Source organism: Vulpes lagopus, chromosome 23 (assembly GCF_018345385.1).
Source record: "Vulpes lagopus strain Blue_001 chromosome 23, ASM1834538v1, whole genome shotgun sequence".
NCBI classification, from domain to species: Eukaryota; Metazoa; Chordata; class Mammalia; order Carnivora; family Canidae; genus Vulpes; species Vulpes lagopus.
In genome coordinates this window covers 57,533,156-57,594,103 of record NC_054846.1, presented here as the reverse complement: position 1 = coordinate 57,594,103, position 60,948 = coordinate 57,533,156, and the positions used below count along the sequence as shown (strand labels likewise).

General features: G+C 42.1%; 1 protein-coding gene and 1 pseudogene across 2 annotated transcripts; one reads left to right on the top strand and one right to left on the bottom strand.

Moving 5' to 3' along the window:
* Positions 1–607: 607 nt before the first annotated feature.
* LOC121481259 (protein argonaute-4) lies at positions 608–40,187 on the bottom strand. Of its 2 annotated transcripts, XM_041738508.1 has the most exons (18): positions 39,968–40,187; positions 30,990–31,155; positions 28,225–28,345; positions 26,049–26,230; positions 25,721–25,857; positions 25,482–25,616; positions 24,679–24,766; positions 22,534–22,681; positions 21,921–22,040; positions 21,669–21,797; positions 21,289–21,422; positions 19,994–20,178; positions 18,552–18,711; positions 14,443–14,758; positions 14,178–14,312; positions 7,065–7,166; positions 6,601–6,800; positions 608–4,463 (listed from the first exon to the last, which is right to left on the bottom strand). In XM_041738508.1, exons 1-18 carry the CDS (start codon positions 39,984–39,986, stop codon positions 4,355–4,357), a joined length of 2,586 nt encoding a protein of 861 aa, XP_041594442.1. In that variant the 5' UTR covers positions 39,987–40,187; the 3' UTR covers positions 608–4,354. The 2 variants fall into 2 exon arrangements, with proteins under 2 accessions (XP_041594442.1, XP_041594443.1); XM_041738509.1 differs by lacking the exon at positions 39,968–40,187 and having other exon boundaries at positions 28,225–28,341; positions 30,990–31,091.
* Positions 39,985–47,623, top strand: LOC121481053 (annotated as a pseudogene).
* The last annotated feature ends 13,325 nt before the right edge of the window (positions 47,624–60,948 follow it).

Genomic DNA, 60,948 nt, shown 5'->3' with positions numbered 1-60,948 from the left:
CTCTGTCTATCATGAATAAATAAATAAATCTTTAAAAAAATACAGAGGGAGAAATATTGTGCTGATGGAAAAAACAACTACCTGTAGTAAAGGTAGTTGTAGGCAAAATGTGCTCCCCTGGTCAACCATGAATTCCCTGAGGATAAGTGCCATATCATGCAAACCTCTGTATTATCCCTGCCGTGACTCACCCTCACGTGGTGAGAATTTTTTAAAGACCTGACACTGGATAGCCCCAGGTTGGGTGAATTGAGGCATAGCCTCCTCTGGAGAAGTCAGTCTTGAAAGTATGTGGCCATACTGCCCTCTGGAGACTGCAGGTTTTTCCTCAAAACTTCACTTAAATAGATTTTCCCATTGAGAGCTATACCCAGAACCCTGATGAATCTTGTAAAAGTTTTCATATATGACATTTTGCTGAGAAGCTCTTCCAAAATCCCCAAATATCAATTCCTAAAGCTAGGGAGACCCAGGAGTTAAAAACACAAAGTTTTCTCTCTGTTCTTTCTCAAATTTCTTAAATTGAGGGTACTTTTTGAAAAGCGACCATGTGTGTTACCAGTACAGTATACTCCGTATGTATTAGACAATTGACAAGAAAAACAACTTTTGGCACAAGAATGCCAATTTATTCGCTTTTGGACACATGAACACAAAATATCCCTGCAGGCCAAAAAAAAAAAAAATTGCAAAATTTAAACAACCATCATCTTATCTCAACATGAGGATATCACCCCTCCCTTAATAGTTTAGAAAGTACCTCGTATTGCTAGAGACATACATCCAGTCCAAAGTTAATAAAATACATTTTAAAACATTACAGGTCTAACAATATAGAAACCAAAATTACACCATTAGTCAAATGAACAAATGCAAACATTTTCAGCCACTAGACATAGAAAGAGCATGAATGTCAATAGCAAGGGATAAGAAAATGGTTAATCGATAACAAGATCTTCCCTTTAATTTTATAAGGAAAAATCCTCGGAGTTGAAGCAGTATTCATACGATGCCCTCAGCCTCCACTTTCTTAAAATGAAAGCAGAGCTCCCAACACCTTGCTATTGAGCAAGAAAATCTTACAGCACATCCACAAAGGGTCACTGGGGCAGAGCGGAGAGAGTGGGCCTCCTTAGGCAGTGGGTTGCCTTTTCCCACAGCAAGGGTAGGTAGGGGAGCCAGGTGGTGAGCTCCGACACAGACTGGGCACCGGATCCTAAAGTACAGGCCATACAGAACACGTGTCTGCTTGTAAATCATCACCTTTGGAAGCAGCAAATAGAATTTACAGTAAGAATGAACATGTTCTGCGTGCCCAGGCTCTGGGTGCTTTAAGTCAGCTAGTTCACTTTAGAAACCCCGAGGGTTCAGCAGCTTCAACAACCACCACCACACCACGTAATCGGTTCAACGTTTGGATCGTCACCACTCTCTTAATGTCCCCACACCTTATTCCCTAACGGTTACTCTTTAGCATTGCTACGTTTCAATCTTTCACACCACGTGACAGGGCCTAACCAGGCTGCATTAAAAAAAAAAAATTCAAACGAAAACCAACAGACAAACAGCCTAAACCTACTTCTAGAGAATGCACACCTCCCATTGATTGACACATGCATGACGATTCAGTCGGCCTCGAGGGGTTAGGGTATTGCAGCTGTCAAGCCAAATTGCAACTATGCATTTAGACTCGCTTGCAACAGTATTGCTGCAGCTCCGACTCTATAGTGATTACCTCTTAAAGATTCACCCCCTCAGCAGGTTTTTGTTTTGTTTTTTTTTCCCAATAATCCTAGTTCTTCCATATTTCTTTCCTTTCATCCAAAATGAGAGCATCTGCCCCCTTAAAAGTACTGTTTCCTATAAAAATAGGCCTCCCGGCTTTTCCTCCACCACCACACTGATTCGGCCCAGTGTACAGGACTGACTGAGGTTGTACGAGCTGTAGAGTTCAAGGTCAAGCATTCAGGCCATGGCCCGGCAAGCCAATCCAGGCTCCGTGGCCCTCCGTGTCACTCCCTGCTGCATGCAGGACAGGACAGGGTGAGAACTGACACTTCTGTGCGTTAACAAGCAGGCCCGAGGCCCTCGAGTGCAGGTGGGGTGCCCGCTGGCCAAGGGCTCTGCACATCCTGAACCCCGGCAAGTCCTGCTCCTCCGAAAGAAGCTTCCACCTCCTGGGCCCAGGGGGACCAAGCTGAAGGGTATTTTCTGAGCTCTCCCTGAACAAATGTGAGCAAAAGCAGCAGCCAGCCCCTCACCAACAGGTCCTGATTCGTAGTATCCACGTGAGGTATTTGCAGAAAAGGAAAATCTTAAGCAATGAACACCTGCCGTCTCTTCATTCCTGCCTCAGATGTGCCTCGGTTACAGACCTTGCTTGGGGCCCGCTGCACACGGCTGCAGTCGTCGGAATGAGCTACGGGACTCTGCGGACCTTCTAAAGCAAACACGGTGGGGGGGGGGGGGGGCGCCGCTGACCTACGGCACGTGGAAATGTAAACTTCAACGTATTTACAAGCTTCTTTAAAAGACCGAAGAAAAACAGTGCTTTGTATTGCTGGGATTTTGAGAAGGCTAGTTCGAGCGATCTGGACCGGCTACAGATTTCAAGCAAACACCCTTCACCATCAGATCCAGTGTTTCCCCACCAGCAGTCTCCAGACAGGGGGGCAAAGTGGTTTTCCCACATTGTGTCTGTCTCTTCCCCCAGCACCTTCCTCAGCCACACGGAGGGCGGCTCTGGGGCTTTGATCCCCTTCTCCAGCTCTCACTTCTGAGGTTCCAGGATTAGAGAATCACAAGTCAGTACAATTGGGGCTGGGAAACACTGGCTGGAACTACCAAGACTCTATGTAACTGCTGTCCATTCACAAAGTGGTATCTACACTAAATACAAAATACATTTTCCCCACATTTTCAACTGATGCTTGCTTTAGATCAGCTCCCTTTTTTTGGACAAGAAAGGAACCTGTCTCCTTGCGAGCGGAATCTAGAATCTATTCAGAAAAATCAACCTCTTCTAAGCAATTTTAGTTTAGGGAAAGGAAGGAAACCCCACCAAGTACATCTCAGGTTGAAAGAGAAGCAAAAAAAAAAAAAAAAAAAAAAATTGCACTGCACATAATTGTGTGAGTAACCTTGATTCCCGGGAAAAAAAGTTTTAAATGCTGGTACATTTGTGCAGGTTGCAGCATCGCTCAATGTACTTTGAGGACTGGCAAAGCCTATCCGATAAGGAAGCATCCTGGTTCTAGCTTATTTTAAAACAAAGTGACAGGACACCAACTGTGACTATAAGACAGATAAAAATAATTCTTTAAAAAGTCATGGAAATATATGTCTTTTCTGACCAATTTCAGAAATTGCCAGATTATGATCTATAAGAAATAGCTGATAAAATCATACTGAAATCTCATCTAAAAAACTACATTGTTGGGGGAGGAAGAGAAGGGACCTTAAAAAATGTTTATTGCCAAAGTTAATTTTCTATGAGAAAAGTTTAAAAATCATTTAGATCTAACAAACCACACAGCAGCATAAAATGGGCACTTTTGAAAACTTTGAAAAATACTAAAAGTTTTTTTTTTTTTCCAGAGAGGTGGGAAACATGAGTACTCTTACCATGGCAGTGTTATTTTGTCATCGTGACATGCATTACATCTCTTTGTGCTACACATTCACAAAAGTCAACCAAATAAGAGAACTGCCTGTCTGGATTTGCAGCCAAATATAGTGCAATTGCCTGGCAGCCTGTTCTTGCACCAGCACAAGTCTGTAGATATCAAGAAGATGAAGTAGGAAAACTAATAAAACTGTAAAACTTTCAAAAATTAATGCTCATTAAAGGCATTTACAGTGGTGAAGTCAGAAATCTCCATTAAAAAGTCTATGGACCCACAGAATTAGAAAGTTACGCTGAACTTAAGTAGATTGTTTGGTTTTTCTTTCCCACTTATGCAAACACCCCACTCAATGGATACAGAAAACAAGGAATAATCTTCTAAGACTAGAGGGATGCGGTGAACACCACAGCTAGCAAAATATTCCATAGAAACCTTTCTCGTAAAGTCCTTAAGGAAGTTCAGGCCGATCAGCCTTTGCAAGATGAGGTAAAAATTCAGTCCAGTGCATCAGAAAAGACAATCTAGAAGTATCTATTACTTTTTAAAAAATGGCTCAATTTTGTTGATGCATCAGACAGTGCTGCGAAGTATAGATTCAGTGCAACTATTCCAAGCTGCTGGTAGAGGACCACCTGAAGTCAACTTGGCTCTCTCAGAGGCGGTAGGCATTTGAAACATTTCGAGGCTGCGTGGGGTGCCAGATTGGTTGAGTTCTTTTTCCGAGACTCTCAGGCAAAATACATCGTGTGCTGGGTATCATGGTGGATCTGCACAGCCTTGGCCAAGGCCTGAGGATCCCGGCCATTGCTCTGTCCTGACACATGACTGCCTTCCGCGCTGTAAAGAGAAGAATGCAAAAAAAAAACAAAAACAAAAAAAGAAAACAAAAAACCCCAAGTGTAACAAACAAGAGACCACTTCAAATTTCACATATTTCACATAGCACAAACTACTGGATTCGAGATCTCAGGCTCTTTAAAAAATTTGTTGTGTCTCTCTAAACATGAGTTTGCTCAACTGAAAAATGCATATGACTTATTGGATGGGCTGTTGCAGTAAATAAATCAAATGATGTCTACAAACACCCAAATCCTTAACAGTGCTTACATTAGGAGTTCTACTTTTATGTGTGGCTAATGCCTACTTGTCCTTTAGGCTACAGTCAAATGGCATTTTCCCCAAAGAAATCTTCCCTGCTTCCCAAGTTCAGGTCACAGCCACCTGAGACATACTTTCACAGAATCCTCCACTTATCTTGCATGGTACTCAACGCGTGTGAAATTAAGCTATTAATTGGATGGTTATGTATTTCCCCCCAGGAAGTGTAAACTCCAAGAAAGCAGTGACTTTGTTGGTCTTACCCCTGAGCCCTTAGCACCCAGCACATAGTGTAGTCTCAGTAACCATTGGTTGAATGAATTTCTGTGCCTGGCATAGTGCTGGAACGTTCTACGTTGGCTGTGCAATGTTACTACGCTGTGAGTCTCCCCTCATCTACTCCTCACTAGTGACATGACCTCGGAGAGGGAACATCTCCTTTGAACTTTGGTCTTTTAAGATAATGGTAATAACTTCTGAACATATGTCCTCAGGCTACTATGATATAAAGGGCTTGGCAAACTGTAAGTCACCATCCCTCTTCTGACTTCAGTGGTTACTTTTGCTGCTTAATTATTTTTACTACTTAAATTATTATTGCTCTTACCATCTAAGCTCACAAGCTTCGTCATCTTTTACTTCATCCTCTTCTCTCCCACTCATGCCCAGTTAATGGCTAAGGACTGTCTGCTTTATCTCCAAAGCAGCTTTTTACATTTAACAAAGAACAACTTTGCTCTAACATACTTTTTCCAGCTTTAGGCCCGCTCTTCCCCTTTCGTGTGCTCCAGCCAAAGAAAACTTGCTATTGTCTAAACACGTTGCTTGCTTTCTCTTTATGTCCATTGTACCCTCTGCCTGGAAAATCCTTTTCTCTTCTTTCTAGAGCCAAATCCCACCCATCCAGCTATGAAATCTTCTCTAACCTTTCTTCTAACGTCCCACTGCACCTTCACCTATACGGCCTTGGCCTAATTGTCAGTGCTGTTTGCCCATATCGTCTGCCATTCTGAAACAGAAAATCCCGGGAAATAGGTCTTTCTCATCTTTGTATTTTTAGAATTGAGCACAGTGCTGGGCACACAGTCAATGCCTAATAAATGTGTTGAATGGATGAAGGTATATTACAGAATGGAAGGTATAAAGCCACAGCTGGGCATTTTCCATAATAGTGTATTTTCAACCCTTACAGAAATAGACTTGCGATGGAATGTCTACTATTTAGCAGCTGAATTCAGACTTGGGGAAGAGCCCAGAAACCGCTACACTTCACAGATGGTCATTTGGAAAAGAAAATTAATGCAGAGAGCTTGTTCAGCTTTAATAGTGCTTGGTAACAGGTCAAAATGTCTGATGCTTCTGAGATCCCTATTTGGGGGTGACAATCATCTGGCACCCCTCCTCTCCCACACAGATGCCCCAGATTCACTCCAGTGCATTCCTCCAAAGTGTTCTGAAAGCCAAGTGAACTGTGCAGGACTTCCCCTTGCATGAAGTGGAATCCACAGGCCTGTGACTACACAGACCAGAGTCAGGGCACTGTGGGGGCCACCTTTGGGGTGGCCTGTGCAGAACTGAATGCATTTGGCTTTTTGGGAAAACCACAGGCAACTCCAAATTAGACTTTTTTCCTTGGGCAGACTATATAGATAGGCACACCATGCAAGTATGAGCAGGCCTGAGCACTTCTAGAACCAGAAGTCACATTATAAGCTCTCAAAGGCACATTCAATTTTATTCACTTCTTGAAATTTAAACCCTAAAAGGAAGTTTAGCTCCTCCAAAAACTTCTCTACAGTAGCTCTTTTTTTTTTTTTTTTTTTAACACGTTGCTAATTCAGGCAAAAAGAGATTTCATTGTGGCTGAGAAACTTACCTGTCATGATCTTTATCCACCAGATGATACCTTGCCCTGAATGCTACAAGCCGGGCATAATATGCAGGGGCTGGAATGGAGACCGAGCGTGTGCACCGCACATACGTGTGACATAGCTGGTAAGTTAGTAGCTGGAGCTCATCTGCAGTGAAGCAGTTGTCATCCCACAAGACCTGGTAATGTGAAGGACGGCTGGTTCCCTGGAGAGAGACTTTTATGATTAATATGTTTCTGACATGGGTTCGCTCTCTGAAAGGAGAGAAACGTTGAAATCTACTCCTTCAATTCAGAAATATTCCTGCCTAGCACACCTACAAGCAGATCGAAAGATAATAGTTCTAGAATACAAGCATTAAATTAACAAAGTGATGCAGAGTGTTGAATAACAAGTCTAGTCAAGTCAGTTGCTGAATTTGCAAACATCTCCTTATCAAGTCAAAGATCTGAACCAGCTTCTAAATTACCTGAATTCCTGCATGACTACAGAGGTAAAAGTCAAACTCTGAAGGATGTGTGATGGTACTGTCCACTGTAGTGCCTGCTGGTACGTTGCCACTTTTCCCCACCTACCAAAAAAAAAGGGGGGGAGGAGGCATAATTAGTCACCAAAATGTCAGACGGGGCTCAGGCCAGGTCATATTTTTCTTTTATTTATTAATTGGTAACAAGTTAGCAAACTGCTCTTAAGTGAAGTTTTGGAAATTAGTTTAATTCAACATGTTGAATTTTTCTGTAATGTTTCTTAGCCCAATCACCTTATTCTTTTTCTTTTTTTTCTTAAAGATTTTATTTATTCATGAAAGACACAGAGAGAAGGGCAGAGACACAGGCAGAGGGAGAAGCAGGCTCCATGCAGGGAGCCCGATGCTGGACTTGATCCCAGGACCCCAGGATCACGCCCTGAGCCAAAGGCAGACGCTCAACAACTGAGCCACCCAGCTGCCCCTGATGTTAACCTTAACAAAGCATAATATTTTCAGGTCTTAATCTAATCAGCTATAAAACTAGGTGATGGTCATTTACACTTTATTTTTTTAAAGATTTTATTTATTTATTTGACAGAGGGATCCCTGGGTGGCGCAGCGGTTTAGCGCCTGCCTTTGGCCCAGGGCGCGATCCTGGAGACCCGGGATCAAATCCCACGTCGGGCTCCCGGTGCATGGAGCCTGCTTCTCCCTCTGCCTGTGTCTCTGCCTCTCTCTCTCTCTGTGACTATCATACATAAATAAAAAAAATTAAAAAAAAAAAGATAAAAATATTTATTTGACAGAGAGAGAGAGAGAGAGCATGAGAGAGAGGGAGAGAGAGAGAGAGAGAGACGGGGGGCGGGGCAGAGGAAGAAGCAGACTGCCCACTGAGCAGGTTGCCCAATGTGGGGTTTGATCCCAGGACCCTGAGATCATGACCTGAGCTGAAGGTGGACGCTTAACCCACTGAGCCACTCAGGCGCCCCTCAATTACACTTTTAAAATTCTAAATTGTAAGGTTCACTTGCAGCCAAAATGCTGCAATCAAACTTCTAGGAAAGCAGAGAAGGGAACTTCAGAAATGCATTTACAAGAAAAGGAACTACACCTGGCTATTTGGTTCACTTTCTCCTTCTTGTGCTATACAGCAGGGTTCCATATGAGGAAGTTTATTTTGTATAGAGACAGGAATTTGATGGGAGTTTATTTGGATCCATTCTAACTACCATTATGCTTGGCTGACTTGTAGCCAACGCTACAGGAACCTCTATGAGTACAGGAAAGTCTCATTCCATCAAATTCAAATGTGGACTAGGGGACCTAGCTGGACAAGAGGAAATGTAACGGAGTTATAATAGTTCTGACATTATTTCCCAAAGTGTGTTCTTTAGTAACATGGGTTCTGCAGGATAAGTTTAGATATTTTATGGTCAAAGAGATTTGAGAAATACCGAGTTGAACCTAAGTTAAAAAGGTTTTTCATTGAAAAAAAAAAAAAGTTTTTCTACTGTATGACTTCTCAGAACCTTTATTCCATCATGTATAATCTTTAAGAGGGAGATGGAGTATATAGTATTTTCCAAACTTATTTGATCATAGAATCCTTTTTTTAAATATACTAATTAATTAATTAATTAATTTTTAAAGTAGGCTCTATGCTCAGTGTGGTGCCAACGTAGGGCTTGAACTCAAAAGCTTGAAATAAAAACTGGAGCTGAGATCAAGAGTTGGACGCTTAACCAACTGAGCCACTAGGCAATTTTATTTTTATTTTTAAGTAATTGCTATGCCCAGTGTGGGACTTGAGCTCATAACCCAGAGAATCAAGAGTTACCAACTGAGCCAGCCCCATGTCCCAACATGGAATCCTTTTTATTTGTATTTTTATTTATTTACTTTTTAAAGATTTCATTTATTCATGAGAGACATAGGCAGAAGGAGAAGCAGGCCCATGCAGGGAGCCCAACGTGGGACTCGATCCCGGGTCTCCAGGATCACGCTCTAGGCTGAAGGCGGCACTAAACCACTGAGCCACCGGGGCTGCCCCATGGAATCCTTTTTATTTTATTTTATTTTTTTTTAAGATTTATTTATTTATTTATGATAGACACACACACAGAGAGAGAGAGAGAGAGAGAGAGAGAGAGAGAGGCAGAGACACAGGCAGAGGGAGAATTAGGCTCCAGGCCGGGAGCCCGACGCGGGACTCAATCCCGGGACTCCAGGATCGCGCCCTGGGCAGAAGGCAGGCGCTAAACCACTGAGCCACCCAGGGATCCCCTGGAATCCTTTTTAAAACAAATCTCTTAGAATCTATAGGTGAGAACGATGGAGGTGATGCCTTGAGGAAAAAGGGATCCAGTCGCGTTCATTTCAACAATTACTGCTTGAACGCCCATGTGGAGGGCTCTGCGGCAGATGTTGGGGATGAGAGACAGAGGCATGGAGAGAACTAATGAACTTGCACTCCTGTCCTTCATGAACACCATCTACAATGAACTGCAATGCACTGTGATAAGGGCATTATGGAAGGCACTCGAACAAGCTGGCGGGAGGAAATAGTTGAGCCATCCTTTATAGGATAAGCAGAGTTGAAAGAGGGGGATGGGATGAAAACCAGAAACACTCCTCAAATCCCCTAAAGTCAGGAATAGATAAACTAGTTGTGGTTTATCCATATGATGAAATACTAAGGAACAAAAAGGAATAAACTGGAGATATGCACAATAAACTTGGACGAACCTCAAATGCATTATGCTAAGTAGAAGAAGCCAGACCAAAGGCTATGGTCTCCCACATATATGTCATTCTGGAAAAAACAAAACTGTAAGGACAGAGCACCTGTCAGTGGTTGCTAGGGGCTGTACAGGTGAGGGAAAGGGTTGACTGCAGAGGGCTCAGCAGAATGTGTGTGCATGATGGGATTGTCCATGTCTTCATAGACATGGTGGCTACACAACCACATCCATTTGTCACAACTTGCAGAACAATACACTAAAAAGGTTGTATTTTACTGTTCTCTATATTACTTCTTAATAAGAACAGGAGGGGGGGGCAGAAAGAGTGGGATGGATGTGGTCATCCCAGGGATTCAAATCCACAATATACATGGGAAATGGAAAGTGTGTATGAGGGCATTGTAGAAGGCTGAAACTATATGTGATGTTTCGGGTACCTTAGGAAAACACTGAACACCAAAGGGAAGTATTTGGTAGGCAATGGGGGATATGTGTAGGTTTCTTAATAATGGAGTGGCAAGGTAAGGTGTGTAATTTTTTTTTAAGATTTTATTTATTTATTCATGAGAGACACACAGAGAGAGGCAGAGACACAGGCAGAGGGAGGAGCAGGCTCCATGCCAGGAGCCCAACGTGGGACTCGATCCCGGGACCCCAGGATCATGCCTTGGGCCAAAGGCGGCGCTAAACCCCTGAGCCACCCAGGCTGCCCAGATGTGTATTTTTTTTTAAGTAAGCTCTACACCCAAAGTGGGGCTTGAACTCACAACCCTGAGATCAAGGGTGACATGCTCTATTGACTGAGCCAGCCAGGCACCCTGAAATCTGTATTTTTTTTAATGTAGCCCTGACAGCAAGTGGAGGGCACATCTGTGAAGGGCACACCTGTGATGCCAATGGGGAGACCATCAGGGGTCTCCAGCAATACAGGAGGCTCTGCCCAGGACAGAGGGAACACGCAAGAGGAAGAACTGAGACAAGACATTTCAGGGCAGAGCTCAGAAGACTCTTCGACCACAGGAAAGGGGCAGAATTAAAGACAACCCTGAAGTTTCTAGCTTGGTTGACTTAATGGCCGATGATGCCAAGTCATAGAAAAAAAAAAAGGAAAACTGGGGGCGCCTGGGTGGCTCAGCAGGTGAGCGTCTGCCTTGGGCTCAGGTCGTGACCCTGGGGTCCCAGGATCAAGTCCTGCATCGGGCTCCCCACAGGGAGCCTGCTTCTCCCTCTGCCTGTGTCTCTGCCTCTCTCTGTGTGTCTCTCATGAATAAATAAATAAAATCTGAAAAAAAAAAAAGGAAAACTGAGGGAAGAATAGACTTTGGATGAGGATGAAACAAAAAGGAGAAGGTTTAGACGTGTTTTGCTTGAAATGCCTGTGGTAGATTGTAGGACTAGTGCCAAATATTACTGTGCCCCTCCCTGGGGTTGGATTATACATCCCCACCCAATTAACTCAGGAGTGGCCATGTAACTCACTTTGGCTGATCAAGTGTGGCCTGAAATGTGTAACTCCTGGGCACAAGCTTTAAGAGCCAACATAGGGCTTGTGTGGATCCTTCTTTCCCTCTGCTATAATGACTGGTGAGGTTCCAGATAGACTCTTCTCTGTCAGCCTAGGTTCCAAAAGGAGGACAGCAGGGTCATAGCTGCAGCAGAGCCACAGAGAACATGAGCAAGAAATGTATCTTTGTGAGCCCCTACGACTTTGGAGGGCCTAGCCTATCTCGCTGATACAATGTCTACGGAGCATCTGAGTAAATACGTCTGGTAGACAATCAGGGGTGCAGCTCAGGAACTGCACAGAAATGTTTGCAGTTGGGAACACAAATTTAGGACTCTATAAGCAGATCAGTGAATGCAGAAAAGTAGGCGAAACTAGAGAGTTTGAGAAATTCAGAAGAGGAAGAGAAAAGTACGAAATGCCTGGAAATATCAGCATTTAATGGACAGAGGAGGAGGAAGAGTCAAAGAGAGTCTGATTATAAAGGAGGGTAGTGAATTGGGCAAATCATATTATTGCTCAGGCGAAGAGGTCAGTGTAAGGACCTGACAAGGTATCACTAGATTTGAAATGAGGTCACTGCTCGAGCAACTTCAGCAGAATCTTTGGAACTGAAGTCAGGCTACAGAGAATTGATGCCAATGGAAAGTCAAGTCATTTTTCTTCTAAAAATTTGGTCATGAAAGAAAAGAAAGAGAAGGTGGCAGGCAGACTGAGGGAGAAACAGGATAAAGGGAAGCTTACTGGAGGGAGCAGATCTAGGAGGAGTTGAGGGACTTTAGAGGGTAAGGAGAAGGAACTGGAGCTTTGAAAACCAATGGTAATTACTGAAGTGTTCCTTTAGGAGCAAGAGCATAGGGGGAAAGATTAGGCTCTGAGATGTGAGAGGAAGGAGAGGAGAAAACACATTTTACTACACTGGAAAGCGGAGGAGATAGGGGTACCTGGGTGGCTCAGTTGGTTACGCATCTGACTCTTGATTTCGGCTCAGGTCATGATCTCAGGGTCCTGAGATCAAGTCCAGCATCAAGCCCCACGTTCAGCGGGAAGTCAGCTTCCCTCTCTCTCCCCCTCTGCCCTTCCTGCAGCTCGCACTCTCTCTCACACTAAAATAGCTAAATAAATCTTTTTTAAAAAAATGTAGAAGAGAGGAAGCTGATACAACTCATGGCTTCTAGGGCAGCCTGGGTGGCTCAGTGGTTTAGCTCCTGCCTTCAGCCCAGGGCGTGATCCTGGGGCCCCAGGATCAAGTCCCACATCGGGCTCCCTGCATGGAGCCTGCTTCCCCCTCTGCATCTCTGTCTCTGTCTCTTATGAATAAATAAATAAAATCTTTAAAAAAAAACACCTCATGGCTTCTAGATGTTGTTTTCTGGGGAAATAGAAGGTTGTTCTATTGCTGGCAAGATAAAGTGTTGCTTTATCAGGCTGAGGAATTCAGGAGTGAAGGTTTGGTATACATGCTACGGGGAACTGGACAAATGGAGAAACTGCGGCGTCAAAGGCTGCCTGAGATCTGTCATCATGAGTCTGCAATATCAATTCATCATTCAATGACTTTCTTCCACAGTAGTGTCCATTGGCCTAAGAGTTGAAGCAAAGGAAATGGGTAAGTGGACTGATCCCGAGTTGGAGATTGGCAAGAGGCATGAGTAGAGAACTGGAGATGTTGGTAAGTGTCAAGGGAGTGGGGGAGACCAAGGACTGGGATTATCAGCCTCTGGAAGGTTAGGAGTGACAGAGAATGGTAAAGGACAAAATGATGAGGTAGCCTGGGCTTTAGGAAGATAATCCAGTTCCAAGAGCTACAGGGACAGCAATTTGATGGAGGGATGGAGAGGTGGCAGGGTGTTCTGTGACCAGAGCTTGCGCAAGAGTTTGGAGAATTTGTATTAGTGGAGGTCTCAGAAGTACTACTGAGTCGGGATTTGGGCAATTCAGAAGACAACACTTGGAACCTGAGCTGACTGGTGGAACCCGAGCCCAAGGAGAAAACCTTAGTGTTCGAAGTTTCAAAGAGAAACAGCTCAGCCTTGGATTGGAGACAAAAACTAAGGGCGGACTAGAAAATAATGGGAGGGACCCACAAGATGACAAGATTAAACAACAGAAAGAACTGGTCTCTTGAGGGTGGATCAGGGAGGGCTTGGAAAAGATGAAATAATGTCATAGAAAATATCATAGAAGCAAAGTCATCCAATATTATGTATTTATAATTTAGCAAGGTTACACATAAATCACAGACTATAAATCAATTATACAAAATGCCTCTTAGTCAAATGCTGGGAGTTGAACTCCAAATTAATATTCATTTATTACTTTAATCCTTCTAACAACCCTGTGAGATAGGTATTCTTCTGACTACATTTTACAGATGAGAACATTACAGCTTAGAGAAGTTAACTTGCCTAATGGTTAGTAAGTGTGACATTAAAAGCATTCAGTGTACCCCGAGAATCCCCTGCACTGATCTATGTAACGGTATAAACCATTTGGAAGAGAAATTCTTCTATATATTCTAGAACCATGCCGTAGGCACTGGTAGCAAAAAAGCAGCAAATGATAAAGTTCAAATAGATAAACCACCCGTTTGGAGTCTGCCTGTATCACCATAGTATAATCTTGGCATGTTTGTGGGGCCCCCTCCCCCTTAAAACTCTAGAAGCCAGCACTCTGTCCCGCAAGAGATATACTAACTCTCAAAACCTGTACTATTCAGAAGTGATCATCTATGCTCAACTGGAGTGAGTATATTTATTAAATTATTATTATTATTACACTTCTGGTTTTAGGGAACAAATTGTAGGTAAGCTCATTTGAAAATATATTCGCTTGCACCAGACAGTGAGGGTCCTACGGGTTTCTTACCCTTTCTGTTTTATCTGCACAGAAGAGTCGTGTGTGGTGTCTCTTCTGCACCACGATGTAGGTTATTCCTGGCCGGTAGTCTTCCTCCAAGCTAATACATGCCTTCCGGATGGCTATGAGCTCTGGCCAGGCTACCTAGGAGTCAGAAACAGAATGACATTTAATTGCGAACTCACCTGGCATCTCCCAGATCTGGTTTACCTGGAGTGGCAGCTCCATCAGACACCCAGAAACCCCCCAAGACAACTGCGGGTAATCCGAGTACCTGCTTCATTTGTCCCTCCGATACCCCTCCTCGGTAGTAGATGATCCGAGTGGGTTTGAAGCGTGTGGATTTGTAGAACTGGATCAGCAGCTCTCGAACCATGTTAGTAAGGTCCTGAATTACCTCCTGGCTATAGAGGAGCTCCTGGGAGATCTCCTGGCGGGAGGTCTGCACCCGGACAGTGGCACAGTACCGGCTAGGGTGGCCGTCCATACTGCCAACGACAGCAGCAATGGAAGGCTTCTTTCCGTCCCCGGCTGGGGGGTGTGTGACATCTGCTCCCAGGAAGATGACAGGCTGCTGGAACACCGAGGGCCTGCTCAGATGGAAGGAGACATTGACACTGACACATGTAGGTGAAAATCTGTATTTTCAAGCTCATCAGATATAATTTTACACCACAGAATAAGGTCTTGTTCACATTGGGTGAGAACTCTGAGGCCCATTGAGTGTTTGTGCCCCTCATGCAATGAATCGGAATCCACTTAAGGCCACATGGGTGGGGCGCCGGATGGCTCAGTTGGTGGAGTGTCCAACTCTTGGTTTTGGCTTAAGGGACTGGGATCAAGGCCTGTGTTGGGCTTTGTGCTCAGCATGGAGTCTGCTGGAGAGTCTCTCTTTCCCTCTCCTACTGCTCCTTCCCCTGCTGCCTCTCTCTCTCTTTCAAATAAATGATTAAAAAAAAAAAAAAAAACACAAGTCAACATGGTTCTTCTATAATAGGAAGGGAAGAATTTATTTTACTTTTATTTTCTTAAAGATTTTATTTATTTATTCATGAGAGACACACACAGAGAGAGGCAGAGACACAGGCCGAAGGAGAAGCAGGCTCCATGCAGGGAGCCCGATGTGGGACTCGATCCCGAGACCACAGGATCATACCCTGCACCAAAGTCAGACGTTCAACCACTGAGCCACCTCAGAAAGGGAAGAATTTAAAAAGAGGACCTGAGCCAAATTTAACAAAATCTCTATGTGTAAAGGGAAGACTTTCCTAGAACTCTCTCTTGGGATCCTAGGATTGCTACAATGGATACAATATTGCAGAATTTACATGGAATGGGGTCAAAACCCCCAATGCTCTTCAAGATGTGAGGCCTAGAGAAGAGAATTGAGTCTGTCCACTTTCCTATTTTACTTTTACATGTAGTATTCATCCCTTATACCACATATTTTACTCAATTATTTTTTTTTTTAAAGATTTCACTTATTTATTCATAGAGACACGGAGAGAGAGAGGCAGAGACACAGACAGAGGGAGAAGCAGGCTCCCTGCAGGGAGCCCGATGTGGGACTCGATCCCAGGTCCCCAGGATCACACCCTGGGCTGCAGGCAGCGCTAAACCGCTGCACCACCAGAGCTGCCCCTACTCAATTATTTTTTAAAGATTTTATTTATTTATTTATTTATTTTTTATTGGAGTTCAATTTGCCAACATATAATAAAACACCCAGTGCTCATCCCGCCAAGTGCCCCCCGCCCCGTGCCCATCACCCAGTCACCCCAACCCCCCCGCCCACCTCCCTTTCCACTACCCCTTGTTAAAGATTTTATTTTTAGTAATCTCTACACCCAATGTGGGGCCCAAACTCACAAGCCCAAGATCAAGAGTCATATATTCCACTGACTGAACCAGCTAGACATTCCATTTAATTTAATTCGTATTTATTTTCTACACACGCACACACTCACACACACACACACACACACACACACACACAAGAATATAAGTTCCACAAGGGCAGGAATTTTGTTTTGTCTTATTCACTGCAGTATCCCAAGTGCCTGGAACACTGACTAGCTCACAGTGGACACTCAGTAAATATTTGTTGAGGGGCACCTGTGTGGCTCGGTCAGTTAAGTGTCTGCCTTCACCTCAGGTCATGATCCCAGGGTCCCGGGATCAAGCTCCGCACTGGACTCCCTGCTCAGGGGGGAATTTGCTTCTCCCTCTGCCTCTCTCCCTGCTTGTGCTTGCTCTCTCTCTCTCTCTCAATAAAAATCTTTTATATAAATAAATAAACAAACATTTATTGAAAGAATGAATACATTAATTTGGCACTGATTTGTCTAGGAATCAAGGAGAAAAATATCATGTATGCTTCTCTGGTAAATTCTTAACAGTAGGATTTAGAACTGAGTACTGGAATCCCTGGGTAACACAGCGGTTTGGCGCCTGCCTTTGGCCCAGGGCGCGATCCTGGAGATCCGGGATCGAATCCCACGTCAGGCTCCCGGTGCATGGAGCCTGCTTCTCCCTCTGCCTGTGTCTCTGCCTCTCTCTCTCTCTCACTGTGTTCCTATCATAAATAAATAAAAATTAAAAAAAAAAAAAAGATAGAACTGAGTACTGACTCTGAAAGCATAATACAGGAGACATCCTAAATCTGAAAACCCCATATGATGGGTACTCAAAAATAGACACCTCCATGAGGGCAGAGGCTGTGTTATATTTCTCTGCATGTATCATGAGGCAACATGGGCCTGGCACACAGCAGTACAGCAGCAACCATAAATCTATAACATACATACACATAAACGGAATAACAGCTTACATATACTATGTACCAGCCACTGTGCTAAGCACTTCCCTTGTAGTAACTCATTTAGTCATCACAACAATCCCATGAGGGTGGTACAATTATTATTTCAATTTTTCAGATAGAAAAAAATGAGACAGAAGAGATTAAGAAGCTTGCCCAAGCTTACAATAACTAGGAAGCAGTAAAATAAATAAATAAAAATTTTAAAATTTTAAAAATTAAAAATAAATTAAAAAATAAAAATAAAAAAATAAAAAATAAAAATACCCCCAAAACTAGGAAGCAGTAAAGCTGGAATCCAAACCTAGGAAGTCAGACACCGAGGTATGTACTCTAAACTACTATGCTATGTTTCAAATGTTTGGAGTCAAATGAAATGATTTCAGAATTTAGGTCAACTTCCCCTATGGTCTGTATACCTCATCTAGCAATCTTGTAGGAAGGATTTTGTCACCTATAAATTTTATTCAAAATAAATAATTTAATTCAAAAGTAAGTACTGGAATATGACTGTACAAGAGCAAGGCACTCAGTTTCATAATCTTGTCCAGAATAGCAATGATGAACACCACAGCCCTAAGCTAAATTTCTCAAATCACTTTTGCATAGAGAATTTCACATGAATACACTGTAGAAAAAAAAGAAAAAAGAAAAAAAAAAGAAAACACTTTAGAATTAACAAGTCAGATATTATCTCAATAGATAAGGGAAATACAAATGAATGAAAAGACAACACAAACTAAGAAATGGCCAAGAACTGAACAAGCCTGTCAAAAAAGAGGATATCTGAATAGCCAATAAACATGTGAAATTGTATTCAATATGATGCATTATCAGGGGAATGCAAATTAAAACTACAAGGAGATACTACTGCCCCCAAACAAAATGGCTAAAGTTAAAAGGACTGATACTACCAAGTGTTGGTAAGAATATGAAGCAAGAATATGAAGCAACTAGAACTCTCCGTGGGAACGTAAACTGGTGCAATCACTCTGGAAAACTTTCTGACTGTATGTATGTACTCTCTCTAATTTAGCAATTCTACTCTTGGATATATACTTAGGAGAAAGAATACTTAAGTCCACCAAAAAACATAGAAAAGCTGTATAATAAATGTACGAAAATATCCATCAATGGTACAATAGTTTAAAATTCGGTGGTATATTCATATAATGAAATAATACACAATGATGAAAAAGAATACACTATACTTAAATACAGTAACACGAATGAATTCCAGACACATAATGATGGGCGAAAGAAGATGGACACAAAATATTACATGTTGTTTGGTTCCATTTATATGAAGTTCAAAAATAGGCAAAACGAATCTATGGTGATAGTGGTTACCTTTGGGGGTTACCTATTGGGAGGGGCCACAGGGAAGCCTGACACGGTGCTGGAAACATTCTAAATCTTCACCTAAGTAGTGGCTACATGAATGCTTACATACACATAAGAAAAAAGTAATTGAGATCCACGTTTGAGATTTGTGTGCTGTACTATAGGTTACATTACATTTGATCTTAAAACAAAGTAGAGAAAAACAGAGTTCAGAATCTTACCTTTGATGAGGTACGAGCACGTTGTTAATTCCTCCGAGCTTTGCATTTATCTTCAGGCAAAGGTTGGAAAGAGTTTGGGGCGAGGTCTTCACCACATTTTTTACTTGGACACATTGTGTGGCCATACCCAGGAGGGTATCTCCAACACGTTTCACCTCCGCTACAAGGATAAATTCATTCATTAATTTAAAAATGTTGAAATATTCTCCTAATTACTAAGAGTAGAGGGAAAAAATCTATCATCTAAAAAATGTGGGGAAAAAAATCCCCACATAAACATTTACAGAGGGGATCCCTGGGTGGCACAGCGGTTTGGCGCCTGCCTTTGGCCCAGGGCGGGATCCTAGAGACCTGGGATCGAATCCCACGTCAGGCTCCCGGTGCATGGAGCCTGCTTCTCCCTCTGCCTATGTCTCTGCCTTGTCTCTGCCTCTCTCTCTCTCTCTGTGTGTATGACTATCATAAATAAATAATTAAAAAAAATAAACATTTACAGAATGCCTATACCTACTGTACACTGTGCTAGGTGTGGTTGTGTCACCTGCTAAGCCCCCAGGGCAATTTCCCCTTTTCTTCCCTCCTGCAGGCACTGAAGGTAGCCGACTTCCTTTGCTCTTGGATGCTACCTGCCACCACTAACTCAATCCCTTGAGGTTACTTTTTCCACAGGACTGGTCTGGCAAAGGAATCCATCTCCCTGGCCTTCTCTCTCAGTGTAACACATCAGCTCTTTGACTTCTAAGTATTTCTCTCCCACCCACCTCCTCTTTTTCCTCTAAATGCAAGAGGTAAACAGACAGTAACAAGAGAAATTACTACAGAGGGCAGCGAAGACATCTTATAAAGATCAAATAGCTGGTCTGTAGTTTCTGAATCCTTTATTTAGGTGATAGCCAGAAGACCTTTCTATCACTCTTGTTCTACTACATACAAACTAAATAGCTTCATTTCTGGAAGGGGTAGGCTCGCCCACTCTTCCCCGCCCTGATATTCCTAAGTACTTTTCACCAAACATTCTGAGTCTTCCTGCCTTTGAGGGCTATGGTAGCATCACACCGCTTGCCCCATGCTCATTCCCACTGCATTTCTCGGCCCCCATTAGTGATTCCTGCACAAAGGTTGGGAAGGAGCCAGGTGGCTGGTTGTGGTCAAGAAGCTGCAAATGTTAAGAGCCTTCCAGAGCTCTCTTTTCTCTCTGCCATGGGACCAGCAACATTCCAAATAGTGATGGCTCTACCAACCTGGGTCTCAGAGTGAAAATGACACGATGGCATCAAACAGAGGCCACAGTCCACCTCAAAGGACACACAGTAGAAGAAAAAAAAATTTTTGATGCTTTGAGCCACTGAGAGTTTGGAGCTGTTTGTGACTACAGTATGACCTAGCTTATCCTTTTCTACTCCTTGAAATCATCCCTCATACAACATTAAAGGGGTCCATACCATACACTGGTGTCTTCCCAGGCAAGATAACCACGATTAGCTGTAGGCCCACATAGGTCATTTTCAGATGTTTGAACATGGGCTCCACGCTGTCTGCACCTTGTGCATACTTGCAGAAACACGGCTGACCCTGGATGGGCATCCCTGCATCCTTAGAGATTTTACGGAGCTGGTCAGTGAAACTCCTGTTAAAATAGAACCAATGGCACAGTGCTTTCATTTCAGAGTATGTGCCTAGCATATATTTTCCACTAAGATACTTCTTTCAGTTCTGTACATTCTTAGCCAAAATTAAAAATAAACAAACAAATAAAAAATCTTTAACTGGCTGCCAAAGATGGGCTGGCAATTACATCACTGTAATTATAATGCACCAGAATCTATATTAGCAAGTGATCATATCATCATTTTGAAACTTTAAATAATTGTGCCTCAACTGGGCCCCAGGAACTAGGATAGCATTTCTGTTCAAAGATTTTTTTCTTTTTTTTTAAACATTCAAGTCAGTATTCTGAACTAAAAAAAGCAAAGTCAAAATCTCAGCTAATGTGTACTTTGGTAAGCCAGGCACAAGAATGGCTGGGTAAGCTTGTGTTCTGAGAATATGGAAACACAAAATTGGTATATTTAGGATTACATTCAAACTTGCAACAGATTTAATTCAATAAGAATATTAAAAGAAATCATCACTTTAAAAAAAACAAAATTCATTGTGAAGTTTCACGTTTTGGGTTTGAAAAGTTACTTTAATCTATGCATAAAGCTTTCAGAATAATTTCTTTCATGCATTTGCCAAAATTTTGTAAGATTCCTTTCTTTCATCCAGTTCCCTTCTCCTGCCTTGATTTTTTTCCACCCTTCTCACTAACTTCCTTTCTATAGATAGCTGCATCTTTAAGACACGAACCAATGATCTCAGTCAGTGACCCTGCAGTAAAACAAGCTCACTAGCAAATTATAATGATTAAAAAAATGGACTAGTTTTTATCTTAGCTGAAGAGATACAATTAATACCAAAGGAAGCTTCACTAAGAACTCAAGAGTTTGTCAACTGTCACTGCTTCCGCCTTGTTAATCACAAATTTCTGCTCTAAATATAAGGACATTGAGTCAGATTTTGAATGTCATTCCCAAGTTTGCAATTTACTGTAATACAAGGTCTTTTTCCCTATAGCCAGATGGCATCACTATAGGAGTCAGGGATTTAGTGCCAGTGCACACAGCACATTCACATAAAGATGGTATTTTCATATCTGGAAGGGATATTACTAAGCTGAAAACATGAAGATACTCACTTTAGTAAATCTTCCCTACATTGTTTCTGAGGCGCAAAACAAGCAACTGCCCAAACTTTAATTTCAATGCCAGCATAAAACTGCTTTCCTCGCATGTCCCAGACACCCTGGTTGGGTGTGGCTACCGTTTTATTCTTTAAAAAAAAAAAAAAAGAAAAAGAAAAAAAGAAAAGAAACAAAAGAAAAGAGAAAAGACATTACAATCTAAGGCCATTTTACTGTTGAGGAGGGATTAAACAAAACTCTATTTGGTATTAGCCAAAAGACAAAAAGCAATAATGAGCCAAACTATGGGGAGATTTGGTGTGGTGTAAAGGAGAAACCCTGGATGATTGTCTTTTCGACTGTAAGGAGCATACTGAACAGAGTAAGACGCTTACCCGGCCTCCGTACTGCAGCATTGGTGCTGGGAGTACCCTGCCTGTCAGCTCTGTCATTTCATTGTGGACAACAATACCAAATTCTTTAAGGTATGGATCCGGTCCACCCACCATGCTGTTACTCTTCACCTAAAGAACAGGAAAGCCTGCGTATATAAAAACCAAAGAGTAACTGTGTCCCACCAGGAGTTTTCCACTGTCTCGTTTTCTCATCTGAAAGTGAGCTGATCGTGAAGACCAGGCCTTACTGACCAGTCTGCTGATTTCTTCCTGTCTGTCAGGAGCAGATCTGGCTGTAGCTTTGATCATCGTGGAAGTCTGATTGTCTGTGAGTTTCTTGATGCATCGCTGTCCTGCCACGATATTACAGACCTGCAGAGAAGCAAAGGGAAATTTATTTGTGCGATGAGTTTCAATACTGTGAGCCTTGGCTGAACTGTACCTTCCATTACCCCAAAACACGAAAATGCTATTACCTAATGGAGCTATCTGCCTAAAATATCTTATTTATTTTTTTTGAAGATTTATTTATTCATTGGGGGGGGGGGAGTGTGCATACACATGCAAACATGCAAGTGGGAGGTAGCAGCAGAGGGAGAGGGAGAGGGAGAGAAGCAGACTCCCTGCTGAGCCAAAAGCCCAGGGCAGGCTCGATCCCACAAACCCAAGATCATAACCTCATCTGAAACCAGGTCAGATACTCAATGGACTGAGCCACCCAGGTGCTCCTGCCCAAAATATTTTAGAAATTCATACTAAATTCCTACCACTAGTTAGAACAGGATTTTTAAAATTTTTTTTGGATTTTTTTAAACTTATTCAAGAGATTGGCAGATTTCCCAAAACAAAGTTTAATTTAGCTTACCTCAAGTGGCAAATATGTATGTTTTTGTTCTTGTCCCACTTGGAGACAGGGAAGATGTGGGTATTTCAGCTGCAGACTATACTTCTGCTTAAAATATTGAGCTACTGTACATTCCATAGCTTGACCATTTTCCAGCTGTAAGGGAAAACTATGGGAGAGAATATCTTTTTAGAAATGTCTTCAGAAAAAAAAAAAAAATGTCTTCAGGTTCTTTTTTTTTTTTTTAAGGTTCCTTTTTTCTTTTTTTTTTCCTTTTTTCTTAAATAAGCAAACAGACAACTAACATTTTCTACCTTGATCATTAAAAAACAAAGGTCAATCTTTATTTGACCAGTTTCACTTAAGTCATTTTAGTATTTAACGAGAACAGTGATTCTTGGAATTTACAGCTTTGTGGACGCTAGGATGAAAAAAATATTATATTAAAACTTAAAAAGTTAAAAGGAGAACCAGAAAATACAAACTCACTAGAGGCCAGTGAACACCTACAGATACATATATGATCTCTTGCTGGCTTCTTATTAAATGATTAAAATCAAATAATGACTTGGGATCATCCACACAGGAGTTTTATTTGCTTAAGAGAACTTTTTGTAAAATGACTGTAACACAGTTATTGGGACTGCGTTTCCAGATTCCAAACCAGGACAAATATATGTGGATTTGGAGGCAACAAGGCCAAATACATGAAACTGAGTCTGTGCCAGGATATTTGATATAAATTGGGGAGCACGATTTAAGAGATTCTCTGTCTTTGGCTCTTTCAGGTGGGTAATTATCTCAGATACTTGGTATAATAATAACTTTAATCTGCTTTCTTAACTGTTACAGTCCCACAATATAACAATACAGCAAGGATCATCTATGTAATATTTAAATACACAGGCTTTTTTTTTTAAGATTTTGTTTATTTATTCATGAGAGACACACACAGAGAGAGGCAGAGACACAGGCAGAGGCAGAAAGCAGGCTCCACGCAGGGAGCCCACCGTGGGACTCGATCCCGGGTCTCCAGGATCACGCCCTGGGCCGAAGGCAGCACTAAACCGCTGAGCCACCCGGGCTGCCCAATATATGTGCTTTTAATTTTCATGCAAAGATTATATAAATCTGTAATTATTCTTACAAGGCTATGTGAAGTAATTAATGAAAAAGATACAGTTCTTGAAACAAAAACTAAACTTCTCAATAGTGACTTCATAAGGTTTCAGTAACTTTTTCCCCCTAGAGAACGAAGTCAATATTATGATATGAAAGATACATGGACTATCACTTTATAACTCTTAAGAAATTCATATCAGGTACATATGGGTTCATACAAAAGAATTTATTCTAATCATACTGAATTAATATGCCACATTTATCCAGAGGTCACCCAAAAACTTCTATCTAGAACAAAGCCCTCCCAGTGATTTTGATGTACACTAAGTTTAAAAATTGAGAACCATGGATCTAAAGCAAAAATTAGAATATAAACAAACAAATAAAAAGCTTCTGACTAAGCAAAATAATATAAAGTTTATATATTTAAGTTCATGCTCTTTACTTGGAGGGGCCAATATTTATTTATGTCAGAAATCAGTTTAAAGACCTTGTTTACAAGAATAAAACTTACATATACAGTAAATTAAAAGCATTTTCATATATATTTTCTCATTATGCATAGTTCACAGTGGATCAGAAGTTAGGTGGCTAGAGAAATAAGACTGGAAAATGGAAATGAGTAGCTGCTGGAGGCATGCCATACATACTGGCAGCTGGAAGAAGTGGCAGCTAGCTACAAAAAAAGAGAAAAATCCAAACAAAACACAAAGCAATATCTTCTCATGACAGCCTTATATGACTTATAGGACTTAACAGATCCCTTGGGACATGCATAATGATGACTCTACATTGTTATATAAAAGTTGATCTGTGGTTGGCATCCTCCATTTAAGAAGTGAAATGAATCAAAGGCAAGAAATAGGTTTTTTAAATGTCCCTATCAAAAATATTTAAAACGTTTTTTAAAGCTTGGGTACTTAAAAGTGATGACCTCAGTGATTTTGAAACTTGCAATACGGGCTACCATTTTCTCTAATGATTAGAGCTACTTCATCTGTTTCCAAAAATATAACAGTACCATTTTAGATGTGGTTAACATACGTTTGATGACTGGCTGGCCGTCTAGTCACATTACAAACTCGATATTTTCGTTTCATTTGTCCACAGTGGGTCACCTCAACTTTAAGACCTGAAATTTAAAAAAAAAAAGTCAAAACATCAGGTATTAATTAAAATCATAGTGATGAAAACAGGCTCGAATGTTGTTTTCAGAAAGGCATGGCATTGTCACAAGATGAAAGTTTCAAGGATATGGGAACAATTTCATCATGTAGAGGCAAAGTCTCAGCTAAGAAGAAAATCTTAGAACCCAGAGGACTTAGGATGTGCAACCTACATTATTAATTCGTTCAATAAATATCTACTAAACACCAACTATTCTAGTATTTAGTATTGGGTCTAGAGACAGCCCTAATGAAGCTCATGTTGTAGTGAGAGAAGGTACCTAATAATAAGAAGAAAATAAATTTCAAAGGAGAATGAACTTGTGTTATTTTATTAAAATGGAAGTTCAAAAGAATATAATAAAATAAATAAATAAATAAATAAAATAAAATGTAAGTTTTTAAGTGGGTAGGGGTAAGAGTGCCTGATGTGTGCCAGCTACTGGGCAAGAAGCCTTGTATATCTCACTGCATTTAATTCTAACAAACTTAAAGATACATATTATCTTTAACTTAGAGATGAATAAATTAAGACTCATGATGGTTAAGGGACTAACCCGAGGTCCCACTGATAGAACTGGTTGGGATGGGACGGAAACCCAGGTGTGTCAGACTCCAAAACCCTGCTCCTTGCACCATGCTGAGCTGCCTTTCTGAGGCTGCTGTAATGTAAATACCTACCTCTGATTTCTTTGGTAAACTTGACACGCTGGGAATCTGTTAGCGGTTTGGTCTGTTCATTGATGTTCTGAATGTCTAAAACCTCACACATGAATTCAATGATAGGCTGAGCCCGGTAGAAAGCAGTTGCAGACACTAACAAACAGAGAGGAAGGGTACTTAGCTTCAGTTCAGAGAAAGGGAAAGCACCACAAAAACTAGCCAAAAGGAAAAAGAGTAAAAAGAGAATTCTATTGTACCGTCAATATTGAGCATCATATTCCACATAGCAGGTCTCACAGACTGATGAAAGCCAAACCAGACCTCTCTGCCCCCTCCCAGAGGGTGGTAATAACCTTCGGGAGGTGAGAAAAAAGAACGACCCACCGGAGTGTACCTGAAGGAATGAGTTGGCATGTTTCACAATCAAAAAGTCGAAAGGCCTTTCATTTTACTCTCAATTTTCTAAACAAACTTGAAACTAAGTTTGAACTGTGATTTATGCAGAAACTTCTCAATGGCACCAATGAACCTACCAAATAAATTAATCTGACATTTGTGGGAATGAACTCAAACTTAGGTACTAACCTCATGGAGGGAAGGTGTCTTGTGATAACATCAAGTGCTTGTACTGAGTCATCTGGGACTTCATTCAAGTGCCCAGCCAAAGCTTCTAAAAGCAACTGAAGGCTTACAACTGATACCCACTGAACAGACACTTTAAAGGTTTGGTCTTTACCCTCACCTGGAAGGGTCACTTCCATATCAACCTAAGGGGAAAAAAATTGTATTTATATACACATATTTACAGAGAATGAAAGAAAGCTCCCAGGAGTATTCAACATTGTATATTCATAAGGATATTTATCTTAGTACTTTCTGTAATTGCAAAACATTGGAAACAACATAAGTGTCCATCAATAGAAGAATAATTTAACATGAACTATTACATAATAGTTTGGATATAAGATGAATGCTACAACATGGATGAACCTTTGAAAATATTATGCTAAGTGGAAAAAGCCAGACACAGAGGGACAAATATTGTATGATTCCACTTATATGAAGTACTTAGAATAGTAAATTTATAGGGACAGAAAGGGCAGAGGCAAAGGGAGAGGGAGAGAATCTTAATCAGCCTCCATGCTCAGTGGGAGCCCGACACAGGGCTCGATCTCACAACCCTGAGATCGTGACCTAAGCCCAAAACAAGAGATAGACGCTAAACCCAGCCTCACAGATGCCCCAAGACCTAAGGTAGAATAGTGGATACCAGGACATGGGGGAAGGCAAGAGGAGAATTTATTGCCTAATGGATATGTACTTTCAGTCTGGGATGATAAAAATGTTTTAGAGAACTATAGTGGTTACAATTGCACAACAGTGTGAATACGCTAAATGCCACTGAATTGTACATTTAAAATATTTTATTTATTTATTCATGAGAGATACAGAGAGAGGTGGAGACATAGCATAGAGAGAAGCTGGCTCCCTGTGGGGACCCTGATGCAGGACTCGATCCCAGCACCCAAGGATCACACCTTGAACCAAAGGCAGACATTCAACCACTGAACCACCCAGGTGCCCCATTATTTTTTTTAAAGATTTTTAAAATTTATTTATTCATGAGAGACAGAGAGAGAAGCAGAGATATAGTCAGAGGCAGAAGCAGGCTCCCCACAGGGAGCCTAACGCGGGACTTGATCCCGGGACCCAAGGATTACGACCTGAGCCGAAGGCAGATGCTCAATCACTGAGCCACCCAGGCGCCCCCAAATTGTACACTTAAACTTAAAAATGGTTAAAACAGTAAATTTTATGTTGTACATACTTAACCACAATAAAAAAGAATTTGAATAATAAGGTACATTGAAATGTAGAGAAATGGAAAGATTTCCCAGACATATTGTTAAATGAGAAAGCAAATCATAGAATGATATGCAAGCAAATAAGAATATACATAAGCATATGTATAAATAGCTGATGCACATAAAAATATCTGAAGGATACATACCAAATGATTAGAGTAGTTTCCTCTGAAAAAGGAAAATGGGATTGGGGGGGTGCAGGGAGGTAGGGAGGCAGGAAATCACAGTATTTCTAGATGTCTAAGTAAGTTTATAATGAGTATATATTTACATATTTCTTTTTTAATTTAAAAACTAAATTTGTAAAAATAAGTTATTGTGACATTATGAATATTTTCATAAGAGGGTGTTAGATAATTTTCTATAATTTATAAAAGCTCCATGTTTATTTTTATTTATTTTTTTTGCTCCATTGTTGAGATTCACATAGCACATAGATTAGCAACGTGACAAGCCTGAAATATCTGTAATCAACCTAATCTAATAATCAGAGTCAACTTAAATTCTAATGCCTATCTCTTTTTTTTAAGATTTTATTTATTTATTCATGAAAGACAGAGAGAGAGAGAGAGAGAGAGAGAGGCAGAGATACTGCAGAGGGAGAAGCAGGCTCCATGCAGGGAGCTTGATTCAGGACTTGATCCCGGGACTCCAGGATCACGCCCTGGGCTGAAGGCAGATGCTAAACCGCTGAGCCACCCAGGGATTCCCACTAATGCTCATCTCATCTTCAATTATGGATTCACTAAGGGGACAGGGGCATATGGATGCAATAACAAATCTATCATCACTGTGTGAAACAGCTCTAAGAATTAAGTTGTCTTTATAAAGGGAAACATTTCTGTCCTATGCAAATGACCTAAGTCTAATAAGCGTTCCTGGCTATTAACACTTACCCTGTCCCGTCCAATTGGCAGTGGGTGTGCTGTGTACATGTTTCTTTTGCCATCATAGCCAGGCTGCCGATCACCAAATATCTGCATCTTGAAGTGCCGCACCATTGTATCTACTACCTCTCTTAACAGTAATGGAGAGAGTGGCAGTTAGCTTTGGGAAATGGTGAGCAGTAAGGAAACTATCATGATCCCCTCAATCACCTACACGGAGTTCAAAACTACTCAGAAAAAGCAAAAGTCACACTTGGCTTCAGTAATTGAAAAAACAGTCAACAGTGGTCAACTAAAGAAAGATAGCAACCCCTGAACAAAAGCAGCTACGCGATGGTAAGAAAAGCAGGGAATAAAAAGAGAGCATAAAATGTATGGCATCTTCTCAAACTCTTGCCTTTCATAATCTCTCTTATGACAAATGTAGCCTTATGAGAATAATCTATCTTAGGTATCTAACTTTAGCATGAATATTCACAATTGAACCACGATAAATTTGTTAGCGAATAAACATCCTCACTCAAATATCAGGGTTTCAGGAAAAAAAAGTAGGCAGAAATTCAGAAATGGTGAGGGCCAATGAATCTAAGATATATTCAAAGGAATAAGTCAACCCCCTTTGCCCTAATGCTGGCAGTTTATTATTCTTTATATGGTCTTGTTTTATTCCAAAGTGTTCCTGAGCAGTGTAAAGAAGAAAATGTAAAATATCTTCATTCCATAAAGATTGCCAATGTAGTTCCTTCCTTTTTAGAATTTTTCATTCAGTCAAGCACGCATAGCATTACCTAAGTGTTCTTGTAACTACGTCAGACCACACCATATGCAGGCTCTGAACTAAAGGCAGTTGTAGGGTAACTAGAGTATACGGTTCAAGGTGCACAGATCTGAGTCTGTGAGATTTTGGAACGCTAGAGTCAATGAAAACTCTGCATCTTACCAATGTCTACATTGTGGGAACTGTATCTTAAAAGCCAAAATCTATCACCACTAGCTAAGACATTAATGTTCTGCAGATAAGATCTGCGGAAAAGATACACATTCATAAAATAAATCATGCAACTGAAAAAAACTGATGGAGAAATGTAGTATCATATATTACCAATTTTTAAAAAGCTAACTGAAGACAATACATTTTCATATTGGAAGAGTAATTTCTCATCTTACATTCTTTTTTTTTTCATCTTACATTCTTAAATTATAACCATAAGTAAGTTTATAGTGAAGAGATATTTTCGCCTCTATTCTCAGTTAATCTTTGTGAGACCAACGGGCTGATGGTAAGTGCCTTCATATTAAAAGGGGAAAAAAAATTCAGAATAGGCAAGTCATCTTCCCCTTTTCACACAGCAATTAAAGTGCCAGAGCTACATGACCTTCGACAAGGTACTGAATCTTCCACGTATCTGTTTCTTTTCATTTGTAAAATTATAATAATCCTAACACCTACCACAAAAAGTTTGTTGTGTTAAGTGAATAATGACACACAGAATATTTAGAACAGTGCGTGTCATACAATAAACCCACTGACTCTGGTGTGCTCATGGATATGACTCCAGAATTTTCCTCTTTCCTGAATTATATCAAATTTTTCCTCTTTACTGGATTATTTCCTTCAGCATACGGATGTGTTATAATTTCTCTCACCTTCAAAATAATTAAACTTCCCTGACCTGACTTCTTCCTCATTTGAACATCCCACTTCTCTGTTCCCCTTTTGTGTCAAAATCCCTTTAAAGGAGTTGTCTCTAACTGCTCTTTTCCTGTCTCTCTTAAACCTTCTCCACCTTCCCTCCACCAAAACTACTCTTACCAAGGTCTCCAGCGAGCTCCACAATACTAAATTCAGTGCTCCTTGAATACTAGATGATAAATTCTTCCAACTTAAAACATCTTTCCTTGCCTCCTTGCTCTGTCTTGGTCTCCCCTATCCCAATGGCCTCCCCATGCCAGTCTCCTGGCTAATACTTCCTCATTGCCCCAATTTTAAAATACTGCAGTGCCCCAGGACTCAGTCTTGGGAGTCTTTTTTTTTTCCTAACCACATACAATCTTACCCAGCTCATGGCTTTACCACCAACATGGTGATGACTCTCAAATATTTGTCTCTAGCCTAGACCTCTCCCCTGAATCCAACCTCATCTATTCAACTTCCCACTCAACATCTCCACTAGGATGTCTAATAGATATCTCAGCCCTAACGTGTCCAAGACAGGTCTCCTGATCTGCCAGCCTTGTTGACTTCTCCCAGAGTTTTCCCCATCCCAATAAATGGCAACTCCATTTTTCCACTTACATAGGACAAAAACCTGGGATCCATCTTGACTCATTTCTTCCCTCATACCCTGTGTTCCATCCATCAGCACATCTTGTTGACACTACCTCCAAAAATTATTAAAAGTACCTCAGTGGCTCACCCTACCCTCATTTTCTATTTTCTTTCCCTGATTTATTTTTCTTCATAGCACTTATCCCCAACTAACATGTAATATGTTTTGGGTGCTTATTCATTTATTTTTGGTCTTCTCCCCTACTAGAATATAAGCTCCTCAAGGATAGAAACTTTTGCCTTTTTTTATTCACATCGAACAATGATGTATCCAGCACCCTGCTAAAATCTGTGGAGGATAACCAAGTATTATACAACAAAGCTGCTATCAACCATCTTAGAGATAAAACAAAACCTACATGTTGAAAAAATTTAGAGAATATACATGATAAATAAGTTATATATGCTTTTAAATGTATAAAAGTCTACTTTTTCTAATCCTTACCTGTTGACTCTCCGAGGCCTTTTTTCTGGTTTAATATCCACATCATAGTGATATACATCTATTTTAGGAATCTGAACCTGAAAATGGTTGGCTAACAGTCGAATTGGTTTTCCAACAGTTCCAAGGCCAGGACGACGAGGTGGCTGAAACAGGCTGGTTGGAGGTCCTGAAGAGATTGAAAGACATTTGATGTGCTATTTGGCCATAAAGGATAATATTCCCTCGTGATCATGATGATGATAACAATAATAGATACAATTATTGAGATCTGATTATTCACTGAACATACCCTGATATAAAGAGTTTGTGATATCTCTTAACCTAAGGTGTTCTAGATTTCCAAATATTTTTGCCATACAGATATCATTTTGAATCTGGGGGACATCAAAATTATATATACAATATGATGAACTCCTCTCAGATGTAGGGTCCTGTAGAAAACCTCTTAGGAGCATCAGTAGATCTCTAGCTAGGGTTACAAAATAATATGTATTTTTAAAAAGATTTTATTTTTAAGTAATATGTACACTCAATGTGGGGCTCAAACTTACAACTCTGAGATCAAGAGTTGCATGCTATACCAACTGGGCCAGCTGGGCACCACCAAATTACATGCATTTTAAAATAGAACCATCTCTAAGCTCTAGGGACGATCGCCATGCTCAGGCTTGAGAAGATCCATTAATCCTTCACAAACTAGCCTATATTATAAATTTGTACAGGCAGGAGGAGATTAAAAGCAGCTATATTTATTAATTTACTTGCTAACTTAGTGAAACAATGCCAATAATGTCAGACTTTATTGTTTATGATCTAATGTTTTTAGAATCTGGACAATGTGACATTTCTTGATCATAATGTCTAGTTTACTTACTCAACATTTATTCACTTATTATATGCCTAGTCTGTGCTGTAGATTCAGGAACTTCTGAAGAGCTTCTGCCCTCAAAGAACTTCTAGTTTACACCAGTGGTTCTTAACCTGGGGGACATACCGTCCCCCAGGAAACATCTGACAATTGCCTGGAGACATTTTTGGCTGTCACCAGAGGGTGCTATTGACATATAATGGGTAGGGGCCAGGGCTCCAGCTAACCATCCTACAATGAACAGGACAGCTCCCTACAAAGAAGTAGCCATCCAAAGTATCAATAGTGTTGAACGTAAGAAACCCTGATCTAGATACAGCAGCAATTCCGAATTATTCCATTGATGGTTCATAAAATATTCTACAAAAAGACAAGATTTCATAAGCCAAAGAAACTGTGTATTATCTTTCCTTCTCAAAATTCCAATGTACATTATTTTATTAAATTCTCTAATGAGCTTTATAATACATAAATCTGTTTAACTAATCATTTACCCAACTTATTTTTCCCCCTAAACACACATACACTCTCTTTCTCAAATCAAGTATCTACCAATATTCAGCAGATAAGGAATATGAGGAAACACAGACTGGGAAATACTTAACTATAGAAAAAAACCTTACTTCATCTTTCTTATGAAGTAGACACTGGCCTAAAAAATAAACATCTTTTCTGCTACAAATAGGTGTTGAGTAAAATGGGCTGTGATTACAAAGAAAGTTATAGCAGGTTCTTATTGCTATGGCATTTCACCAAGAACAAAGACAATTCACTAAGGAGAGAAAACTTTGAAGCAAGAAGCTATTCTGGTCCAATATCACTTAAGAAAATTAAAGCAAACACTTTAATGAAATGTGTGTTGACAGATCTCCATGTACTAAGTCTTAAAGTTATAGAAAATCTCACATACTAAATTCATTGTTCATTCTTCCCCCTAAATTCTACTCATCCTTCAAAACTCAGGTTAGGTGTGACTTCCTTTGGAAAGCATTTCTGGAATTCCCCAGACTGGAAGGTGCATCCTTGGTATACCCAAGACCCTCTGTATAAGGGAGCACTTAGCACAAGTACATGGAAACAACATTTTAATTATTGTCTCATCCTCTAGACTGTATATTCTTAGAAGAAATGGATCTCCAGTTCATCATTATCTCCTCAATACCTCATTCAATAACTAGCACATTGTAGGAATTCAATAAATGTTGAACTAAGCAAATACAAGCATAGTTCATTTAATTGCACTTTGCTTTATTGGGCTTTGCAGATTTTTTTTTTTTTTTTTTTTTTTTTTTTTTTTTTTTTTTTACAAATTGAAGGTTTGTGGCAACCCTGCATTGAGCAGGACCACTGCTGCTATTTTCATACAGCATTTGTTCACTTCATGTCTCTGTACAACATTCTGGTAATTCTCACAATACTTGAAACTTTTCCATTATACTTGTTATGGTGATCTGAGATCAGTGGTCTTTGAGTTGCCATTGTAATTGTTTTGGGGTGCCACAAACTGTACTCGTATAAGACAGCAAACTTAATCCACAAATGTTGTATGTTCTGACCGCTCCAGTGCCTGGCCATTCCCCTGTCTCTCTTCCTCTCCTCGAGCATGAGATTCCCTAGTCTCTGAGACACCACAATACTGAAATTAGGCCAACTGATAACCCTGCAATGGCCTTTAAGTGTTCAAAGGAAGAGTCACATGTCTCTCACTTTCAATCGAAAGCTAGAAATGATTAAGCTTAGTGAGGAAGGCACCTTAAAGCCATGATGGACCAAAAGTAGGCCTCCTGCGCCAGTCAGCCAAGTTGTGAACATAATGGAAAAGTTCCTGAAGGAAGTTAAGAATGCTATTACAGCGAACACATTAATGATAAGAAAGCGAAACAATCTTATCGCTGATAAGGAGAAAGTCTCAGTGGTCTGGAGAGATCAAAGCCACAAAAATCCCTTAAGTCAAAGCTTAACCCAGAGCAAAACTCTAACTCTCTTCAATTCTATGAAGGCTGAGAGAGGTGAGGAAGCTGCAGAAGAAAAGTTTGAAGCTAGGGGCACCTGGGTGGCTTAGTCGGTTGGGTGTCTGACTCTTGATTTCGGCTCAGGTCATGATCTCAGGGTTGTGAGGTTGAGCCCCCATCCATTCCTCCTGCGTCCCCGCCCCCCCCCCCTCCGCCACCATCAAGCTCTATGCTGTGTGGGGCCTGCTTGAGATTCTCTCTCTCCCTTTCTCTCTGCTCCCGCACACACACACTCTCAAAATATTTTTTTAAAGATTTTATTTATTTATTCATGAGAGACACAGAAAGGGGGGGGGGGCAGAGACACAGGCAGAGGGAGAAGCAGTCTCCATGCAGGGAGCCCGATGTGGGACTCAATACAGGGTCTCCAGGGTCATACCCTGGGCTGAAGGCAGCACTAAACTTCTGAGCCACCTGGGCTGCTCTCAAAATATTTTTTGAAAAGAAAAAAAAATTGAAGCTAGAAGAGGTTAGTTCATGAAGTTTAAGGAAAGAAGCCATCTCTAGAACATAAAAGTGCAAGGTGGAGCAGCAGGTGCTGATACAGGATCTACAGCAAGTTATCCAAAAGGTCTAGTTAAGATAAATTAATGAAGGTGGCTACAGACTTTCAATGTGATTGAAACAGCCTTATATTGAAAGAAGAGACCATCTAGGACTTTCATAGCTGGAGAGAAGAAGTCAATGCTTGGCTTCAAAGCTTCAAAGGACAGATCAGTTCTTGTGAATGGCTAATGTAGCTGGTGAATTTAAGTTCAAGCCAATCTTCATTCTGAAAATCCTAGGGTCCTTGAGAATTATACTAAATCTACTGTCTGGGCTCTACAAATGAAACAACAAAGCCTGGATGACAGCATATCTGTTTATGACTATTTTTTAAAGATTTTATTTATTTATTAATGAGAGACAGAGAGAGAGAGAGAGAGGGAGAGAGAGAGAGGAGAGAGAGAGAGGCAGAGACACAGGCAGAGGGAGAAGCAGGCTCCATGCGGGTAGCCTGATGTAGGATTCGATCCTGGGACCCCGGGGCCATGCCCTGAGCCGAAGACAGACGCTCAACCACTGAGCCACCCAGGTGTCCCATATAACATGGTTTATTAAATGCTTTAAGCCCACTGTTGAGATTTACTGCTTAGAAAAAAAAAAAAAAAAAGATTCCTTCCAAAATATTACTGCTCATGAACAATGCACCTGATGACCCAGGAGCTCTGACAGAGGTGAACAACAAGATTAGTGTGGTTTTCATGCCTGCTAATACAACGTCCATTCTGCAGCCCATAAATCAAGGAGTAATTTCAACTTTTAAGACTTTGAGAAACACATTTTGAAAAGCTATAGCTAAAAAAAAAAAAAAAAAAAAAAAAAAAAAAAAAGCTATAGCTGTCATAGATAGTGATTCCTCTGATGGATCTGGTCAAAGTGAATTGAAAACCTTCTGGAGGGACATCTGGGTGGCTCCGTGGTTGAGCCTTTGGCTCAGGGCATAATCCCAGGGTCCTGGGATCAGGTCCCACATCTGGCTCCTCGCAGAGAGCCTGCTTCTCCCTCTGCCTGTGTCTCTACCTCTCTCTGTGTGTCTCTCATGACTAAATAAATCTTTAAAAAAAGAAAAAGAAAAAGAAAACCTTTTGGAAAGAATTCACCATTCTAGATACTATGAAAAACGTTCATGATTCATGGGAAGTGGTCAAAATACCTACACCAACAGGAGTTTGGAAGAAGTCAATTCTAAGGCTCCTGGATGACTGAGAGGGGTTCAAGACTTCAGGGGAGGAAGTAACTGCAGATGTGGTGCAAACACCCAGAGAACTGGAATCAGAAGTAGAGCCTGAAGATATGACTAAATTGCTGCAATCTCATGATAAAACCTTAAGGGACGAAGAGCTGCTTCTGTGGATGAGCAAAGAATGTGGTTTCTTGAGATGGAGTCTATTCCTGGTGAAGATGCTGTGAAGATTGTTGAAGTGATAACAAAAGACCTAGACCGCACAAACTTAGTTGACAAAGGGGTGGCAGGGTTTGAGAGGATTGACTCCGATTGTGAAAGAAGTTCTATTGTGGGTAAAATGCTATCAAACATCACCGCATGCTGCAGGGAAATCATTCATGAAAGGAAGAGTCAATTGATGTGGCAACCTTCATCGCGATCTCATTTAAAAAGTTGCCATAGCCACCTCAAACTTAGCAACATCACCCTCATCTGTCAGCAGCCAAAGCAAGAGCCCCCATCAACAAAGAGATTATAACTTACTGAAAGCTCAGATGACAGCTAGCACTTTTCTGCAATAAATCATTTTTAAATTAAGGGATGTACATTTTTTAGACATAATACTTTTGTACACTGAGACTACAGCATATTGTTTTTTTTTAAAATATTTTTTTAAATTTTTATTTACTTATGATAGTCACACACACACAGAGAGAGAGAGAGAGGCAGAAGACACAGGCAGAGGGAGAAGCAGGCTCCATGCACCGGGAGCCCGACGTGGGATTCGATCCCGGGTCTCCAGGATCGCGCCCTGGGCCGAAGCAGGCGCTAAACTGCTGCGCCACCCAGGGATCCCTACAGCATATTGTTTTTTTTTATTTTTTATTTTTTTGTATCCTACAGCATATTGTAAACATAACTTTTACATGCACTGAGAAACCGAAAAATTCATTGGACTTGCTTTATTGTGGTGGTCTGGAACCGAACCCACAATATCGCCCAGTATGCCTGTACCATCATCTTTTTAGCAGCCCCAGATAGAAACTAAACAGAAACCCAGTCATTCTTAAAACCCAAGAATTGACTATCATTTTTCACTAAAGCAAAAGGCACGTAATTTACACTAGAAATATGATTGCTTGGGGTTGAGCTCCACTTCTGGTGTAGAAGGGATCTGCTGTAGGTATGGTAAGACATTTAAAAACAAGGTAAGAGATAAATCATAAATAATATCAGAGGTGACAGTCATACCAAATTAACCCCAATTAAATCATCTAAACAAGTCAGCCCTGCATGGTCTTGGGTACATTTAGGCAATCAATGTATCATAAATCCAGCTTTATGATAGAAATTCAGAAACAGAAATTTGGAGCAGATGACTTGCCCAAGGACATAGGGCTTCGATTTTAAATTGTGACTAGAATTTAGGTTTCCTGGGATCCCTGGGTGGCGCAGTGGTTTGGCGCCTGCCTTTGGCCCAGGGCGCGATCCTGGAGACCCGGGATCGAATCCCACATCAGGCTCCCGGCGCATGGAGCCTGCTTCTCCCTCTGCCTGTGTCTCTGCCTCTCTCTCTTTCTCTCTGTATGACTATCATAAATAAATAAAATTAAAAAAAAAAAAGAATTTAGGTTTCCTGATTCCCAGCCCAGCGCTTTTTTTTCCCCCAATGTACTTCATAATCCTTTGGTACTTGACACCAAGGGGACAGAAGCAGAGGAAATGAAAGAAGTGGTATCAAAGGTGAGTGGTTTGGTAAGAGAGAAAAGTTAGAAGGTGAGTGGTTATTTCTTTGAATAATAAATTAATGAATTAGGAGATTTATTTAGAAAAACCTTCATCTAAAATGTTCCTCATCTATAAAATATGGGAGGTGTGGTAAGAACAGCAGATATTTCCTAAAGCAATTGTGAGGATCCCATGAGATACTGTGAGCATCCATTAAGCTTAACACGGTGCCTCATAATAGTACGTGCTGAATAAACGTCAGCTCTCACGATTGCATAAATGTTAGAGTCAGTGCTCAAAGGTCCCTGGGCCTTTCTCCAAAATTTAGTGAGAAAGTCAGAAAATTACATCTTCCACAAAGGAAACAAATATTACTCAACAGGCTGGATCAAGTCAGCCTTAAATGAAGAGGAGGGCAAGACTAGGGGTCAGATGACCCAGACTCATCTGCATCTCACCACTCAACCTTGAGACCCTGACAAAGTCACTAAAGCTCTGGAATCTCTTTTACTCATCTGGAATCTGGTGCTGGTGCTGCCTTGCTTATCTCACAGAATATCAAATGAGCTAAGAGCTATGAAAGCGCTGTAAAAAAAAAAAAAAGTTATCATTAATATAGCCAGAATAAATGATAATCTGACTAAATGTATTTCTAAGTTATTATTGTCAGAAACCAAAATAGAGAAAGCACATCGAGACTAAGAATATTTCAGTGATTATTCAAGTGAGGAGGGCACAAAGCACCAGAGCTGTGTGTGCTTCAACAAAGCTGGAATCCTTCTCTAAGTTCTAAAACAGCCTGGATAAAATATCCCACAAGACTACCGACTCCCTTTGCTCCAATTCTATGCTCATCAAGAAGCTTATTATTAATTGGGTTTCCGAGGTAGTGTGACACCTGAAAAGGGGCTTGCTAGACAGCAAACAAGAAAATGTTCCGGTCAACAGAAAAGATCTATGTGACATTTTGATTTATACACTTGTGTCTTAACACTGTGGTTAGTGAGAATTAATTTTCCACAATCCTGAGCGAGGTAAGTTCAAATCTGCAAATGCTAAAATCAAGCCAAAAAAAAAAAAAAAAAAGTCTCTAGGATGGTTCTAACTCTACCAGGTTGATCTTTTCCACGAAATACAGTTTGTGTACACAGTTACAGAGTGTCTTCCAGCATCAGCTCGTAAGTGCAACAGTTGCTTCAATTATGAATTACTAACCGGGAGGGAAAAAGAAACATTTGTTGAATATCTACAATGCATTAGTGTCCACAATAAGACTCCTCACATACATTATCTCATTTCATTCTCACAACAATCTTGCAGCACGTAATTATTATTCCCCTCATTTTATAGATGAGGAAATGAAAGTTCAAAGGAATTAAGTAACTTGCCCAAGGTTATACAACTATTAAATTACTAGATTGAACAGAAAAGTCTGTTACATTCCTAAAGACAGGATCATGCCTTTGGCTGGGGGACACCGCAGAAGTTAACCCAGCCTAATACTGGGATTGAGGTTTATCAAATATTACCAATGTCACAAAGCCAATATATTTTTTAAAAAGGCATACGAGGGCAGCCCCGGTGGCTCAGTTTAGCGCCTGCCTTCAGCCCAGGGCGTGATCCTGGAGACCTGGGATGGAGTCCCACATCCGGCTCCCCGCATGGAGCCTGCTTCTCCCTCTGCCTCTCTCTCTCTCTGTGTCTCTCTCATGAATAAATAAATAAAATCTTTTTTAAAAAAAAAAAAGGCATATGAAATTTGATGGTGGGGGCCTTTAAAAAATACTTTAAGCAGCAAATTAAGGTGGGCTTCCAACATTCAGTTATGTAAGCAAGTTCTAAGTAAAAACAGACCTGCAAGGTCTCCAAACTCAAATGGTAAACTGAATTTTCTATGCACTCAAAAAAAAAAAAAAAAAAAACATTAAACGCCCTACCACTAAATCCGCTATGTAGATAAGGTTTGATATTACAGCTAATTGCATCGTAGCCTCTAAAGCCTGCCCCGCTTAGCCGAGGCATTAGAAACCTGTTGGGGTTTGAGGAGGGAGGCCCAGGTTCCCCATCCGCAGGGCATTTCTTGCAGCCTGCAACTGGGCGGCCTGGAGAAGGTGCACAGAGGTGCTTCCTGAAGATGGGGAATCACGTTGCCAAAGCACTTTCTCCTTCCTCTAATCCTCACGGCCACGTCTCTAACCCAGTTAGGGCACTTGGGAGCCCAGGAGCCCGCCGGGCCCGCGCCCACCGCCCGGCTCCCTCGGCTCCCTCGGCTCCCTCGGGGGCTGCCGCGCAGGCTGCAGGGGCGCAGGGCCCGGGCTCCCGAGGCTCCGGGGCCTCCGAGAGGCGGGGGGTTCTCTGCCCCGTGGCCTTTGGGGGGGCACGAGAAGTGTTTGGGGGCAAGTTCCGCTTCCTTGTCGGAGGGCTCGGGTCGGTGCACGGGCGCCAAGGAAGCCACGGGGCGGGTGAGGGCGCCCGAGCAGCGCGGCGGCGGGAGGGGACCCTCGCGGGCAGGGCAGGCCGCGCCCCTGGCGCCCCCCAGGCCCCGACCCGCCCGCCTCGGCCTGGGGCGCCCCGCTGCTCCGCGACGCCGCCGCGGCGGGCACCCCCGGGCCCGCGCCCCCGCCCCGGCCCGCCCGGCCTCCCCACCGAGCGCGCTCCTCACCGGGTCCCAGCGCGTCCATGGCGGCGGCGGGGGCCGCCTCGCCCCGCTCCCCGGCGCCCCCCGCCCCGGGCCCCGCCGCCGCCGCCGCCGCGTAACGCTCGCTCTCCGGAATAGTGGCGCTGGGGGGGCGCCGCGGGGCCGCGGGCCGGGCGGGGCGGGGCGGGGCGGCGGGGCCCGGCTCCCGCGGCTCTTCCGGCCTCCGCGACAACAAAAACAATCCCGGCCGCGGCCGCCAGCGGGAGCGGGGGCGGGGCGGGGGCGGGGCGGGGGCGGGCGGGGCGGGGGCGGGGCGGGGCGGGGCGAGCGCGCACCCGCCGGCCGGGGAGGGGCGCAGGGCGGCGCGGCCCGGGGTCCCGGCTCTCCCGGGGGGCGGGGCGGGGCGGGGGGCCGGGCCCCGGGGACGCGGCGGGGGCGCGCGCGGGTGGCGCTGCCGGGTGTCCGGGCGCGCGGGGCCCAGGGCCTCCCGGTCCTCCCTCCCGCCCGGCGCCCCTGCCTTCTCCCGCGTGTCTACCGTCCCGACCGGGGCCGCCGGGGTCCCCGCAAGGCTTCCCCCGCGAGGCTCACCCAGCCGCCCTGCCCGCCCCGGGAGCGCGCCCCGTGCCGCGGGAGCGCCTGGGCTGGGCAAGGGACCGGCCACCTGGGAAGGCCGAGGCTTGCTTGGCACCGGACACCTGCTTGCAGCGCAGAGGGAGGGAGCAGCGCCCGGGGCGAGGCGGCGGGGCCCGCGCCTGGGGCTCTAAGCCCGACGTGCAGTTGGAGAGCCCAGCTCTGCAGGCGGAGAAGCAGTTTCTTTTTCTTTTTAAGAGCTTTTATTTATTTTTTAAGATTTTATTTATTTATTCATAGACACAGAGGCAGAGACACAGGCAGAGGGAGAAGCAGGCTCCACGCAGGGAGCCTGATGTGGGACTCGATCCCGGGTCACCCGGGCTACCCAGGAGAAGCAGTTTCTTCCTTTCTTTTCTTTCTTTCTTTCTTTCTTTCTTTCTTTCTTTCTTTCTTTCTTTCTTTCTTTCTTTCTTTTCTTATTTTTTAAGATTTTATTTATCAGAGACAGAGAGATAGAGAGAGAGGCAGAGAGAGAAGCAGGCTCCATGCAGGACTCGATCCCAGGTCTCCAGGAGCATGCCCTGGGCCGAAGGCAGCACTAAACCGCTGAGCCCCTCTGGCTGCCTGCCTCTGCCTGCTGAGCCTTCTCTGGCTGAGAAGCAGTTTCTAATCAGCTACCCAGGGAGCCTTCCACCCCCCCTCCCCCACGGGTTAAAAAGGCACAATGTGTATGTGTTGTTGTAGTTGGCGGGCAGGGCCATCACAAAGTACCACACACTGATGGACTGAACAACAGAAATTAATTTTCTGGAAGTTCTGGAAGTTAGACATCTAAGATCAAGGATTGGCTTCTTCTGAGATCTCTCTTTTTTTGTTCGTCCATGGCTGTCTTCTCACTGTGTCTTCACGTGATCATTCCTCTGTCCACATCTGTGCCAAAATGTTCTCTTCCTATCATGACACTAGTCATGCTGGATGAGGGCCCAATTTACAGACGTCATTTTAATTTGATCACCCCTTTAGAGACTCCGTGTCCAAGTACAGTCACATTCTGAGATAGTGGCGGTAAGGATTGCAACACCCGAGTTTCATATGTTCAGCACGTAACATGTATAATAAGATACTCATTTGAGCATCTACCTACCACGCACAGCCAGAGAGCCAGGTCAGTTTTGCACGTCCGGATGACAAATGTTAGGGGCCCACCATGGCCAGGCGTATTCAAGGCTTCACATGTCATTTAATCCTCACAACTACTAAAAGGTGGGTTTATAAAAAGGATTTTATTGATTTATTCATGAGAGACACAGAGAAAGGCAGAGACGCAGGCAGAGGGAGAAGCAGGCCTGAGCTGAAGACAAGACGCTCAACCACTGAGCCCTCCGGGTGCCCCAACATAGATATTTTTTAAGGCAACTGAAGCTCAAGGAAGCTAAGGAAGTCAGGCTGTGTGTCTTATGATACTGCAGTGAAGGATGGAAAGAATTGGAGTTCTAAATCCTGCATCCCAGTTCTGGCTGCTTCCATCCCCAACTGCCTATGGAAGTGGGACTTATAGGGACCAATGCTGCATTCCGGGTGCTCTCCGCAGCACCATGCCACTTCTCTGCTAAGGCAGCTGTTAACTAGGAACAGCAGGAGGGCACAGCTAGCTCAGAGAGGAGGAAGTAGCCACTAGATGAGCAGACTGGTGTGCACCTAAGAGGATAAGAAAAACCAACTCGAGGTCAGGCTTTGAGTTAAACCTAGTAGCCGCCTGCCTCCTTCTCTACCCCAGGCCAAGTCCCTTCCGTAGTGTAAGCAGTGCCCATGGCCTCCAGCCTGAGTGGAGGCTGACGTTCCCTCTTGCACTTCCTAATAAATTTCCCCCATGTTCTATTTGGTACCCTGAGTAAAGATGATAGCTTGTTTCCTGCACCAAAAATAGCCTCAGAAACCGGAGCGTGAAGTGTATTTACCCTGTAGCTTGGGCCAGGACTGCAAAGCCTCAGGCCCCGTCTCTCACTCTCATTCTGGATGCTCTGATCCTCTACATTCTCCTTCCCAAGCTCACTCTGGTGCCCCCCGCCCCCCTCCCAATGACCCTTCTGACTGAGCCCTCCCAAACCAAAGCCCTATAGTCAGGAAACTCTCCGAAGCCCTTTCAGCAACCCCCCCCCACTTCCTGCTGTGGCTGAGAAGTAGCCCTGGCCCTATTACCACTTCCCCCCCAGCTCTCCCCAACGATGGCAGCTCACCCTTCCACACCCCGCACAGCCACGGGACAGGGGGTGGTGGCTAGAGAATTAGCAATAGAGTTGCCCCCATTGCCCCAAACCTTGAGTTCTCGTTCTCACATTAAAACCACTTGCTGGGGGCACCTGGGGGGTTTAGCAGTTGAGCGTCTGCCTTCGGCCCAGGGCGTGACCCCAGGGTCCCGGGATCGAGTCTCTCTTCGGGCTCCCGGCAGGGAGCCTGCTTCTCCCTCTGCCTGTGTCTCTGCCTTTCTGTGTGTCTCTCATGAACAAATAAATAAAATCTAAAAAATAAAAATAAAAAAAATAAAATCACCTGCCATCTGGCCAAATCACCAGAGGGCCTCCCTTGGTGGTATAATTAACTCAGCCCCTGGTCTTATGTCTCAGCCCAGGCTTAGCTCCCAAAACATTATAAATCCTTGAATGGATTTATTCGGGTATCCAGGTTTGCGTGTCTGTTGCCTAACACATGTGGCACCAAATGACTCCTCAGGGAAATTTCTGGGATGAATGAATGAATGAATGAATGAGCAAGTAATGTGTGAATAGTGGGAGCCAGAAATGGTGCAATGGAGGGGCCAAGGTGAAAACCTCTGGGCGAACTTCCAGCTTCTCCAGAGCACAGACTTGCAAATCCCACAATCCTGGGTTCCAGTCTCCGTTCTACAGCACGCTAGCTCCAAGCACCCAGGACAAGTCCCTTCACCGACTGCTGAAGGAGTCAGTAGGGAGGAAGCTAAATCACATATGTGCAAGCTCCAGAGTCTGGCCCAATAGGCACTAATTTTCCTCCTTCTTTCCCCGGGCTAAAAGCTGCTCCCTTGCCACTGTCTTACTTTCTTTGAAAGACAGCGAACCCAAAATCTCAGCTCAGTCCAGAAGGGGGAGCAGAACCATCAGGGACTGAGCATGTTTACACATCCTGTGCCTGAGCCACCTGAGGACAGGGACTTGGCTCACCACCCGGGGGGAGAGCCAGGACATGCTCAGTCAAGGTTTATGAATGAAACTAAACCTCTCAAATGTGTCAATGCTCCCCTGAGACCAGACCAAGCCAGAGGGAGCCTCGCTAGCGGACACGCTGCTAGGAGGCCGGGCTCCAGCCACCAGCGCTGTCTGCGACGCTCCAGCCCTTGTCTCGGCCCCTGGCCTCTGTTGATGTTTGACTCCCCAGCCTCTCCTCACACTGCCTCACACAAGTCTGGAGCTTAGAAGTTGGGGAGGAGTTCTTGGCAGTTGATCGGTTGGGCAAAGGGTTTTCACTCTTTTTTAGCTGGGGAACCCCTCATTCAGACAGAAATCTTAAGTGGGAGCTGAAGCGGAGCCACCTGGCCGAGGAGGACACGGACCTGCTTTGGACACTATCGAACCAGACTACCTTGCCAAGAGACACCACCTGGCATCCTAATGGGATTTCTGCCCACCTGCTCCTCCTCTACTGGCAGCTCTGCTCTTTTGCATTTTTTAATTGAGATAAAATTCACAGATGATAAAATTCACCATTTTAATGTGTAAAATTTCAGTGGTTTTTAGTGCATTTGCAAGGCTGTGCAATCATCACTGTTATCCAATTCCAGCATGTTTTTTTTTTTAAAGATTTTATTTATTCATGAGAGACACACAGAAAGAGAGAGGCAGAGACACAGGCAGAGGGAGAAGCAGGCTCCATGCAGGGAGCCCGACGTGGCACTCGATCCTGGGTCTCCAGGATCATGATCTGAGCTGAAGGTAGACGCTCAACCACTGAGCCACCCAGGTGTCCCTCTTTTGGATCTAGTTTCTTTCTTACCACAGTGTTTTCAAGGTGTATCCGTGTAGCATGCATCAATACTTCATTGCTTTTTTTTTTTCTTTTTTAAAGTAGATTCCATGCCCAGCATGGAGCCCAACAGAGGGCTTGAACTCAAGACCTGAGCTGAGATCAAGAGCTGGATGCTTAACTGACTGAGCCATCCAGGCGCCCCCACCACTCCATTGCTTTTAATACTGAATAATATTCCATTATATGTATACACCGTATTTTGTTGACCCAGTCATCAGTTGATAGACCTTTGGATTGTTTCCATTTTTTGGCTACAATAATGCTGCTATGATCTCTGTGGTGCAAGGTTTTGTGTGGGTACATATGAGTTTTGTGTGAATATGGAACTTTTCAGTTCTTCCGGGTATATACCTAGCAGTAGAACTGCCAGTTTATATGATAACTCTATGTTTACCTTATTGAGGAAATGTTTTCCACAGCGGAAACACTATTTTACATTCCCATCAGCAATTTGTGAGGGCTCTAATTTCTCCACATCCTTGCCAATATTTGTTTTATTTCAGGTTTTTAAAATTTTTTTAAAGATTTTATTTATTTATTCATTCATGAGAGACACAGAGAGAGAGGCAGAGACACAGGCAGAGGGAGAAGCAGGCTCCACGCAGGGAGCCCGACGTGGGACTCGATCCCAGGTCCCCAGGATCAGGCCCTGGGCTGAAGGCGGCGCTAAACCGCTGGGCCACCCGGGCTGCCCTATTTCAGGTTTTTAAAAAAATTATACCTATCCTAATGGGTATGAGGTGGTATCTCATTGTGTATTTGATTTGCAGTTCCCTAAGGACAGATGGTGCTGAGCATCTATTTATGTACTTATTGTCCATTTGTATGACTTCTTTGGAGAAATGTTGATTCAAGTCTTCTATTTTTTTTAAAGATTTATTTATTCATTTGAGTGGACAGCGGCAGAGGGAGTGGGAGAGAAATCCTCAAGCAGATTCCCTGCTGAGTGCAGAGACCATGGGGCTTGATCCCAGGACTCTGAGTCCATGACCAGAGCCAAAATCAAGAATTGGATACTCAATCGACTGAGCCACCCAGGTGCTCCTGAAGCACAAAAGTTTTTAGTTTAGACAGAGTCTAATTTTTCTCTGGATCTTTTTTGTTATCATATCTAAGAAAACTAATCCAAAGTTATAAAGATTCATTCCTATGCATTTAAACATTTTATACTTTTAGCTCTTACATTTAGGTCTTTGATGTATTTGGAGTCTACTTTTATATATGATGGGAGGTAGGGTTTAGATTCATTCTTTTGGATGTAGATACACAGTTGTCCAAGGACCAGTTTTTAAATTTTTTTTAATTTTTAAATATTTTATTTATTTATTCTGAGAGACACAGAGAGAGGCAGAGTCCCAGGCAGAGGGAGAAGCAGGCTCCATGCAGGGAGCCCGCCATGGGACTCGATCCTGGGTCTCCAGGATCACGCCCTGGGCTAAAGGCAGCGCTTAAACCGCTGAACCACCCGGGCTGCCCCCCCCCCCTTTTTAAAAGATTTTATTTATTTACACCATTTGTTTAAGACTTCTTTCCCCCATGGTCTACAACCCCTGTCAAAATCAATCAACTGCAAATGTAAGGGTTTATTCTTGGACTCTCAATTCTATTGTGTGGATCTTTGTCTTTCCTTACGCTAGTATCACACTGTCTTGATTATTATAGCTTTGTAGTTTCGAGATCAGGAAGTGTCAATTCTCCAACTTTGTTCTTCTTTTTCAAGGTTGTTTTGGTTATTCTGGGTCTCTTGCATTTCCAGATGAAATTTAGGATCAGCTTGTTCACATCTGCAAAAAAAAAAAAAAGCAGTTGGAATTTTTTTTAAGCAGTTGGAATTTTGATAGGAATTGTATTCAATCTGTAGATTAATTTGGGGATTATTGCCATTTTAACAGTATTAAATATTAGAATCCATAAACGTAGGATATGTTTTCATTTCTTTGGGTCTTCTTTAATTTTTTCAATAATGTTTTGCAGTTTTCAGGGTGCAAAGTTTATACTTCTTTGGTTAAATTTATTCTTGAGTATTTTATCCTTTTTGGTGCTAGTAACAGTGGAATTATCTTCTTAATTTTGTTTTTCGATTGTTCATTGCTAATATGTAAAAATACAATTGTTTTTTATACTTATCTTGTATCTACAGCCTTACTGAATCTGTTTATTACCTGTAGCAGTTAAGTTTTTTTGTTTGTGGGTTTTTTAGCATCTTTATATATAAGATCATGTTAGCTGCAAATAGAGATAGTTTTAACTTTTTCTTTTCCAATATGGATGCTCTTTCTTTTATATTCTTGCTCAATGCCCTAAACCTCCAGTACAATGTTGAATAGAAATGACTCTCTCTCTCTCTCTTTAAGAAGTAGCCCTTTTTTTTAACAAACTAATGGTTACCAGAGGGGAGGTGGGTGGGGGGATTGGGAGATTGGGTGTAATAGGTGATGGGGATCAAGGAGTGCACTCGCTATGAGAAGCACCTGGTGTTGTATGAAAGTCACTATATTGTACACCTAAAGCTAACTAACTGGAATTTTAATTAAAACTTTAAGAAGGGGTGTTTTCTTCTGGTGGAGTCAAGATGGAGGAGTATATGTGAGAGCCTTGACCTTGAGAATTGTGGATGGGCTTTTACCATGGGTAGCATAGGTGGTGGTTTCTTTCAAGCACTCAAAGATTTTCACAATTCTCCAGTGGGAGTAAACCCCAGACTCTGAGAGAGTTTGACAGCTATTAAAACCAGGGCTCCGCAGTTGGGAGGTAGCTTTGCAGTTGAGATTTATTTTTCATGACTGACTGCAGTGTGGTTCAAGTGAGAGGGAAAGAAGATCCCTGGAACTCCATCACAAGTGGTGCCTTACCAGGACCAGTGGTCATGGTTGGGTCAGCCGCGATGGGTGGTGTCCTCCCAGCTTTAATTGAAGGAGCTGGCATCTTGTTGACAAGATTTGCCTCTGCACAATTTCCCAATGGTCCTCAGTTTGCTGAAGACCCCTCTCTGTTGCCTTCACACAGTTACCATCCTCACCTTTTGGAGACTATCGACATTATCAATAGGACCACTTTCCCAGGATTTCTTTAACAGAGGAGCTGTAGGTCAAGAAGGGATTTCAGAAGGTCTGTTTTTTAAACCATAGGCGGGACAGCTATGACCACGTAGGCTTTGAAGAGACAGTTAGCTCTTTTTGTTATTTAAAGGAATGTGGTGGGGTCAGATGTTAAACAATAATACATTTATTTATTTATTTATTTATTTATTTATTTATTCATTAATTCATTCATTCATTCATATTTGGATTGCATTTGTGATAAAAATAAATATCTAATATCTTTAAAAGAAAAATAATAAATGCTTAGAAGATGAAGGATCAGAGGGCAAACAACAATGAAACGTGACCAATCATTTCCGTGGGGACTTCTCTGCCCAGTTTTGTGTGTTCCGTTAGTCAAACAATAAAATACCTCCTGGAACTTAAAAAAAAAAAAAAAAAAGTCCCTCTTTTGTATTTTGCAAGCAGGCAGGTTTCTACATATTCATGATCTAGGGCCAGGAACAGAGAGACTTGGCAACTCTATTTGATTTTGCCATCTCTGAGATGGCAGAGCTACTAAGGAGGGCAGTGCGTGAGGCTTTGACAACAAATCAACTAATATGTTTTTACTTTCAGCATTTGTTTCTACTACACTTTTTAACTGGGACAATTGATTTTTTTTTTTCTCTCCTTCAAGATGAAATAAAAAGAATGAATTAGGGAATGAGATAAATCTAGATTTTAATTCCAATTCTATAGTGTGATTTATTTATGCCAAGCCCTGGGCTAGGTAATCAGGATCCAAGGGTGAGCCAAAGAAGTGGGGTTCCTCTCCTCATGCAGTTCAGTCTTGAAGTGAGACATAATAAACAAAAAATGAGCCAAAAGAATAAGATAATTACGAATCATGATGAGAGTTGTAGACAATTCTAGGGGTGACAATTTTAGAAACAGGAAGGGATAGCCTCTCTGATATGCTGACATTTGAACTGAGAACTTCTGGTGGCTTTAAAACATGGCCACGGGGCTTCTGAGTGGCTTAGCTGGTTAAGTGTCCATTTCTGGATTTTGACTCAGGTCATGACCTCAGGGTCATGAGCCCTGCCTCGGGCTCCATTCTCAGTGGGGAGTCTGCTTCTCTCTCCTCCCTCTTCCTCTGCTCCTCCTCCCACTTACCCTCTCTCTAAAATAAATAAATAAAATCTTAAAAAACAAAACAAATAAAAAACTTGGCCACAAATTCTCTGACCTATCACCCATTAAGAGGTGGGGTCTGTGTCCTCTCCCTTTCAATATATGTGGGCTCGCGACCACTTTGATCAGTAGACAACTTCAGAATTGATACCATGTGGCTTCCATGGCTAGGTCATAAAAGGTCATGTAGTTTTTACCTTGCTTGCTGGAACCTTCTCTCTCATAGCCCAGAGCTGCCATACCAGAAGTCTGACTACCTTGAGGCCATCACATCAGAGAGGCCATATGTAGGTGCTCTGTTCCAGCTAAAACCAACTTTTTACCTATTCCTGCTGAAGTGCCAGACACATAGTAAAAAATCTTCCAGATGATTCCAGGGACCAGCCATATGAGTCACTCCCCTCGATTTGAGTCTTGCTAGCTAAGGTTCCAGACAGTACAGAACAAAGACAACTATTTCATTAGTATTATTTTTTTAAAGTAAATTTTATGTCCAATGTGGGTCTTGAAATCATGACCTCGAGATCGAGAGTCACATGCTCTACTGACTGAGCCAGCCAGGTGTCCCTCCACTATTATTTTTTCTGAATTAAAAAAAAAAAAAAACTTTATTTATTTATTTATTTATTTGAGACACACAGAGAGAAGCAGAGACACAGGCAGAGGGAGAAGCAGGCTCCATGCAGGGAGCCCGACGTGGGATTCGATCCTGGGTCTCCAGGATCACGACCTGAGCCGAAGGCAGAAGCTCAACCACTGATCCACCCAGGTGCCCCTATTTTTTCTGAATTCTTGACCCACAGAATTCATAGGCATTTAAAAATGTTGATTTTAAAATTGAGATATAATTCACAAATGACATTATATTAGTTTTAGGTGTACAAAATGTGTTCAATCTTAGTATATATTGCAAAATAATCACTACAATAAGTCTAGTTAACATCTGTGACCATACATTGTTAAAAATTATTTTCTTGTGATGAGGTCTTTTAAAATACACTCTCTTAGCAACTTTCAAATATACTATATAATATTATTAACTACAGGCGCCACACTGTACATTATATTCTCCAGGACTTATTTGTTTTATAACTGGAAGTTTGGACCTTTTGGCCCCCTTTTCCCATTTCTCTCTCTCTCTCACACACACACACACACACACACACACACACACACACACACACACACTCCACTTCTGGCAAACACCAGTGTATTCTCTGTCTCTGAGTTTCTTTCTTGTTTTTGTTCATCTGCCTGCTTTAGATTCCATATATAAGTCAAATTATAAAGTTTTTCTCTGACTTATTTCACTTAGTGTGATGCCCTCAAGTTCCATCCATGTTGCAAGTAGCAAGATTTTTTATACACTCGGGATGCCTGGGGGACTCAGTGGTTGAGCATCTGCCTTTGGCTCCAGGATCGAGTCCCACATCGGGCTCCCTGCATGGAGCCTGCTTCTCCCTCTGCCTATGTCTCTGCCTCTCATGAATAAATAAATAAAATCTTAAAAAAAAAAAGATTGGGCAGCCCCAGTGGCGCAGCGGTTTAGCGTCACCTGCAGCCCAGGGCATGATCCTGGAGACCCTGGATCGAGTCCCACATCGGGCTCTCTGTATGATGCCTGCTTGTGTCTCTGCCTCTCTCTCTCTCTGTCTCTATGAATAAATAAATAAAATCTTTTTAAAAAGTATTAAAAATAAATAAATAAATAAATAAATAAAGATTTTTTAGACACTGAATAATATTCCAGTATATATATTCTGTATATAAATATATATAATGAATCACATATGTTTATATACTATATATGAATTATATCCATTGTGTGTAAACATAATTACATATATAATGAAATATATATTTATATATTATTATATATAATGAAATAAATAAATACATAAATATATAATGAAAAAGATAATGGATGCAATGCAAAGTATCCATTCTTCCATCAGTGGGCACTTAGGTTGCTTCCATATCTTGAGTATAATTAATAATGCTGCAATGAGTATGGGGTATGTGTATGTGTGTGTATATCTTTTTGTTTTTGTTTTTAAATATTTTTTATTTATTCATGAGCAAGAGAGAGAGAGAGAGAGAGTTTCACTGAGCCACTCGGGCTGCCCTGTATATCTTTTTGAGTTAGTGTTTTCACTTTCTTCAGATAAATACCCAAAAGTAGAATTGTTGGATCATATGGTATTTCTATTTTTAATTTTTTGTTAAAGATTTTATTTATTTATTCATGAGAGACAGAGAGAGAGAGAGGCAGAGACACAGGCAGAGGGAGAAGCAGGCTTCATGCAGGGAGCCCGACGTGGGACCCCATCCCGGGTCCCCAACATCAGGCCCTGGGCTGAAGGCAGCATTAAACTGCTGAGCCACCCAGGCTGCCCTCTATTTTTAATTTTTTGAGAAACTCATTACTGTTTTCCACAGTGGCTGCACCGTTTTGCATTCCCACTAACAGTGCACAAGGGTTCCCTTTTCTCCACATCCTCACCAACACTTGTTACGGAATGGTTCTTTCCTTATGCCATTGACTTCTGGGGTTTTCTGATACCCAGCAATAGAGAAGTTTAACAGCAGGAGAGAAGTTTCTTTTCCTTTCCTTTCTCAATTCTGAATCTCACTCCTACAAGTAAAAATGAGTGAAGACATGATGTAAGGGGTGTATGGAGAAGGAGGAAAAGGAAGGCAATAAGGAGAATCAGATCAGGGGAAATAGGGGATCCCTGGGTTGCTCAGTGGTTTGGCACCTGCCTTCAGCCCAGGGTGTGATCCAGGAGACCCAGGATCGAGTCCAATGTCGGGCTCCCTGCATGGAGCCTGCTTCTCCCTCTGCCTGTGTCTGTCTCTCATAAATAAATGAATAAAATTTTTTAAAAAGATTGGGGGAAATATAAAATGTGGAGGACGAAGTTGAGGAAGAACAAAGGGGAAAGAGGAAGAGCATGAGGAAGAAAAAGAATAGGAGAATGAGGAGTCCCTACAATATCAAAGTAACGTGCATTGGGGTGGAAGGAGAAGATAATTAGATTCTCTTCTTGAAGTTGTAGCTAGTAGGAAATATTGAAGGCAGGAACCCTGCCTCATTTGTTTCTGTGTCCCTAATATTTAGCACATGGCATAGGGCCTTTGTACTTGCAGGCTGGGACAGCTAACTAAAGCATCTACAGGGATCCCTGGGTGGCGCAGTGGTTTGGCGCCTGCCTTTGGCCCAGGGCGCGATCCTGGAGACCCGGGATCGAATCCCACATCGGGCTCCCGGTGCATGGAGCCTGCTTCTCCCTCTGCCTGTGTCTCTGCCTCTCTCTCTTTCTCTGTGACTATCATAAATAAATAAAGAAAAAAATATTTTAAAAATAAATAAATAAATAAATAAAGCATCTACATATGGCCTCTCTACCACGGTGACCCCAAGATAATCAGACTTCCTATATTGGTGCTCAGAGTTTCCAGAAAGTGTTCCTGTGAGCAAAGTGGAAGCTGCATGGCCTTTTATGACTTGGCCTCAGAAGCTATTTAGTATTGGTTCTATCATATTCTGTTAGCCAAAAGTGGCCACAACCCACGCATATTCAAAGTGAGGAGATGTAAATCCTACCTCTTGTGTGTGTGTGTGTGTGTGTGAGAGAGAGAGAGAGAGAGAGAGAGAGAAAGAGAGTGAGCAAGAGAGTGTGAGAGTAGGTGGATGGGGGAAGGACAGAGGGAGAGAGAGAATCCCAAGCAGACTCCATGCCCAGCACAGAGCCCGATGTAGGGCTCTATCTCACAACCCCGAGATCATGACCTGAGCCAAAATCAAGAGTCAGACGCTTAACCCACTGAGCCACCCAGGTGCCCTAGATCTTATTTAAAAAAACAAAAACAAAAACAAAAAAAACTGAGAGAGGAACATCAAACGTTTTATTTTGGATCTGTTTAGTTTGAAATTCCAATTAGCAATCTGAGAGGGGCTGTCAAAGAGGCAATAGTATATTTAAGTCTAGAGGTTAGAGGCCTTGTCTGGGCTGAAGATACAAAATTGGAAGCCAAAAAATAAAAATTAAAAAAAGCTGGGAGCCAAGTTAAAGAGTATTATTCCCTGGACATTTGTAAAGATGACAGGACAGGTTTTATTCAAAACTATTGCAGCAGGTGAGAGAGTCTGAGCTCAAATTTAAATACAGCCAAAACAACTGGGATTTTATAGCCAATGAGAGTGAGGGGGGTCAATTAGTGGAAAATTATGAGGAGACATCAAGGGTAGGGGGATTCTTGCTAAACTGGCATAACAGGATGCTTGCTAAAGACAAACCAAGGACTTGGGCAGCCTGGTGGTTCAGCGGTGTAGTGCCACCTTTGGCCCAGGGTGTGATCCTGGAGTCCTGGGATCAAGTCCCATGTCGGGCTCCCTGCAGGGAGCCTGCTTCTCCCTCTGCCTGTGTCTCTGCCTCTCTCTTTCTGTGTGTCTCTCATGAATAAATAAATAAAATCTTTAAAAAATAAAAAAGACAAAAAAAATAAAGGTTGGAGATGAGAACTTGATCAGGTGTCAAGGGTGGGAGGATTCTCACTAAACTGATTAGCAACATTCTTGCTAAAACTAGCTAGGCAGGCTGAGGACAGGGCACAAGGATTAGGACAGGCCTAATCAAAAGAGGCCTTAGAGGAGTCTATCTAAAACTTGGTCAAAGTGGGAATCTTTGTCACCCATCAGGTGTTGAAAACCAAACAACTGGAGGGGTGCCCAGCTGGCTCAGTGGGTGGAGCATACAACTCTGGATCGGGGGTTCTCGAGTTCAAGAGCCATGTTGGGTACAGAGAAAAAGAAAGAAAGAGAGAAAAATAGAGAAAGAAAGAAGAAAGAAAGAAAGAAAGAAAGAAAGAAAGAAAGAAAGAAAGAAAGAAAGAGAGAAGAAAAAAAAGACAAGACAAGACAGGGTCCCTGGGTGGCTAAGTTGGTTGAGAGACCAACTCTTGGTTTCAGCTCAGGTCATGATCTCAAGGTCCTGGGATTGAGCCCCTGTCAGGCTCTGGGCTCAATGGGAAGTCTACTTGAGATTCTCTCACTCTCTTGTCCTTTGCCCCTCCCCCCACTTGTGCTCTAAGAAAGAAAGAAAGAAAGAAAGAAAGAAAGAAAGAAAGAAAGAAAGAAAACTAAATCACTAGAGTTGGATGAGATCACCAAAGGAGTGAGAAGACAAGAAGGCAAAGAATGGAGTCCTTGTCACTCCAATATTTGGAGGTTGGCTTAACAAGAAGCCAGTAAAGGAGACTGAGAAGCTTCAGCCAATGAGGTAGAAGAAAATGAGGAGAGTGGTGTATTATCAAAGCTAATAGAAATAAGTGTTTCAAGAAGGAAGTGGTTAACAGTGTTGAAAGCTTCATAGAGGTCAAGTAAGATGAGAAGAACAGAGAAGTGCACCTGGCAAACTAGAGGTCAATGGTAAGTTTGACAAAAGCAATTTCCATGAAGAGGTTAAACGTTTGGTTGGATCATGATGAAAGGTTAAGAAGCAGAAAGCAGGTATAGACGATCTTTCCATACGTTTTGCTATGAGTAGGAGTAGGTGGAATGTCAGCTGAAGAGAGATATGCTGTCTAGGGAGAATTCTGTGTATGTGTGTTTAAAGATGAGAGATCCAGGGATCCCTGGGTGGCGCAGCAGTTTGGCGCCTGCCTTTGGCCCAGGGCACGATCCTGGAGACCCGGGATCGAATCCCACGTCGGGCTCCCGGTGCATGGAGCCTTCTTCTCCCTCTGCCTGTGTCTCTGCCTCCCTCTCTCTCTCTCTCTCTCTCTCTCTGTGTGTGTGTGTGTGTGTGTGTGACTATCATAAATAAACTTTAAAAAAATTAAAAAAAAAAAGATGAGAGATCCCAAGGCATTTGATCTTGGTGATGTGAAAGGCCTGGTACTGAAGGAGAAACTGATGGTACAGCAGAGAGAAGGAATTTGATCCTTGGGAAGACAATGTGGGATAAGAGTGTAGACCCAGGTGAGGAAGCAGGGAATACGGGTGTTGATGCAGATCAGAAAAGTTGGTAGATTCGATGGGAGGAAGATGAGTCTGAGTGCTCTCTACTTTCTCAAAATGAGTTCTAGATAGCAAGTGAAGGGGGTGGAGTATGTTGGAGGCTCGCAGGGAGCAGAAGAGGTCATACTGGCCAGTGGGAAAACAAAGCTATACCAGGGGGAGTATAGCAGCATTACTGGGCAGCACTGAGTCCCCTTTAAGGTTTGTAGTCAGAAATTCCAGTTGAGACCGCCCAGTTGTGTGATTTTCTCCAGCCATGTCCAGCTGCTCAGGTAGAGACTCCATGAGGTTCTGATTTAACACTAGAGGTGTTGATTTCATTCCCTAGAGTAGCAGAATAAAGGAGAAAAGTCCTACAACTATCCCAATAGATGCTGCAAAAGCATTCAGTAAAATCCCACACTCCTGTGAACACACACACACACACGACTATTAGTAAGCTGGGAATAGAAGGAAATTTTCTAAATGAGTTAATATATGAAGCACTTTCAACGGTAACACAAATATATAGTAACTTTTGCTGTTATTATATTTCCATAATGTGATTAAAAGTATCTACCAGAGGGATCCCTGGGTGGCGCAGCGGTTTGGCGCCTGCCTTTGGCCCAGGGCGCGATCCTGGAGACCCGGGATCGACTCCCACGTCGGGCTCCCGGTGCATGGAGCCTGCTTCTCCCTCTGCCTGTGTCTCTGCCTCTCTCTCTCTCTCTCTCTGTATGACTATCATAAAAAAAAAAAAAGTATCTACCAGAAACCAAAGGCAAATGTTGCATATATAGTGCAGGTTGCCCAGAAGGGGATGCCCACACTATGACCCCTATAAAGGCAATCATCCAGAGTTAAATATGGAAATATTATATACTGGTGTAGTCTATTAAATTAAGTAGTTTATATTAAATGCAGTTGCATCCTATTACGTTGAACATGTTACTGTAATATGCACAAACTGCTATGCATGCAAAGAACGGGTATAAAAAGTAACTGGGAAAGTATCTCAGCAGGTCTTTGGTCTCTGCCTCTCTTTGTGTCTCTCATGAATAAATAAATAAAATCTTTTTTAAGAAGAAAAGATGAGGTATAAATATTGGGGGAAAAAGACACAACACAAAGCATTATTTGAAGAAGAAAGTGCCTACAAAATCTAAATGAACCAACGAAAATTATTAGAATGAATGAAAGTTAATAAAATGGTTATATATAAAATTATCATATAGAAATCAATAGCTTTCCTGTAGACCAGCAATGACTTATTAGAATATGTCACAGAGGGGCACCTGGGTGGCTCAGTCAGTTAAGCATCTGCCTTTGGCTTGGGTCGTGATCCCAGGGTCCTGTATTAAGGCCCGCATTGGGTTCCTTGCTCAGCAGGGAGACTTCTTCTTCCTCTCCCTCTGCCTCCTGCTCCCTCTGCTTGTGCTCTCTCTCTCTGTCTGTCAAATAAATAAAGTTTTAAGAAAAGAAAAAGAATATGTCACAGAAGAGAATCAATTCACAATTGCTGCAAAATCTGTAAAAAACCAAGAAATAAATTTAGCAAGAAATGTGAATGTCTTATATGAATAAAATTATGAAATTTTACTCTGAGATGTAAAAGAATATCTATATAAATAAAGACAGGTTGGAGACCATTTATTTAAGGATCCCATTGCCACACAAATTGATCTTTTTTTTAAAAAATATTTTATTTATTTATTCATGAGAGACACACAGAGAGGCAGAGACACAGGCAGAGGGAGAAGCAGATTCCATGCAGGGAGCCTGACATGGGACTTGATACTGGGTCTCCATGCAGGGAGCCCGACGTGGGACGCGATCCCGGGTCTCCAGGACCACGCCCTGGGCCAAAGGTGGCGCCAAACCGCTGAGCCATCTGGGCTGCCCCCAAATTGATCTTTTTAAAAATGAAATTTGGCAGATTGATCTAAACATGTGAGAGTAGCCAAAAATGTTGACCATATAGGAGCAAGGACCTACCCTATTAGATATCAAAATGTGCTATGAAGCTATAATTATTCAAAGAGAATATCATTAGCCCAAGAATAGATGAATATTTTTAAAAGAATAAAGTATTTAAGACCAGATTTTCTCCCCCCTTTTATTTATTGGAGTTTAGTATATGATAGAGATGGCATTTCAAATTAGAGGGGAAAATAATGTCTGTAACAGGTGTCGTTGGGACAACTGGCTATTCGTTTGGGAATAATAATAGGTTCCCACCATTCCTCACACCATGCACAAAAATAAATTCCAGCATGATTAAAACAAATAAACTCCAAACACAAAATAATACGAGAAACTTTAGAATATTTCCAAATTTGGGGGCACTTGGAAGGCTCAGGCATTTAGGCGTCTGACTCTTGTTTTCAGCTTGAGTCATGATCTCAGGGTCCTGGGATCGAGCCCCACGTCAGGCTCCATGCTCAGCGCAGAGTCTACTTACCTTCCCTCTGCCCCTCTCCTCACTATCTCTTTCTAAAATAAATAAATAATTCTTTTTTAAAAAGAGTATTTCCAAATTTTGAGGGGGTAGGAAGGCATTCCTAAACAAGATACAAAATTTAGAAAACATACAGAAAAAGACTGACAGATTTAATAACATGGAAAACTAAAACCTCTCACAAAAAACACCATAAAATTAACCATAAAGGTCTCCTATGAACCCAACGTAAAAAACAACAATACAGTAGAAAAATTAGCAACTCACAGAAGAAATACAAATGCTAACAAATATAAGAACATGTGCAATCATCAGCAATGAGAAAAGCAAAGTACAAAAATGAGATATTTTAAACATTCCTAACTTGAAAAATATCTTAAAAATTGATTACATCCATTTGGTAAGAGTGAGGGAAATTACTATTCTCCAACAGTGTTGGTGGGGTTGTAAATTGGGACAACATCTTTGGAAGGTAGCCAGGCAGTGTCTACTAAAAATTTCATTATGCCTTCCCTCAAACCCTTAATTCCATTCTTGGTCTCTGTTTTGAGAAACTTGAATTTCTGTACACACGTACAAGGATGTTTGTTCATTACAGCAGGAAAAAATAGAAACAACCTTAACATCCACCAAAGGGAATTGTTAAAAAGTGGGTTACATTTCTATTATAGAATAATAAGCAATAGTTAAAATGTATGAGATACATCTATATGTATTGGCATGGAAAGACCTCTAAAAATATATTTTTACCATGAAAAAATCAAATTGCAGAGTAAGATGCACAATATCATCTCATTAATGTTAATGAGACATTATATGTACAGCTATAAATGCATAGAAAAAAGTCAGGGATTATTTATACACATAAAATATTAATAGTGGGTTACCTCTAATGAAGGAATTAGGAGGCAGCTAAGAGAACTATACATTTTATTCTATTCATTTTCATAGAACGTTTAAAATAAAGGTATTGTATTCATGTAAGTATTTGCATAACACTAACATAAAGAGTTAAAAAATGAAAGATAATTATAGAAAGTTTGGAACATAAATAGAAACATCATCTCATCTAAAATCAGAATGGAAATTTTATTAAAGCAGTGTATGCCCATTGTTTAGATGTTCCATATCTCTACATCTCAAGAGTCTTCCTCCCCAAAGGCAACCATTTTCAATTTTTGGGGGGGTGTTTCTTTGGATATTTACTGCTGTATTTTGAGGTAATATGCTTATAATAGTGTCCAATTAATCACTAAAACAGTGTAATGACTATTGTGGAAGATGTGAATTTAATACTGTTATCTATACCCCCTTCCCTCCTTCCATTTTTCCCAATATAGTTTATATTACATTGTTTGTTAAAATTTTGCCTTATTTTTTACTATGGAATAAAACATCCAAGACACCTCTCTCTCTCTCTCTCTCTCTCTCTCTCTCTCTCTCTCTCTCTCACCAACAATTGGAATTTTGTACTTGAAAAAGATGGCATTTCAAACTAGAGGGGCTGGGGGATGAGGGAAATAGGGAGAGGTTAGCAAACTTACAGCCATAAAATGAATAAGGTCTAATGAACTAATGCACAACATGGTGATTACAGTTGATAACATGGTTATATAAATTAAAACTTGCTAATGGAGTGCCTGGGGGGCTCAGTAGGCTGAGTGTCCGACTTTTTATTTCAGCTCAGGTCAGCATCTCAGGATCGTGAGATTGAGCCCCAGGTCGGGCTTCACACTGGGCCTGGATGTGGAGCCTGCTTGGGGATCTCTCTCCCCCTCTCCCTCTGCCCCTCCCCATGCCTCCTCTAAAAAAAATAAAACTTGCTAAGAGAGTAGATCTTAAATGTTCTCTCATATACATGCAAATTCATATGTGAGGTGATGGATCTGTTAATTAACTATATGGCAGAAATCTGGGGCACCTGGGTGGCTCAGTGGTTGAGCGTCTGCCTTCGGATCAGGGCATGATCCCAGGATCCTGGGATTGAGTCCTGCATTGGGCTCTCCGCAAGGACCCTGCTTCTCCCTCTGCCTGTGTCTTCACCTCTCTTTCTCTGTGTCTCATGAATAAATAAATAAGATCTTAAAAAAAAAAAAAAAAAAGGGCCGCCTGGGTGGCTTAGAGGTTAAGCGTCTGCCTTTGGCTCAGGGCGTGACCCCGGGGCCCTGGGATCGAGTCCCATGTTGGGCTCCCTGCATGGAGCCTGCTTCTCCCCCTGCCTATGTCTCTGCCTCTCTCTTTCTGTGTCTCTCATGAATAAATAAATAAAATCTTTTAAAAAATAAAAATAACAAGGCAAGTATTAACTCTAATAAGAACAAAAAAGTTAAGCCGGAAAGGAAATATAATCATAGCAGGTGGTAGCTGTGGATTCTGGATGCGTTTTGAAGACAAAATTTGCTAGTCAACTGAATGACTGAATGTGGGGTATAAAAGAAGGAGAAGCGTTAAGTAGAATTCCAAAGTTTCAGAGCTGTTAGTACCCGAGGTGTCTGCATCTCTGTGCCTGAGGCCTTTCCCAGAAGTGAAAAAGAAAAGCCAGCCTAACAATTCCTCCCTGAGACTAGAAGTTATGGGAACTTAACCCTACCTGTGGAAAGCTATGTCAATCAGTAATTCACAGGAGTTGGTGTATAAATACCCCACCTCCTTTGTCCCTCAGGCAGGGTAATTCTGATACATGTGTTTTATACCATTTCCTGTAAGATTAAGCTCCAGCCAATCAGTGGTGGCTGGCTCAACAACACATCTTCATTGGCCACCTTCTCTTCCACATATCACTTCCCCACTCTCCTCCTAGTGGCTCCTGCTTCTGTAAAATAAACCCTTTGTATCTGAATCCTTATCTCAGAGTCTGCTCTTAGGGGAGATTCCAACTAACACACAAGGTTTTCAGCTTGAGCTGGGAAAGACATTTATTAATATTTATCTGATGAATGGACATTTACTAAGATGAGGAAGACTTTGGCAGGTGCAGATTCTTGGGGTGAAGACCAGTAGTACATTTTGAACCCATTAGTTTTGAGGTGCCTGTTAGGTCACCAAGTGGAGAGGTTGAGTAGACATGGAGATACGCAGTTTGGAGTCAGGGAAGAGATTGGTCTAGAGACACATATTTGGGAGTCAACAGTATTTGAATATTGTTTAAAGCCGCGAATGAGTGTAGATGGAGAAGAAAAGAGATTCTGGGATTGATAGGGCCGTGGGCACTGTAACATTTAAAGGTCAAGGAAATGAGGAATATCCAGCAAAGGAGATTGAGAAGAAATGGTCAAAGAGGTAGGAGGGGAAGAAGGGTTCGTGAAATCCCAGAAATGAAAGGAGGCAAGTGTTATATTAGTCCTCCCTTTTTTTATATCAGTCCCTTATTTTTGTTTGTTTTAGTCTCCTTCACTTATTTTGGGGGCTTTCATCAAATGTCTGCTGTCTGTTGTCCACTCACCTTGAAGACTCAGGTATTAAAAGGTTTATTTGAATTCTGTATCTGGGGCACCTGGGTGGCTCAGCGGTTGAGCCTCTGCCTTCAGCTTCAGGATGTGATCCCGGAGTCACAGGATCGAGTCCCGCATCGGGCTCTGCTCAAGGAGCCTCCTTCTCCCTCTGCCTGTGTCTCTGCCTCTCTGTGTGTCTCTCATGAAGAAATAAATAAAATCTTAAAAAAAAAAAAAAAAAAGAATTCTGTATTTCCATGTGGAGT

Bases quoted from the DNA above. Each gene is read 5' to 3' on its own strand.
- LOC121481259 (XM_041738508.1), bottom strand. The intron at 21,798-21,920 runs GTCAGTAAGGCC...CCTGTTCTTTAG, and splicing joins AGGAAGAAATCAGCAGACTG to GTGAAGAGTAACAGCATGGT. The intron at 20,179-21,288 runs GTGAGTATCTTC...CTATTTTAACAG, and splicing joins TGTAGGGAAGATTTACTAAA to GAGTTTCACTGACCAGCTCC.